The 72,089-nt window shown below is 44.6% G+C and overlaps 2 protein-coding genes, 1 long non-coding RNA gene and 1 other non-coding gene across 4 annotated transcripts; 1 reads left to right on the plus strand and 3 right to left on the minus strand.

Annotated features, from left to right (window-relative positions):
- Positions 1-3,087: 3,087 nt before the first annotated feature.
- On the plus strand, positions 3,088-3,196 carry LOC136524976 (small nucleolar RNA R71). Its single transcript, XR_010776318.1, has one exon. It is a non-coding gene; the product is annotated as a small nucleolar RNA R71 (small nucleolar RNA).
- An 8,372-nt stretch (positions 3,197-11,568) lies between these two features.
- Positions 11,569-14,793, minus strand: LOC136520416 (thioredoxin reductase NTRA-like). Its single transcript, XM_066513919.1, has 2 exons — positions 13,710-14,793; positions 11,569-11,884 (listed from the first exon to the last, which is right to left on the minus strand). Exons 1-2 carry the CDS (start codon positions 14,752-14,754, stop codon positions 11,814-11,816), a joined length of 1,116 nt encoding a protein of 371 aa, XP_066370016.1. The 5' UTR covers positions 14,755-14,793; the 3' UTR covers positions 11,569-11,813.
- Positions 14,794-27,180: 12,387 nt separating this feature from the next.
- Positions 27,181-27,774, minus strand: LOC136519742 (uncharacterized). Its single transcript, XR_010775040.1, has 3 exons — positions 27,714-27,774; positions 27,496-27,628; positions 27,181-27,318 (listed from the first exon to the last, which is right to left on the minus strand). It is a non-coding gene; the product is annotated as an uncharacterized lncRNA (long non-coding RNA).
- A 285-nt stretch (positions 27,775-28,059) lies between these two features.
- LOC136523973 (uncharacterized) lies at positions 28,060-33,389 on the minus strand. The gene is made up of 10 exons (XM_066517471.1): positions 33,012-33,389; positions 32,817-32,903; positions 32,582-32,720; positions 32,303-32,440; positions 30,281-32,206; positions 29,978-30,038; positions 28,741-28,894; positions 28,331-28,601; positions 28,131-28,233; positions 28,060-28,069 (listed from the first exon to the last, which is right to left on the minus strand). Exons 1-10 carry the CDS (start codon positions 33,387-33,389, stop codon positions 28,060-28,062), a joined length of 3,267 nt encoding a protein of 1,088 aa, XP_066373568.1.
- Between the last annotated feature and the right edge of the window lie 38,700 nt (positions 33,390-72,089).

Raw genomic sequence — 72,089 nt, forward strand, 5'->3', positions numbered from 1 at the left:
TGTGCATGTGTGTGGATGTATGGTGGATATATATGGTGGCTAACCTAATTCTACTATGCTCCTTGAAAACTTATCACTCTTTTGAAACTGAGAAACAACTTTGCAAGAAAACATGGGATGTCTTATCCATCTCTCTTTTTCTCTTTTTTTAGGCAGGCATCTGAGTACCCATTGTTTTCAATATCTCGGACACTTGTCCATTTTTTTCAACTCTTTTTTTCTTTTTTTATGAATAACTTTTGCATTGCCCAATGCTTCTTTTCTGCAACAAAACTTTTGAGAGATAGCAATAAGAATTTGGAGCATTTATTTGGTGGATGGAAAGCCTATCAAGCATTTTTTGTGTTCACTCCTAGTGTAGGAGTAAAACATTTTTAGGTGGATCTAAATGGAATGGCATGTTTTTGCGCCTACCCTAGTGTAGGAGTAGGGCATATGTGGGTGGTGTGTACATGATCTTGATTTTAAGAGCATGGTAAACCTCTTATAAGGGTCAACAAAGCTTGACTAAACTCAATGCAAAACAAGCAGCATATAAGTGGAAGTTTTCCTAGTTTAAATAACATATATGGCTCTGGTAGGAATTCAAGCTTTGTCATACAGGAACTCATCATGTAGTACTTTTATGTTTTTTTTCAAAAGGCAAATCTTCAGAACTTTAGTATCACTTGGAACAAGATATACAACAGCTTAGACCTTCTCATATCATACCCATCAATTACCTAGACTTAGATCAAGCATATGCAACCCACGAGTTTCAATTTCAGAGTAAATTCTTATGTCAAACCAGTCTTATCTAAAACTCAGGAGAATTCAAGGCTAAAAACTAGGTATTTGAAAGGAATTATAACAGAGCAACTATTCATCATTTTCATTGCAAAAGATTATCCTTAGAGTTCATTTTATTTATCTCTTAAAAATCAAATTTAAAGAAAACTAAACACAACTTTTATTTTGTTTTCACTTTTAAGATCACACCTTATTACTAATTATCATAAAGACAAAACTTTCATTTTTGCTTTTAGTTTGTTATGCATCTTTTTTTAGCAACTATATACCAAACTTAGAAATAGTAAAATAGAAGGAAAAGTAATACTTACCTAGATACATGGGGGATGCCTTTCCCCCAAGCTAGATGTTGTTGTGGTTGAACGTTGAAGTTGAGTGATCCTTCTCAAAGCAGATTTGCCAGTGGATTCCCTCGTTATGAGATGAAGACAGCTAGGTAAACTTGCTTTTGATCATGTGTATCATCCTGCAAAATGCCAACAAGAACACCAAAACTCGTGGAACGGATTAGGATAAAAGGGTTAGCGATCAACCATTCAGAGATTAGTTGTTCTTGTGGGTTTAGAAATATTTTTGAATTAGCAAACTTTTAGCAGGATGTCTGTCCAATATTTTTTTGGATTTTCTTATTTTGGTATGCAGAAAAAGAAGTATGTATGCATGATATTTTTATGCCACCACAGTGAATGTTTCTTGCGGGTTTTTACACTCCAAGGAATCATTCACATGGGGCTTAGGGTTTTATGATGCAATAATACAATTTTTATTTTAGTTTTCTAAATACTAAATTGATGTGGAAAAGTAAATATGCTAAAGTGAAAATAACTCAGGCAATGCAGAAAAGTAGATATGGATAACTACCAATGTTACCTCCCGGCGAGGGTTCAGATTTTAAGTCCTCCGGACAGGACTATCTCTAGTCTTGTTTATTCCTTGGGTGCATCTGTCGGTCTCAGAGATGGAGACCTTGATGGTTGCACCTATTGTGATGGTGACTCCGATGATGTCACTTTTTCCTTCCACACCTGCTTGGTCTGTGGACTTGACTTTGGCGTAGGTTCATCTTTCACAACTTCTTTAGGTTCTTTATCTTCTTCCCATTCATTCCTTGGGGGTTGATTCCTTTGGCGTTGGGACGATCGACGTCTCCTCCTAGAGTGGGACTTCTTGGGCTGCTCATAAGTGGTATAACTATTAAAATAGTAGTGTACCTTTTCTTCAGGGAATTAGAAGTGGACTTGTCTAGATCCAATGTAGATAATCGTGCTTGTGGTCTTGAGGAATGGCCTTCCAAGGATGATGGGTGTGTCATCTTATTCTTCTCCCATATCTAGAAACATGAAGCTGGTACGGGCATATTGATCATGTATTTTTACTATGGCATCTCTGGCTATTCTCTCCGAAAATCGAATTGATTGATCCGCCATCTGCAATTGCATATATGTAGGGAACAAAGGTTCATCACCAAATAAGTATTCATATGTTACCTTGGACATTATATTGACACCCAATCCAATGTCGCAGAAGGTCTTGTGGAATATTCTTTGTCCAATGGTACACTCGATTGTGGGTATGCCTAGATCATCCTTCTTGGCAAGATATGGTGAAGCGTGGAAATGGTCGTACTCTGATTGGAGTGTGTTGATCATGTTGACTGACTCTTCTGGTGACTGCTTGGCTTTGTTCTTCCTTCTTCTCCTATTGTTTTCCTTCTTGCTCACTGTTGTCTCTTCAGGTAGGTACGGTGTCTGTGGATGTCCAAGAGATTGCAAGATACAGTTCTTGAAGGAAAACTTCTTCTTTTATCCTTGATTGTGAAGCAGATCTTGGCACTGTCTGTGTAGATGATGGCTTTTGCGGTGCTCAAGAAAGGTCGGCCCAAGATAATGGGTGCCTTTACATCTCCACCTATTTCCAAAACCACAAAGTCTATGGGAACATCCACAGATGTCGTACCCTGAATGCCCAGTGTTTTCACATTCTTCACATGTCATGTGGGAATCATGAATGTGCATGACTTCTTGTTTCTCATTAGCTTGATCTTCAAGCTTCTTCATGAGCAGGTCTATCTTGGCAGACAGCATGTCTACCTCCTTGAGTTGATGCATTCCTCCACCTCTCTTGTGGGTCTGAAGACGTTCTTCATTCCAACCTTAGTTGGAGGCCATCTTCTCTATGAGAGCTGTTGCACCTGGGACTATGAGTGACAAGGAAGCACCTCCAGTAGTAGCATCCATGTTCTCATGGGTACTATTGGTCAAGCCATGGTAGAAAGTCTGCATGAGTAACCAATTCTCCACCCCATGATGAGGACATTCTGATATATAATCTTGAAAGCGTTCCCCTGCCTTAGGGATAGATTCATCATGTTGCTACTGAAAGCTTAAAATTCTTCCACGCAGAGCATTAGTCTTGCCTGTGGGAAAGAACTTGGCTAGGAAGGCAATGGAGCAGTTATCCCATGTAGTGTTTCTATCTTTGTTAGCATAGAACCATTGCTTCGCCTTCCCCAAGAGTGAGAATGGGAAGAGGCGAAGTAGTATGGCGTCTCTGATCACTCCCTTGATGGTGAAAGTGTTGTAGATCTCCAGGAAGTATTGGAGATGAGCACTCGCATCTTCATGTGACTTTCCACAAAACTGGTTGGCTTGCACCATGTTGATGAGAGCTGGCTTAAGCTCAAATCCATTGTCCCCCACATTGATTGTTGGTCCAATATGGATGTTGGCCGTAGTTGGAGCAAAGAACTCACAGAGAGTCTTGTCAGCCATGGCTTCAAAAACTGGTGTTAAGCTCCGCCTAGTCTGGTTGTCTTCCGATTCTAAAGCTGAGACTTTCTTGAGTTCATCTCTAGTTCTCCTGACTAATGCTTCTAGATCTTCAACGTAGTTTGTCGGAAGGTCAAAACCAGTCATACCTTACCCTTCATAAGATATAAAAGTAGATAGAACAAGGGTAAGCCTATTTGAGCAGAGGCCAATGGTTATTTCGATCACATCAATAAGTATAAGTTTATTAATATTTCCTTACTGCCTAGCTACCTTCCCCGGTAATGGCGCCAAAAATGCTTGTTGGTATTTATTAACTTGTCACTTGTTCAAGTAGTCACCTAATGATTGTTGATATTTCTTAGCATCACTTTTACTAAGTTGTCATCCCTAGTGATGGTGCTAGAAATGCTTATTTGTACTACCTAGTGCCACCTCTAGAATGACACTAAGAAGTATTTTAGTATTTCATGTGACTAGATAGAATATATATAATTGAAAGGAATCTGCAAGCGCACAGATAATATACCATTGTAGCACTTCACCGGGAGTATTCCAGGTATCGCTATTTATATTTTTACCACAGGGAAGGACGGACAGTGAAAATATATTGATAACTTATACACATGATGGAGAAATAAACCATAACCAAACTTCTACTCACAACAGGGGTAAATCAAGAGATAAATGTATATGAATGGTAAGTGTTGACGAAATATGGTCGGCAGTCCACCGAGGGGGGTGCCCGTGGTGGTAGATTGTCGGTAGACGGTGCATGTAATCAGGAACCAGATGGTGACACAAGGCGCAGAGACAGCGATTTAGACAGGTTCGGGCCGTCTGATCGACGTAATACCCTACGTCCTGTGTCTTTGGTGTATTGTATTGAGATGTATACATATTAACCTATCCTCTAGGGGACCCTTGTCTCTCCTTATATACTCCGAAGAGACAAGGTTACAAGTAAAGTATCCAATTTGGTACTATTACAATATCTAGTACAACTTATAATCTTGATGTGTACGCCTTGATCTCACGGGCCGGGCCACCTCGGATGGTGCGGCCCATGTACCATCTTGTGGTACCCGGGGGTATATCCCCCACAGCTAGTCCCCGAGCGCCATGTATTCTGATGCGACACGCCATTTTAACCTTCTCCGAATAGTGAGGCTTGAGTTCTTGACATCTCCGACCACCGTTGTCGCCGGAGAAGTAGGTTGTCCAAAGAATGTATGGTGCTCTTAAAAAGAAAGAAAAATATTTCCATCCCGGGAAGTGTGCCCACTTGTATTTCTGAAAAGAAATGTAAGTGCGTCTTGAAGCGTAGCATCTTTGATCATCAGAGGCGTAGTGGTCAAAAAACAAGCACATTCACCGCAAGGTGAAGTGTGCCCACTTAGTCCCCGAGTCTGGTAGTAGGTGACGTAGGCACGTGGTGCTAGGGTCTAAAAAGAATTCCCAGTTAAGTTGAGAATCCAATCGTCGTACAGGCGATACGAGATGCACCGGCAGGTGCATCGTACCGATGTAGTCCCCGAACTTGCTGGAAGGCGAGGTATGAGCCTTGTAGCAAGGTCTAAACGAGAAAGAATATCCCAACTGTATGCGAGTCGCCAGTCGCATGTAGTTGAGACGCAAAGTTCCCGAGCTGTGGTCGGAGAGTGGTTGAGGCAGTCCCCGAGCACAGGTCGAGGAGCGAGCGACGAAGTCCCCGAGCTATGGTCGGAGAGTGATCGAGGCAGTCCTCGAGCATAGGTCGAGGGGCGAGCGACGAAGTCCCCGAGCCGTGGTCGGAGAGTGATCGAGGCAGTCCCCGAGCGTAGGTCAAGAAGCGAGAGACGAAGTCCCCGAGCATAGCTCGAAATTTCTGCAATATAAATATGTAGAATGGTAGTACATGATGTACAAAATAATAAATTATGGAGAAAAATCAGCGGTGAAGAAACAACGCTCAGCAGTCATTTGCAAATGAGCATGATGTGATAAAGCAGTTGGTGCTTTGTAAACATCAGTGTTAATGTGAAGTTTGTGTTTATACTTAATATAAACCGCCCGACCAGTTAGTATGTAGCTGAGTCTCTAGCCCTAGCTAGCTCGTGAACCATAACACGGGGCGCGGAGCCCGTGCACGTGTAGGAAGAACAAAGCGTCGCTAAGGAGCCGCTGTCGACCACCCATAACGCAGAGGGTAGACGCTCATGCACGTGTAGGGAGGAGCCGGAGACAGGGCCGTCTCTGTAGGCATCGAGCGTCAACATGACTGGTCAAGGATTTGCATTAAGTATAGCTGTATGTTATATTTAAGATGGTATACATGGACAAACGTTATTTGAAGAATAATCATGACCAGGACATTGTGGAGAAACATCGTAATGAAAATTATATTAAATATAAATATTAGAAGTGTACTTATCTTTGATAAAAATCTAATCGGTGGCGATGAAGTCATCCGGTCCTCGAGCTTTTCGACCTGTCGTCATGATGGTGGTCGCGGTTGTCATAGCGCCGTTCTTCATGGCGATCATCATTGCGACGTGGTCTGGTGGTCTGGTGGTCGGAGCTCGGCGGAGCCGCTCGGGACGTGGTCTGGTGGTTGGAGCTCGGCGGAGCCGCTCGGGACGTGGTCGACGTGGTTGGAGCTCGGCGGGGCCGCTCGGGACGTGGTTGACGTAGTCGCGGTCGATGTGGTCGGAACTCGGCGTGGCTCGCTCAGCGGCTCGCTCCGCGGCTCGGCGTGGCTCGCTTGATGGCTCGGACAGCTCCATGTATTCGGACTTTGACGTATTTCATTGTACGTGTTGCATTGTATGGATGCGTCCGATTGGTTGGAGTTCCAGGTTAATGATGGCTGCTCGGCTCCTGCCAAAATAATCACGCATATGTGGGAGATATCTGGACACATACTATCTCATGGGATATAAATTAGAAAATAAATACAAGTATTGACTTAGCTTTGGACATCGCCCGTCAGCTGTTTGTACATGTATATGCACACACGCATGCAGGCTAATTTATCAGCACGTGCATGCTTTGTAGATCGTCCGGTCCTCGTTTGCTTGCATGCATGCAGATTTGCTTCCATGAAGATTTCTGCTGCACGTTGTGTCCGATTCGAATTGGAGTAGGACTCCCATGCGGATGCGGCCTGGAATACGAACGCCACATAGTAGCGTCGCCGAGGCCTCGGCGGGTCGGCGAAGTCGGAGAAGACGCCGATGGCGAGGTTGTGTGCATGCGGCTGTAGGCCATGCGTCCTTTGATGGTTGCATGTATCATCTGATAGCACAGCGCTGCTTTGCATGCAGTCTTGTTGAAATCCATAGGCTTGCACGTGGTGCTGTTGGTCGCTGCACGGATGTAGTGCCGTGTCGTGCTGGGATCACGTCGTGGTGGTGCAGTTGGATGCGCCGACGCTCGTAGATGATTGAAGAAGGACGCCGCGATCCGCCAAGTTCCGATGTCCGTTTACGTGAAGAAAATTCTCGTGCAAAAACCAAAGGTGAAGGTTGATTTCGCCGAGAACATTATGTCAAGGTTGAGATCCATCCAGTTCGCTATGGGATCAGCACGCACAGACCCCTAAAGGGGACCCCTACCTGGCGCGCCACTATCGACGAAATATGGTCGGCAGTCCACCGAGGGGGGTGCCCGTGGTGGTAGATTGTCGGTAGACGGTGCGTGTAATCAGGAACCAGATGGTGACACAAGGCGCAGAGACAGCGATTTAGACAGGTTCAGGCCGTCTGGTCGACGTAATACCCTACATTCTATGTCTTTGGTGTATTGTATTGAGATGTATACAATTAACCTATCCTCTAGGAGACCCTTGTCTCTCCTTATATACTCCGAAGAGACAAGGTTACAAGTAAAGTATCCAATTTGGTACTATTACAATATCTAGTACAACTTGTAATCTTGATGTGTACGCCTTGATCTCACGGGTCGGGCCACCTCGGATGGTGCGGCCCATGTACCATCTTGTGGTACCCGGGGGTATATCCCCCATAGTAAGTAATAACTAATCATTGATCACTCAGAGTACTCCTTTCTATGGCATTAGCATGGCTAAGTAGAATATTAGAGGAATAATTCCTAAGTCATTCTTAATTATAAGTCAAAGCATACGTTGATTAGTGCAATTACACTTAGTAATCATGGTTAAGATCAACTTCATATCTACACATAAGGGATATTAGCAAGGAAGATTAAGAACAGAGCTTGTCTTCCTTCGTAACTAGATCCTACTTGTCCTATATTCGGGGAGTGGACTACAAAGGACTCAACGGGAGTGTCACATCCGTGATCTACCATATGACCCAGAATATATGGTGTATCCACAGGTAAACAACTTATAAGCACCACGCTTACACAATGTCGACCACTCACCCCTGGACCAAAGAGTGAGCGTTATACGAACTTATTCATGAACATGACAATAATCTAACTATACTAAGCATATAATCAAAGTAGACAATGAACATGATAACTAGGAACATGATTAATATGAAGAACAATATCATAACAATTGTAGCAAACATATAAAAGTAATGAGAGATACAAAAGAGAGGGGGTACAAATGTTATACCAAGCCACTTTCTTGACACGATTAGGAATCCAGGTGAAGCTTGCCTCCCTCTAGACCTAGCCTAGCTAACTATACCCTAGAATATGGTGGAGCTCGGAGGATGATTAGGGTTTCTGTCTTCTCAACTGACTTGATCAGGATTTGATGACTTAGGGAGTGACAGGGGCTGGTATATATAGGCTAGAGCGTCAATCCTGAGCCCTCGGATCAAACTGACTTGAATGGATGGCGTAGATGCAACCTAGGAGGCGGTGGAGAACCGACATTCGAAGGACGGGCTAACAGGTCGGGCCCATAGGCCGGCCGCCCTGTAGGTGGGGCCGGCCGGCCGCCCTGTAGGTGGGGCCGGCCGACCCCGCCTGGCGGCGTCTCGCCCTCCGCTTCGGTGTGGTCTCCTCTTGAGTCTTCTAGAACCTTCTAGAATTATTTTCACCGTGAATAAGTGCGATTAATTCTGACATCTAGGTCCACCTTGATGGTTTTCTGGATAAACCGTGCAAAAAATACAAATTCACCAAAACTCATTGAATTTGTTAGTTTAAACCCATAAACATTTGTTGGTGATTACTTTCATGCCCTTATACATGTTATATTGATAGTTTATAATGTTTGTTAACTACCGTCAACATCTATTTATTTATTTTATTGGGCAGTGCTTTGAAAAGGTTCACCGAGAAACGCCATTATGGTCAATGGAAAGTGCCTCTGAATGTAGTCCAATACCCAGTAAGTACTATCTAGGTCACCGCATCTTTATTTAGTTCAATTCATTATTACCATGCTTCATTGGTTGATGATGAATCTTTTTCTCGTAAAGTGGTGTCTGCAGTAGGGATCGGGGAACAACTTATGTGGATACTATGTCTACGAGTTCCTCATGGAGTACTCAAGGAGAACAAGTTAAGAGATCCTCGAAGTACGTAAAAATATACATAATTTATTTATTACCATTGTGTTGATATATATAATCATATATATATTCATACTTTTTCTTTCATTCGAATTGAAGATTGAATGGAGGAAGCAGAAGGTTCTACGATATGACCAGATCAAAGCAATTCAAGAGGCATTGTCAAGATTTCTTATGGATGAGGTCAATACCTAGTAGCCATACGAATGAAGATTAGGGTTGAATGAAATCCAAATGACATGAGTACAAGGTTTTTGTGACTTTATTATGTACATATTCCATGCATGTATAACCTCTTGAAATATTTGTATATATGTAGTTTCATATATTTTAGTGTGTTATTTATGTATAATGTTCGAACAGAACCTTATACTTAGACGTATATTAGCAACGTAGAATTCGTGTGCCAAAATCTAATCGAAACCCAAAAAAAATTGAATTGAAAAGAAACCATAAAATGAAAAGGAATGAAATGGAAAAAAAAACTTTAGTACCGGTTGGAAACACCAATCAGGACTAAACGTGCCAGCCCCGGTGCAATGTCTAGGGAGCCATTTAGTCCCGGTTGGTAATAGTAACCGAGACTAAAGGAGGATGATCTTTAGTCCCGGATTCGCAATCCCGGTTGAAAAACTGGGACTAAAAGGGGTTTTCCAACTGGGACTGATGTTCAGTCCTGCACTAGTGTTAGACACCTAAATTAAACTTTAGTCGAACTAAACTCTAATTCTAGGTGGGTTTGGTTTGGACTACTTTGCTCTATCAACACCATCTTGGATTCACCAACTACGTCATGAAGCACCTTCACTCCAGAGTTGCCCTTCCACTACGTCATGAAACAACTTCACTCTAGAGTAGCCCTTACACTATGGAGCAGGTGCACATGTTTAGCTTGTAGCTCTTCTCTAGCTTCCGTGATTGAAGGTTTTTGTGAAAACGGTCATTTATGCCCTTATGATATTATATATGTTTAGTTGTTTTAATATGCTTAGCTTTTATATGAGTGATTCTTATTATTTTAAAAATCATTTGCAACGTTTTGGTACAACAGAAATGATCTCTTGGTCTGTATGCAAGACAAAAATGCCTTGTAAAATATGTCGTCACTTCAAAACTTTACAATCACCACTGTCAAATGGGCAGTTGTAATGCGGCACACCGATCATTATATAGAAAGAAAGATTGAAGAACCATAAGGTTGTTCTCAGTTCATACATTCATCTCCCATGTGGGATGCCTTTCTTCTTGTATTTCACCACTGTCATCAGCAACATTGATGGGCATGTTCTTGTTTCTTTTTTTTTCCAATTGCCCAAAGCATATCTAGAGAAGTAACAAGGTAACTACATATATATAATCTGTATCTACACTTTTATCCTGAGAAGTAAGTGGGACGGAGCTAGAGTAAATTCGAAAGGAGTGCCCTCGGCTTATGGGTGCAAGGATTTTCAATATGTGGGTGTATATATGGTAAAATTTTGGTTCTAACTACCGTTTTTTATTTTTATGAGGGTGTGGCTGCACCCCCTAAAATGAATATGGAACCACCCTTGGAAGTAACAGCCATTAGTTTGAATGCCAAATTGAAGATGCCAAAATGAATATGGAACCGTTCGGCTTGCTGAAACTTGGCTGAAGCTGGCTGAAAAACACTGTTCTGGCTGAATTGTTGTGAGAGAAAAACACTGGTTGAAAAAAAATAAGCTGAATAGTGCGGATTATAAGGTAAGCCGAACGGGGCGTAAAGGTTAACAAATGTACTGAAGCAACAAAGCAATGCAATTTAAAATTCAGAACTGATGGTGTAAAAGTTAACAAATTGACATACTTGTTTAAGTCGTGTTGTATAGGTTGACAAAAATATGGTCAGGTTCTTATTTTCGCAAAAATCAGAACAGAATGTCTGAAACATGGAATCACTGATTTGTCAACTCCATGTTTATTCCAAGTCTTTTTTTTTTTTTTGAACTTAAACTATCAATATCTATACAATACAATATTTTAAATATAGGAATATATTATGAAAGCATGTTGTAACCATACATATCTAGCAATTTCGACATGTGTTGTTAATGTACATAAAATTTAAGATGATGGTCAAAGTTAAATAAAAAGCATAAGATATAACAAATCTAGATGGTCTTCACAAATAGTATTTGGATATGATTTCATGGCATTTTGCAACTCCAAATAAGTCGCAGCTCACCATTTGTACGAGGTTTTATAGTTTTTTTTCTTTATCAAGAAATAAATGCATCTAATGAGGAGCTCACCAGTCAAGATTTGTGTCTAAATCCTTTCTTTTCTCTGTTTTTTCTCCTTTCACCCAGTACACAAACATCTGAGAACTCATCGTTTTGCCCCTGTATGCACATTTCAAATGGGTGTATACGCGCATTTCTCGAGATATTTTCTCCAAAAGAATACGCCAACCCATTCAAGGCATCGCAATTCACATGGCAACACATTACACATCAATTACCAAAACAGAACACCCTACCAAAGCACCCAATGACGGTCAGAATCTGCCTCAACGCATTGCAATCATTCCGTAACAATATCTGCAAAGCCTGCCTCCTTCCACATGCGGAACCAGAAGCATGACTAGTAGTAGTAAACAACGCGAATAATTTATACAAGCTTCCGCACGCTCATATAAATCAATTTCCAATATAAACCAAATAATGTGCCGTTTATACCACTAGAGAGCAGCTTTTGGAGAAGTTTTCCTTGGCCCAAGAGCCGCTTGGCCCAGACATAGTTAATCAGTCTTCCCTTCCTGTGCTCCAACCACCTGCAGGTAGTGCTCTGCATCCAAAGCAGCCATGCAACCTGAACCATCCAAGCGGTTACCATTAGAAAGTTTTCTTAATCGAGTTGCTCATGTTATAATATTACTACCAAGAAACACTGTCAATGGGGACTGCATCGCATTTTGAAACTGACACTGTTTCAGGATGGGATAACAGACTGGAACAATGCATGTAGCTCTTCGAAATTCCACGTAGCTTAAATTATAAATTAAATCTTGGAATGGATTTTTCATTAAGGAATAAATGATATTGATGCAAATTACTTCTCAGTTACTCAATTAATAAAGAGAAAAGGATAATCAAAACAGAGAACTCAATGATTCAGAACAAAAGAGACCATAGCAATCCTCTAACCATAAACATAGTTCCTTAAAAGTTGTTTCACAGTTACTCTACTCCCAGCATATGACAATTGACCTTTGGTGGGTATATCTGTCCTAATTGCCCAACTAGAACATTAGCATCAAGTAATTAAAAATATTGCAAGGAATAAGCTTATAGTATTTGACTACTAATTTACTGCTGGTGTGTCTATTGAATTTTGATTGCAAGACAATTAATTAACATGCTATTTCCATACGGAGATACTGAAAATCATCACTATAGTTTAATTGCAAAATTCAGTTATGTAATGGGGAAAGGGTATAATCCCAGTTCGAAAAAAAAGTAAATAAAAAAAGAAAAAAGGCAATGAAAACAGTGAACACAATGATTCAGAACAAAAGAGTAAGAGACCATATCAATCCAACCATAATCCCTTTAGTTGTTTCACAGTTATGCTGCTCATGGCATATGATAATTGCCATTGGTCCAAGATCTATCTGCCCTAATTGCCCAACTAGATCGTTTATATCAAGTTATTACTAATAAATAATGTTTCAAGGATTAAACTTAATAGTATGTAACTACTAGTTAACAGCTGGTACTCTTAAATCTTAATCGCAAGAAAATCATTTAGCATACTATTTCCACAAGGGGATACTGAAAAACATCACCATAGTGTAATTGCAAAATTATGTTATTCCACCAATATTGGATAATCTCAAATATCACAGAGAAGGGAACCTCAGTACTGGAATAAGGTGCAAGGATATGCTTTCAATGCCTACAACATTTATAAAGGTAGGTTTCGAATAAAACAATGAGAAAGTTTCACGCCTCTGAGAGAGAAATCTTGTGGAGACCTCCTAAAGAGTAAAGGTCAAACTTGAAAAAGAGGACTAATTCTTATTCTTGTAAGTCATTTCAACTTGCAAGCAACCTAATGTTGCATGAACACACCACCCTTTCCTGACCTTTTTTGTATATGCCCTAAATTTGAGAGGCAAACAATTAAAAGATAAGATTCCACCACACAGTAGTTCAGAAATTCCATAAAATATGGCATAAACCACCTAAAGATCATGGGGATCAGAACCAACCACAACACCCTCTTCGACTGAGCATATTGGATGCAAATAGAAATCATAGTTTAAACTACTGTTGCCTAGTTACAATTGTAGTCACAAACACCATCTTATCAAGCATCACAAACGTAGTCACAAGTTGATGCTATTGTTTGTGTAAACAGCAAAAATATTGCATAATAACATAGACACTCTGTTTACTAATTGGATATTGGATATTTGTTTAGCTAGAGATGTACTTCACTATATAATGTCAATTAGCTCCCCACAAACTAACACGAGGCATGCTCCATTTCAGGATCCACCAATGCCATTTCCTAGCATATAACATGGATGCAACATAAAAAAAAAGAACACAACCCCATAATTGCGCAAATCACTATTGGGATCATGGAATACCAAAATAGCAGCATTAAAAAACCACAATGAAGCTTATACCTGATCCAGCGGCAGTAATGGCCTGGCGGTACTTCTTGTCCTGGACATCCCCAGCTGCGAAGACCCCCTTCACACTGGTGTGCGTGGAGCCGGGCTTGGTCACCACATACCCATCAGTGTCGAGCTCGAGCTGCCCTCCAAGAAATTTTGTCGCCGGTTCGTGACCGATGGCGAAGAAGAGACCGGCCACCTGGAGGTCGGAGACCTCGCCGGTGACGACGTTCTTGACCTTGACGCCAGCCAGCGGGCCTCCTTCCGCACCACCGTAGGCCTCGACGACCTCGGAGTCCCAGACGACCTTGATCTTGGGGTTGGAGAGCGCGCGCGCCTGCATGATCTTGGACGCCCGGAAGGCGTTGCGGCGGTGGATGATGTACACTTGCGAGCCGTACTTGGTGAGGAAGTTGGCCTCCTCCATGGCGGAGTCCCCGCCACCGACGACGGCGATGGGCTTGTTCCGGAAGATAGGTGCAGCCCCGTCGCAGACGGCGCAGGCAGAGATGCCCCTGTTCCAGAAGGCGTCGGAGCCGGCGAAGTGCAGCCTGCGCGCGACGGCGCCCGTGGCGACGACGACGGAGTCGGCGTGCACGACGGTGTCGTCGGAGGCGACGCGGAAGGGGCGGGCGGAGAAGTCGACGGAGGTGACGGTCTCGGTGAGGATCTTGGTCCCGAACCTGAGCGACTGCGCGCGGCAGCGGTCCATGAGGTCGGCGCCGAGGATGCCGTCGGGGAAGCCCGGGAAGTTCTCGACGTCGGTGGTGGTGGTGAGCTGTCCCCCCGCGGCGATGTCGTTGGCGAGCCAGCCCTCGAAGAGGACGGGCTTGAGCTCAGCGCGCGCGGCGTAGACGGCCGCCGTGTGCGCGGCTGGGCCGCTGCCGATGATGCAGACGCGCGTGCGCAGCGGGCCCGCCGCGGCGACAGCCTCCTCCATCCCGTTGGCCGACGCCGTCGCGGAGGCCGTCGCGGCGGCTGCGGCGGCAGTGCTGGTGGTGGTGAGGGCGCGGGACTTGCGGAGCAACGCGAAGAGCTTGGAGCTGAGGCTCATCAAGCCCGACGGAGCGGCGGCGGCGGGGACGCCGAAGGCGGAGCCGCTCTGTTTGCTTGGTGACTGCAGGCCGGGCCGAAGAATGGGCTGGAGCGGGCCGGCGTGCGTGTGGTTGGTGTGGCTGGCCCTGACCGCCTCGGAGTCGGAGGATTTTATGCGCGGTGTGAACGTGTGTGGACACGCGACGCGACTAGCCGAGAGCAAATGTTGGACACTGTTGTGCTGTGCTCGGTAATGTGAGGCTGCCTCGTTCCATACTCGTCTTGCCCAGGGTTGAACCGTTCAACTGTGAAGGTAACGATGAGGTGATGCAATGCAAGACAAGGTTGCGGCTCACCTTAGTTTCATGGAGTCGTGGCACACGCAGACACACTGATGCTCAGTTGCACACACCACGCTACGCACACAATGCATGTCGGCACGCATTACAATTATTTACAAATACATAGGTTTGACTGTTTATTTGAGCGAATTTTTCAGAATTTAACTGTGCTGTGATTTAATTGAAGGCGACGTTCCCGTCGACAACGAGGCGTCCGTGGTGACTTCGTCAATCTCGAAGATTTGTCGGGCCAGTCTTCGAAGATGCTTATAGGGAAAGGGTTTGTGTACGTGCGTTCATAAGGGGTTAGTGTACGTGCGTTGGGAGTGTATGTGTAATTTGCAAAAAAAAAACATGGGTAGCAGCTGAACTAGTTTAAGGGGTTGTTTGGATTAGGAAGCTAATAATTAGCCCATATTTTTTATACCAATTAAATAGCCTAAATGTGAGCTAATTCTATGGTAACAAGAGCTATGTTCAATTAACAAAACAGAGGGACCATTTTGTGTGGGGCTATATCAGAATAGGTTATTTTCAGTCAAATCCATATACAGAGCCTTATTAGTAGCAGAAGCTATACCATATAACACATTAATCTGGGAACTGAAACTACATCTCAAAATCAAAGCCTTTATGTGGTACACTTAACAAAGGATGATTTAACACGGCGCCAGTGGCAAGGAGATAGGAAGTGTTGTTTCTGTTCTTCAGATGAGTCTATGCAACACTTACTCTTTGACTGTCATTTTGCTAAATTCATATGGAGAATTGTTCAAGTTTCCTTTAATTTAATACCTCCAACTAGCATACATAGTTGTTTATAGGTTAGTTGGAAGGGATAAATAGAAAACTGAAATCTCAGATTCTTATGGGTGCAAGTGTAATTTGTTGGGCATTATGGCTAACTCGGAATGATATAGTGTTTGACAAGGTCCTATCCCCATCTTATTTGCAGGCTATGTTCAGGGGACCTACTGGACCAGGTCCTGGTCCTATTACAGAAGGAGGAGGATCGTCAGGCGATGAAGATGGGATGTAGTAATATTGAGACAACCGTGATGGAGGTGTTTGTAAGACACGGTTAGAGATTTAGCAATAGAATTGCTTTATAGATATGGAATTTGAAAATAATATTTTTATTCTCTATGGCTCAAAACTTTGTGTTTGAGATTCCTTGGGATGCAGTGCTCATGTTTGTAATAAGGAACAGCTATATGCATTAGTCGATGCAGAAGCTAGGATATTAATATATTCCATTTTTTTTAAAAAAAAAGAGCTAATGAGGGTTAATTGATGGTTAGAGTCTATTAACCCCTATAATTAGCTCATGTTAAGTTAGTCTAATTTTTAGCCCTGCGATCTAAACAAGCCCTGAATATTGGCAACAGTCTAATTTGCTCCATCCCTTCTAAAGCAATTCGGATAATCCGCTAACCTATATATTCTTTTAATTTACACCCAAATATATTTAAGTTGGTTCATCAATCTACCCCTTGGAAGATTTTTCTTTGTTATTTCTCTACAAACTAGTTGAGTTTTAAGTTCAAATTTTTAGGGTGATAGATGACATCATAACCTATGTTACAAAAATACATTATTATTTTTTATAGGTTAGGCATTTAATAGTTAATTAACATTGTGAGCATAAAATTTATAAAAGATATGTTAAAAATTTTAATTAATTTTCTACCAGAAGTTATGACCTCTCCTATCACATTTTTTCATTTTAACTTAAGTTCAATTTGAATGCAAAGGTTTTAGGCGACACCGTTCATCCTCCTTCTGGGTTCGGGTTTCAAGGTTCCAATGGCTGCATGCTTAGAAAGGAGGGGCTTAGGGAGGCAGGTAAACACGGCGGTGGTGGCAGGTTGGCCGGAGGCAAGCTCGGCAGCAGCGGGGGCAAAAGCACTCCAGAAGTGCTCCTTCATCCTCGTACATTTCATTTTGTATACAACTCATGGTAATCTACATAATTTAACGTATTAAGTAGTTTGGTAGGCTAGTCTACATGCATTGATTTGATATATACTCTCTCATGCAGGAATAAATTGGAGCTCTCTTCCCTCAGGAACTGTTCAACATTTTATACATTGTTTCTCATACTGTTAGACACTATCCAACACTATTACATAAAGATGTCAACAGGGAATTCCCCGTCGGGTATTGTCTTCCCATCCCCGTCCCCGTTGGGAAAGATTTTCCCCGTCCCCGTCCCCATCAAAGGTCACGGGGGACATTATCTCCCCATCCCCGAACCCGAGCGGGGAATCCATCCCCGACGGGGTCCCCGTCCCCGTACTAGGCAGCAGCGCCGGGATGCTGCATGCAAGGGAGGACGGAGGAGCTTGGGGCGAGGACACGCGACGGCATGAATCGCGCCCAGGCCATGGTCGGCGTCTGTGTGGCAGAACCTCCTAAGTTATAGGGCCCACATGCACCTGTCACTGTCCGACGACCTTTGACATCTATGCATATGTTTCCATTAACTTAAAAAGACTGTCGGGTGTCCTCGGGGAACCCCGAATCATCCACAATTTCCGAGCAGGATCACGTTACAGAGTCAATGCAGTATTACAACATTTATTCAAATATCAGTACCAGAGTAAAAAACAGCGGAAGTCTTACGATAACATAGTTTACAAACTAGTTGTTTCAAACCTTACAAACTAAGTTCGATAATTATTACAAACCATAGTAGTAGTGGAGTGGCATAATTAACATATATACATTACACACAAATTAAGCATCCTGCCCAAGGATCACACATTTACTTCTCATCGTCAGAACGAACAATAGTCATGCAGCACGAGCCAAAACAGATCTACTCATGAGGCTCACCTGCAACAAGGGGTCAATGAACCCTGAGTACAAAAGTACTCAACAAGACTTAACTGAAATAAAACTGATAGAACTTAGGAATGCCGGCTCATGGGATTCAAGGTATGGCTTTAACAATAATCAAAGTTCTTTTGCGTAAAAGCTCTTTAACAAAATTCTTTAAAAAGGAAAACTTCTTAAGAATTATATACATAGCTGACACGATCCGCACTGAGATCATGAAACTTCATATCCAACACCTTCACAAGCCTTATTCAAGTTCTAGTTATTAATACTACGATGATGAACAGTGAGTTGAGTCTCCATAATCGAGGAGCAACGACGATTCGAACCGATTATAAACCCAGCTGGGAATTCCAGACCACACGACATATGCAGGTTCCAGACCTACATATGCCAACCTACCCTCGGATCCTCTAAAACAAGAACGGGTCCGCGCCACCCGAGAATACAGTACTCCACCATTCCAGCCCATGGCCACGTGGGTACACGCTACTCTCGCCATCTCTCCACTCCCAGTGCGCGAGTAGCCATTCTCATAATAGAATAGCCGAGCAAAGGCTTACCGGAGTATGTGGTTAGTACTACAAATTCTCACCTCATGCAATTCAACAACGGACGTGCCTTAATCGACACAGGCGGAAAGACCCCACTCACAAGACCTCCATGTCAGGTGGCTCACACTCACCGAGTCCGCCCGGTCTAGATTTATTACTCCACATTCCCATATCACATGCTAACATAATTAACCAATGTTCCGTTTGTTATTTGCAGGTGGCAGGTAGTCACCCGACTTTCATCGTTCTACGCATAGCTAAGCAAAACTAGGCATATACGAGTTTAAAACTGGTAATATGGTAAATATGGAATAACAAGGGGGGTAATGCACCCAATTAGGCTCTTACTTAACTCCTAATCACTTAATGCAGTAACGGAAAGCAAAAGCAAAATTAATTTATAAAATACAAGGTAGGGTTATATGCATCTGGGGCTTGCCTTCGTTGACGGAAAAGTCCGGCTCCTGTGACGTTTCACAAGTATTCGATCCGATTTCAATAGACGGATTAACCTCCTCAACAACTTGATTAACTACCACGTGTTCACCTTCGTTCACTACACGTAATAACAATGCCATGTTTAACATGATGCGAGATACAAAATATGATGCTCGATGATGGATGCCAATTAACAACTAATTAAACATATTCATAAAACTTATTTCAATTGCCAAGGATCATTACCAACTAATGACACAAAGTCATCACTCAATCAAAAATTCAATCCAAACCTAAATCATTAGAGGTTAATATTTGCTTTTATGAATTAATTATTTAATTCAAAATTATGAAATAAATCAACTTGTTTCAATTGAGCTCAAATTTTTTTTGTAAAGGTTCACCACATGATAACTAAGTGGAAAAACAATTTTCATAATTTTTTGATAATTAATTAAGCCTAGAAAAATCATGAAAACTCATTTATCAATTAATTGAGCAATTTTTATCACATTCAAAAATTACTGAAAAGTATCATTTTATATTTTTTCTAAATAATATACATCACAGAGAGGTCACACAAAAATTTTCATAATTTTTGGAGCTCTAAATAAATCTACACAAAAATAACAAATTACAACACTATTCAATCATATCTGAAAAAGGAAAATTTCATTTTCAAACCACCTCACACAAACAACTCAGAAAAGAACCTGGAGCTCACACAAACAACTCAGAAAAGAACCTGGAGCTCACCCCAAACGCACTGGAGCATAAAGCTGGATCGGAAGAGCAACGGATGAGTGGTTCGACGTGCATAGGAAGCACTAGTAGCTCACCCCGAGCTCGATGGAGCAAAGAACGGGCTGGAGAAGTAACGTTGAAGCAGGTCGACGATCCGAGCAACCACGGCGGAGCAAAACGTCGACGGTGGTGGTGCTCTAGCGACTGCGGTGGACAAAACTATCAAGCAACAAGGTATTAAGAACCACGGCATCAAGGTGAAGCTGGAGGTACACTGAGCAAGAGCAACGGCTCACCGTAGAGCGCTGGCCACGATGGCGCAAGCACGACGGTGAGGTTGCCGGCCGCGAGGAAGAAAGGCGTGCACAGCGGGTTCCCAGTGGAATCAGGCACCAAGACTCGGTTGGCTAGGTGTGCAAGGAGTAGGCGGAGCTTGAACAAGCTTTACCAAATGGTGGAGGCACTGCGGCGACGGCAAACGCACGACAGAGCAACGGCGATGGCGACTGGAAAAATAGAGGAGGAGAGTGACGAAAAATGGCGACGGTGAAGTCCTTATAGAGTGGCTCAGAAGCAAGGAGAAGCCACGCAGAAGCCTTTCCCATGCCAGCGCGAGGCCAAGGGCGGCCACCGTTGCGTCTGGAAGCGGAAGGAAGATCGTGGACGGTGAGTTGGCTTCCACAGTTACTGTTCATCAAAATTACCAAAACTGCCATTTGATTTAAAAATCCAAATTACTCCCAAATTTATGTAACAACTCAAAAATCTCCAAAAATAAAGTTGCTCCAAATTTAAAGTTCTACAACTTTGCTTTTATAACCATCCCCTAATTCGGTCTACATTTTGAAATGCAAATTTGAATTAAAAAAGGGAACATTTAAAGAATCTCGCCTTTTCAAATTACTTCAAATTTTTCATAACAACTTTGAAAACTCCAAAAACAAACTTTGTATAACTTGCCAAGCTCTACACTTTTTCTTTTGGGCTCAACCCCAAAATATGCTTAGATTTTGAAATGGATTTTCAGGGTAGGATTTTAAATGCTGAAAAGCGGGGTTTTCTTGAAAAATTCAAAATCCAAACAAACTTTGAACTTGAGTCAAACAATACAATGCAACACATACCACATAAATATAAACTTGTATTAGAGTATGCATCTCAAAGTTTTCACCAAATGCCAAATGCTTTGCAATGCATATGATGACATGTCAGATTTTAATATTTAAACACCCGAGGTGTTACAGTCTGCACCTAGGACTCTGGCGGCTGCGGGAGTGGCTGGGGCTGGCCGAGCGAGGCGACGACGGCCGGGGCATGGGCATCGGAGACGGAGGAGCGGTTGGAGCAGAGGAGGTGCGGCCAGCGGCAGAGCGACGGGGAGAGTCGTTGGGTCCCAAGCGACGAGCGTGGAGGTGGGGTCGGAGACTCGGAGAGGGAGGACTTGGCGGCAAGGAGCGCAGTGAAAGTCTGCGGGTACGCCGTTGCGACCTCGCCGTTGCTCGCGCAGGTAGACGTGTGCGGGATCTAGGCGTGCGGGGGCCTGCGGCTTGGCGGGCAGGCGGGGGACGAAAGCAGCTCCGGCGCGGACATGGCACGAGACTGCGAGAGGAAGCGTCGTGGTCGTGGAGGCCAGCAGCTGGGTGTGCCGTGGAGCTGGGCGCGGGGACGCGGTGGAGCCAGCGGCGTGCGCGAGCCATGGAGAGATGCAGGCCGAGGAGAGATAGCGGCGCATCTAGCGTCGGAGCGGAGGAAGGGAACACGGAGAGATGCGGCTCGTCAGATTGAGGATTGGGGCAATTAGGGTTAGAGAGTCAGTGGTGCGTATATATACTCGGTTGCAGTACGTGGGCCGTTACATGGGCCTGGACGCTGGTGCCTTGGCGGGGCGGCGGGGCGGCGGGGATCAGGGCCAGGGAGCACGCTAATCATCCCCGTCCCCGTCGTCCCGGACGGGGATAGATTTTCTACCAAATTCATCCCCGTGGGGAACAATCTGGCCCCATCCCCATCCCTTAATAGGGGAATTCCCCGCGGGGAATCGGGGATCGGGGCCCCATTGCCACCTTTACGTTGTTTAACACTGTTTCCTCTCTACTAACCGTAGTTCCCTTTTCCCTTTTACTGTTCACACAAAATAAAATCACGCGCGGCGAAGGGCGCCTGCCGTGGTAGAATAATTACAGGCAAAAAAATCACGGTCCATATAGGGCCTAACTGCCCAAGGAATAAACATGCACCTTTTCTCCAAAAAAAAAAGCATCAACACGTAGTACTAGACGACCTATTGGTTGGTTGATTTTTGGGCTGATAAGCCCGGCTAGTGCTGATTTGTTATGAGAGAAAAATACTGTTGGCTGACTGATAAGTCCTGACTGAAACCAATAAGCGAACAGGCTGAGAGAAGAGAGGCCAGTTTGGCCCGGTGCTCATCGGGTGCATGCCAGCTAGCAGTCGGCGGCCCCACTGCTCGTCCGAGCACAGCTGACAGGTAGGGTGCGTGCACCCGCCAGGTGCCAGGGTGCGCCAGCCCTTGCCGCGCCGTGCCCAGCCACGACCGGTCCATCCCGTCTTAGGCCTAGTTTAGTTTCACGACGTAAAGTTTTAGGCACGTCGGGTGTTATATGAAAGTGTCGTATAAGATGTTTAGATCATAATAAAAAAATAAATTACAGAATCCATCAGTAAACCGCGAGGCGAATTTATTAAGTCTAATTAATCCACCATTATCACATGTGTTACTGTAGCATTTATTGTCAAATCATGAACTAATTAGGCTTAAAAGATTCGTCTCGTAAAGTAGTCACAATCTGTATAATTAGTTATTTTTAGTCTATATTTAATACTCTATACATATATCAAATATTCGATGTGACGGGGTGTAAATTTTTTAGTAACGAACTACACAAGCCTCATTCTCGCTTGCTGCGGAGCCATGCATGTTGGTCGATTTGGCCCACAGGTGTACCGCCTGACACGGTGATATTCCAGTACGTGACAATTAACAAAATAAAACGTGCGAGGCGCGCGGTGCCCTGATGGGTTGGCCAGCCGGGCCATTCGTCGATTGGTCATCTCGGCCTCTCGGGGATAAGAGGCATTTGGACTAAGCGGCAAAACCACGCCAGAAGCGCTCCTCGTCCTCGTACATTTCATTTTGTATACCACTCGTGGCAATCTACATAATTGAACTTATTAAGTAGGTTGGTAGGCTAGCGCATATATATATTACTTCCTCGTGCAGCATGAATAAATTGGAGCTCTCTCAGTCAAACAGACACTATTCACCATTTTTATACACTGTTTCTCATATACTTCCTCATACAAGAATAAATTAGAGCTCTCTCAGTCAAACAGCCACTGTTCAATATTTTTATACACAGTTTCTCATACTATTAGAAGATAGTAACCAAAACTGTTACACACTGTTTCGTGAGTGCACAATTCACTTTCCCCTTTTACTTCTCATAAAAAATAAAACCGGCGCAAGCGACATGCCCTGATAGTATAATTATAGGCGAAAAGCATCACAGTCCATACACAGCCTAACCGCATAGGAAATAAATAGTCATCTTTTCATAAAAAGGGGAATAAACAGGCAACAAAATATAGTACTAGAGAAGAGATGCCAGTTCGGCCCAGTGCATGCCGGCCGATAGTTGGTGGCTCCACCGCTTGTCTGTGCAAGCATAGCTGACTAGTAGTGCGCGTGCACTCGTCGGGCGCTATATATATACTTCCTCATGCAGGAATAAATTGAAGCTCTCTCAGTCAAACAGACATTGTTCACCATTTTTATACACTGTTTCTCATATATACTTCCTCATGCAGGAATAAAATGGAGCTCTCTCAGTCAAACAGACACTGTTCACCATTTGCATATACTGTTTCTCATACTATTAGAAGATACTAACCAAAACTGTTACACACTGTTTCGTGAGTGCACAATTCAGTTTACCCTTTTACTTCTCACACAAAATAAAACCGGCGCAGCGAAAGGCACATGCCCTGGTAGTATAATTATAGGCGAAAAGCATCATGGTCCATACACGGCCTAACCAAGAAATAAATAGTCATCTTTTCGTAAAAAGGGGAATAAAAAGGCATCAAAATGTAGTACTAGAGAAGAGAGGCCAGTTCAGCCCGGTGCAACTCTCAGTCAAACAGACACTGTTCAACATTTTTATACAATGTTTCTCATACTATTACAAGATAGTAACTAAGGGGGTGTTTGGTTCACCTAGCACCTCTTAAATTTAGTAGCTTTTAGTCCTTTTAGTAATTTTTTTTGTCAAACATCTTTACTGAAAGAGACTAAATAGCCTTTAGTCAGCTAGTCACCTAAATCTTACTAGCAGCTCCTAAAACCACGTCTGGACAGGGCTTGCCCTTCATCAATGTGCCCTGTTCGAGCGCACCGGTACCACTTCGCTCACTCTCTCCCTCTCGCGCTCGCTCTCCTCTGCTTTTCCCGCCGCCGCCATTACTTCGCTCCATGCCGCTGCCGCTCCTCCCAACCCCTCCGCCGGCGTAGCAGCTCCTCCGCTCACCGCTTTCGCCATGGACGGCCACGGGTCCGCTAGCGGTAGCTGGAGCAGGCCAACGCCAGGTTGCTGCGCGACCTGGCGGAGGCGCGGGCGACGGCGAAGCAGCAGGCGCAGAGCTACGAGATGGAGCGCAAGGCGCGGGAGCTGATGGAGGACGCCTGCTCTGAGCTCACCCGGGAGGTGGAGGAGGACTAGGCCGTGGTGGAGCTGCTCCGCCAGGAGTGCCTGCGCATGCGGGAGGAGATGGAGGAGAAGCGACGGATGCTGCAGATGGCCGAGGTGTGGCGGGAGGAGCACGTCCAGATGAAGTTCTCCGATGCCAAGCTCGCGCTCGAGAACAAGTACACGCACCTCAACCGCCTGTAGGCGGAGATGGAGGCCTTCCTCCGCAGCAAGGACGACGAGTCTGCCTCCCACTCCGCCGCGGTGCGGGAGGTGCGACTCATCAGCGACGCCGCCACCGCCACGAGCTCCTCTGTGGTGAGGTCGAGGCAGAGCGGGGACAACCACCATCATCATCCGGTGGACTCGGTGGATGCAGACTCGGTGCTAGACCACTTCCGACGCAAGGAAAGGGAAAGGCACCGTCATGCCGCTGCGGAAAGGGAAAGGGACGACGACGGGCGCAGGTACAGCAGCAGCCCAGCGAGCCAGGGGCATCAAGTTAGCATTAATGAGGGGTGTTTTGGTCTTTATAAATATGTACATGTCAGGTTTAGTCACCTAACCAAACATGGTCTTACTAAAATTTAGGATGCAGTTTAGCTGCCTAGATTTAGGAGCTGGGAATCGAACAGGACCTAAAACTGTTATACACTGTTTCGCGAGTGCACAATTCACTTTCCCCTTTTACTTCTCACACAAAATAAAACCGGCGCAGCGAAGGGCACATGCCCTGGTAGTATAATTATAGGCGAAAAGCATCACGGTCCATACATGGCCTAACCGCACAGGAAATAAATAGTAATCTTTTCGAAAAAAGGGGAATAAACAGGCATCAAAATGTAGTACTAGAGAAGAGAGGCCAGTTCGGCCCGGTGCATGCCGGCGATAGTTGGTGGCTCCACCGCTTGTCTGTGCAAACATAGCTGACTAGTAGTGCGCGTGTACTCGCCGGGCGCTAGGCCGCGCCAACCATGCCGTGCCCCGTGCCTCTGCATTGGCCAATGGCCAGTCCGTAACGTGCCCGTGCACATTGGTTGATTTGGCCCATACGTGTACCACGGTACCTGACAATTCACAAAATAAAACGTGCAAGGTGACGCCCGGATGGGTTATCCAGCCGGGCCATTCAAAATCGATTGGCCGTCTTGGCCCCTCGTGTATAAGAGGCATTTGGACTCACAGTGGCAAAAGCACATCAGAAGCGCTCCTTCGTCCTCGTACATTTCATTTTGTATACAACTAGTATGGTGGCGCGCGCATTCGCGCGCCCGTAGGAATTGCTTTTGAATGTATCGGTGGAAACCGTGTTTTATTGTCGGTACCTGCTGGTTTTTATGGTTTATTTTGTAACATAGATATATTTTTAGGAAATTTGCGAGGTTTTGATTCTCTGTGGATCATGGTACTGGTAAGAAAATAGAGTTGCGACAGTTGTCTGATAACATTTTAGCATAACTTATCTAGGATTTACAAAAGGATAATATAGTTTCATATACAACTGGAACATCAAGATTTCATAGCGACAGTTTGAGCTGATACATCCATAGTACGTGGTTCCCATAGCTATGTCTAGATTACAGAAATGGCAAATAGTACATAGAAGCTGATGCATCATAGGCTGATGCATGCAGCACAGAGTTCGATGCATTGTAGTTCGATAATTTACATATAGGTTTGACTTCTTTGAACAGCAGTCTTTTTTGGGACGCAAAAGCTTGTTATATGTCGACAATCATCTTCTTTGTCACAGACATGACAAATAGCACATAGAAGTAGATGTTGGCTTACTCCAGCGAGTGGCTCTCTGCATCGTCTCCTGGTTTTTTTTTTGCCTGGGAAAAAACCAGTTAGCACTATACTCGGTATCTATGTTTAGAGTTTGTCTGTACAGATGTTCGGACATAAAAAAGATGGTAGGTTAAATTTTTTTAAAGCATACTTCTTTGATTTTGATTCTGAGGAGGATGGACGTGGTTGTTTGGCACGCTGATCTTGCTGTGTGTCTGTAGGCTCGGCCGAATCAGTGTCGCCGAAGAGCTTCTTGCGAGCACCTGTCCGTGTTGTTGGTGACCTTACATAAATTGGGATTGTTTACTGATTATGTATATTGCTTGTAACCAGTATACATGCCTCTATCTACTGCGGAGTTTAAGTGTAGAATGGTGGACTATTATGTACCTGTCGACATCATGTTTGGAGGCTTCATGTTCTAGCTCGCTATCATGTGCTGGAGTCTGTAAGACGAAAAAGTTGGTTAGTGGAGTACAGGTAGATCAGCTGGAATGGTTTTGCTAAAGAAGCTGTAAAATTTGCTTACCGAGTGTTCAGCGGCCTCAATCAGAAGCAGATCTGCTGAATGTTCTGGACTCTCAATGATTGGTGTTGGGCTTGTTGTGTGAGGCGGGTGATACTGAGATGTTACCATGACCTGCAGCGGAGGGCGTTTCGGTGGTCTGTCTAAAACTGCTTTGACCTGGTATTCCCTTTTTTTTCATACTTTTGCACGATTCGTCAGTAAGATCAACTGATAACACATATGTCTTGTTAAGTATGTTGTTCATTGCCTGAGGCAATCCTTCTTTTATATGCAATGGGTTCACTAATGCCTGGCACTATTTTTGAATTATTTTGGTTGCTTCATCATCATATGCAAAGAAGCGTGCTTCATCTGTGTTATCTTTTGCAATAAATGATAATAGGTACCTGTAGAAGTTATAAATAACGAAAGGTGTAGATAGGTTGGAAAATATTCAGTTAATTTACGGACTGGAAATGGGAAAAAAATACTGAAAAGGTACCTAGGAACTGTTGTTGTGCCTCCACACTTTGGGCATCTGTAGGTACCATCTAGCTGCTGATCAGCTCTTTTTTTGCATGGCTTGCAAGACATGTACCACCAGTTAGTAGTGTTTGTGATAGACACAATTGTTACTGCAACTTTGTACGGTCCTCTTTCCTGCACGGCAGCAAGTAATTCAGGAGTTTTTATACTCTAATAGTTTCTGTTTTTTTTACAGACTTGAACAAAAAAGCTCATATGGCATTGCTGAAAGAGCCACCAAATTTGGCTGGAATATCTGTAACAGGGTGCTTTTTAGGAGGATGAGTTTATAGGTTTTTATTGTTTACTTACCATGTCATCAAAGGGATCAATATGGTTCAGGTCAGCTATAGTTCTTTCTGGTAGCTGAATGTCTTGGACCGAAAGTGGAACTGCCTCTTCTTCTGGTGCAGGTTGTTCGATGTAGACTGGTGTATCTTTGAACCTGATGATAGAAAGCATATTAGTACAAGCGCTCAGGCATTTTTAGTTTTTTTTTTCTATTTGGCCTGATGTCCATTTGGCTATACCTGGAGTGATAAGCACAGGCATCTGGAATGGTAGGGTTGAAATAGTAAGTGCAAGCTGAGCTTGCAGTTAGGCATGCTTGATCTGCAGCAGCAAGGAATAAAATGGTTTGTAGTTCATGTATTCTAAAGCTATGCAAGTCTTCAATGTATATGTAAATATATTCAGAAATGTTGAGACCAATCTTGACAAGAAGGCTGTACCATTGTTTTTGAAATCTTCACGCGGTATACAACCAACGACAAGGCAAACAATAAGATTACCAGCTGCAGCATCGTATATGCTGTCGATACTAAAATTTGTGGCATGTTCACCCCATAGGGTAATCTTCATAGTATTTTCGCTGCATCAAAGTCGACTATCAGGCAATAGGATAGAAGCAATGTTATTTAAGTTATTGTACGGTAGGCGATATATACCTTAAATCTTTAATGTAGATTTCTCTTAGTGTTTTAGCCTTTTCCATGTTCTTAGGAACAAATGTGTGAGCTGCTTCATACCTAATGAGATATCCAAGGACATCTGGTAAAAAGATTGATGCAACCTTATTAGTTAGCAGATCTATATAGTATGTCTAAGATAAATCTATGTAGAAACGATAATTGATCAAATAGGTCACCTGTCAGGTTGAATACGACCTGCGTTGGTCTAATGGCTCGTAATGGAGTGATTCTGTAAACGTACTCTGGAATTGAGTGTGGAGGATTCTGAACAAGCTCAACTGTTGTGTAGTCTGTAATATCTATCATGAGGTTCTTGTCAACTGGTCTGTAGCTTTTTTTGGCATTCTGGACGACGAATTTCTTAACAACATAAACTTTGCCAACATTGAAAAGATATGCTTTGCCATCGATGAGGTCATCTGAAATCTCAGCATATATGGCATTTCCCTATCATCATAGGTACTAAGCTGATTAGATTGCATGTCAATGTGTAGGAGGTACTGTTTCTGATGATTGTAAAAATGTGATTGCTATGTTTAACACAAAGATAGTATTGCTTTATTTTGTAAAGAATCAGTATCAGTACCTTTGCGTCCGCCACAACCATCCCAATGTATTGAGGTGGACCCTGTCCATTGTTTTCGTAGTGGATCCACTTCCTCATGACTCGAACAACAATGCCATGTGAATGGCGTCCTTTTTCTAGCTTGTCTAGAAAGACTGGTTCCTGCATGATGGATCTGACACACAAAGAGCAGCAATTTATAAAGCTATTTATGCGTACATATATTGTGAGGAGAAACCAGATGCACTGAGGCACAGTGGTGTAAGATGTAGAGCCAGGGATGCAAATCATGAGCACCAAAAGTTAGCTTTTTTTCGCTGGTGTTTACATAGAAAGGTACAACTGCATGGTGCTACTACACACCGATGCATATGGTCAGTGCTGATTAAGCCAAAGCACATAGGCATGGTTTTCCAAAGCAAATACATACATGTACAGTGACCTATAGCCTCATTTGTGTACTACATAAGACTATACCGGTAAATATTAGTAGGACCAAATGTGGGGATACTGATGAGACGTAGGCATGAAGGCCATTTTAGGTACGAAGTAAGTATAGAATGACTGTGCATTTAGTAGCTAAGGCAGATGCTGAAGAACTTCCTTGTATACAATGTTTCTTGTGTCACTGGAAGGATTGCCATCATCATCTTCTATGTAGATTCTGAGACCTTGTTTTGTCGTTACTCGCGAAACAGCTACATAGAGCTGACCATGTGTGAAGACTGGTTTTTTGAGGTAGATGCCAACAGTTGATAATGTTTGTCCCTGACTTTTATTGATTGTCATGGCATAGCAAACTCTTATAGGATATTGGCGTCGCTGTAGAACAAATGGCCACTTGTTACTTTTGAGAGACAGAGTAATTCGTGGAATTGCAAATGTTTGATTTGCATGGCGGCCATTCATAATTTTGGCCTCGATTGTCCATTCTCCTATAGAGGTTACAGTCAGCCTTGTACCATTGCAAAGGCCTGCTCTTTGATTGAGATTACGCAACAGCATTATAGGAACTCCTTGTTTGAGTACAATTCGATGCTGTGGGAAGTTATTACCATTAATTGAGTTAAGGAACTCAATAGGATACAGAAGATCATATGCTTCATGTTGAGCAGTGGCTTTGGCGATAGTATCGGAACTGAGGTATTCTTTTTCTCTGCCGTGAACTAAGGGAACCATGTACTGATTTATTGTATATGCGAGTTCATTTGTTGGAGCTAGTATGGCCCTTTGAGAAAGGTACAGAGGGTCTCTGTACCTGGTTTCAAAGTTAGGATATACTGACTGTACAATGGCTGCAAGTTTATCCTCACCAGGCACTATGAGCAATTCTTCAGGTATTGTAATCCAGCTTGTTTCATCTTCTCCATCCTTTGAAAAGGAGGGTGTTTTACCTTCGCCAATATCTAATATCCATCTGCTGAACAGGGCGACCTCCTGCTATTGGCGAGCATCATTTGGCGAACACACCAATCGCATGTTCTGATTTAAGCTGAGGACCTCTACATGAGCCCACAAGCGTGAGGTGATTATAGCAGCACTGATGACGTCTTGTTTTTACCTCCTTCAACTACAGGTAAGATCTGCCTGAGGTCCCCTCCCAGCACGACCACCTTACCACCAAACGGAATATTTGCAGCTTCAGGTTTTTTTACTCTTTCTATGTCACGTAGTGTGCGGTCTAATGCTTCAAAACATTTTCTATTAGCCATAAGGGCTTCGTCCCAAATAATAAGGCTTGTAAGTTCAATAAGCTCTGAAAGCATGGTGTCCCTGCTAACATCACAGATCATATCATCCTCTACTTCACAAGGTATTTTGAATCTTGAATGAGCAGTCCGTCCCCCTGGCAAGAGCAGCGCCGCTACTCCGGACGATGCCACAGTAAGAACAATTTTTTTTTGTCCTCTGAGATAGTTTACTATTCGATTCCATAAATATGTTTTACCAGTTCCCCCATATCCTGATACAAAAAAAAAACTGGGCTCATTCTGTTGCACTCTGCGGACTATTTTATAGAAGGCATTTCTTTGATCTTCATTAAGGAAAGCAGCTGGACTGTTCATGTCAATCAATGGATTAGCAGGATACGATAGCTCTTCTTCGACAAGGCGATTGTTTTGAGCAGGATAGTCAGCATGTGTCTTTGGAGGTAAGCTGAACTCAGCTATGTTCCTGCCACTCTGAGAAAAAAGAGTGGAAAGCTCATCCAGAAGGTAATCCCTAGCTACTGAATCAGCTAACACATAATTAGGATCACCAATCATATCTCTGTACTGGTAGATGATATCGTCGGCTAGATGGTGCCAAATTTTTTCGAAGAAAGTGTTTTCATCACCAACTTCACAGAAAAGTATCATTGTGACAAATAAGCTACGAAGCTGTGGTGAAGTAGCCCAAGCTGCTGCTTCATCGAAAGCGTTGTACCATTCCTGATCATCACCAAGAAGGCCGCGCGACATGCACGCCTCTTTGAATGTACGATGATATGTTCGGTTGTGGAATCTAAGATGGTCATAGCTTGTTGCACCCTTAACTGTTAGCAGCAACATGCGAAGATAGTAGCGATCTCCAGCTGACGGGTGTACATAGTGAAGACGGCCTATCTTACCATGCTGCTGTTTCCTCTTTGTCCACCTTCTATCTCTTTGATCCCATATCCATTTGGAAGGAAACTCAGGATAGGTCAATGCTCTAGCTTCAGGAAAAAGCTCGTTGCAGACAAACCACTGAGTTAACATTGTTCTTTTTAAAAACTCGGTAGACACTAATCTCTCCATCTTTGCTCTAGCACTAAAAGTTATGAAATTCTCGTTTGGAAGATGTACAGGCATTCTTTCTACTGCTGGATAGTGTCTATGAATATCATATCCAAACATTCTCCAACATGCATCCTGCTCACAGATATATCTACAGTCAAGATATTCTTTTATCTCATTTATAGTCTTCGTTTCATCATCATACGGCGCCTGCTGGGCTCTCTTGACTCGTTGTAGATAGGCCTTGCTACAATCAGCTCCTTTGGTTACATACTTGAAGAGGTACTTGATGAATGTAGTTTTATTGCACCACTCAACATTGATGTGTGCCTGATATTTTTTAAGGAGGAACATGTTATATGGAACAACCCATCTGTTATCCATTTGGAGGCGTCCTTTGCAAACAAAGAGATTGTTCTCAGGTCTCTTGTACACAGCAAAGCCAATAGAACTAACTGTAGTTGCAGGCTGGTATGGTTTGGGAAAATGCTTGGAACACTTATTGTTCTTCATGCATGGACATCTAGGATTGGTTTGACCGCAGGGTCCATGTGTCATGTGCTCTGCAACAAGAGCATAGCCTAGTGGATCATTTTTTGGATCAGGCACTTCTACAGATACATATTTGTCTATCATCGCAGAAGTCGGATCAGATGTATCTCTCGAAGTCCAAAGGATTATGTGCGCATGTGGAAGTCCGCGTTTTTGGAACTCTACAGTGTGGAGCACTGCATTTGAATAGGGCATATTTAGGATCTGGAAGAGCTAGTTGACAAATGGATGTAGATAGAAAGAATGGTTTTTCTATCCGTAGACGATTATACCTGCGCTGGAAGGTCCAAAGGGTTTACCACATCTAATATCATGCAGAAGTTCTTCTAACTTGATGTTGAACACTCGGACAATTATATCATTCCTATCAGCTGGTGTCTGTCCAGGCTCAAAGATAGCCTCATAAATCTCTAACCATTTAGGATTACATGTAAATGTAATGAAGAAATCAGGGGGACCGTATTCTCGGCAGATAGCTATACCATCATGATAATTTTGTATCATATAACGTCTACCGCCTGTATATGATGCCGGTAATACGGTCATTTTACCAACCTCACTTCCTTGTTCGGAACCTCTGCTAATAGCATCACAGATTCCTTGAATACTTTCCATTCTGATATCAGCCTGGTGATCCATTATATATTTGAGTCTGTTTTCATCGACGCAGGCCCGGGCATCAACCTTGGCCTGAGTTGATAATGGTCCATAACATAAATAAGGATTGGGCTCATTTCTTCGATAGTGGAACATATAGCAGTAGTAATCTTGCATGGTTAGCTTTACATGAGCATTCTTTGCTGATTGAGTGGCACCAGTATATAAAACACCGGTCTGCCAACCACGTTCAGCATATGGAAACAATAGAGGATACTAAAGCGCCATGAAAGCAGGATGCAAAGCAGAGATTTGATCTAGATCTCCTGTCTGTTTCTGCACAATAATGTCCCGCTCAAATTCTTCACGGCTAAAATCACCAACCACAAGCATGGCCAATTGATCTGTAGCTGGTAAACTGTACTGAGGCGGATCTCCGTTTTTTGGACCAACAATGCGAATGACAAAATCTTCAGTGTCATTGCCTGCAAATCTGTCCCTGGCCATTCTAAACTGCTTTGCAAACAAATTATGTTCATCCAACATATGAACTAAAGATTGTACAATAGTAGGATCTAGATCTGATGCTATTGTGTCTTCGCTTTCTAATGAGGCAATTCTGTTCTCAACCTCGGCGGATGTATCATACACATATAGCTGAATAAATTTCAGAGGGCGACCATGTGGAGGTATCAAAGAACCGATGCGGTGATGAATCTGTCCACAGATTTTAAACACCGGAGGCCCCCTGCCATCATTCATGGTTCGATCTATCTTGGCTCCCATAGAGGAGAATGCAAAAAGACAATTGTAGCGTCTTATATTCTTCATAAACTTGTTAGAGACCGATCCTCCATCAAATCTTGCCAAAGATGCTAAGGGTTCAGGCCTAGGAAGGAACGGAGGAATAACAATTCGGCCTCCTTTACAACACTTGTTGTAAATAGGTGATCCAGAAGAGGTGCGTGCCTCTTTACCAACACTTTCAGCGTTCCAGAAAACGGCTTTGTAGTTAGAACACTGTTGGGCAGGTGGTCCATGGTATGATCTTCCAGGATAAGAAACTGGTTTATGCATATGTAAGAGAGAATTAAACATAGATGAGGTCAGCATCCTTAGGTAGGGCTGGTGATGATGGAAAAGATAGACGCAGCATACAAAGGTACGGCCATTACCTTTAAGAGCCTCTACGAAATCATCATCGAACTGAGCACACTGTAAGGTAGCACTATATGCTGAGGCTGCACCTGTAAACAGGGTATAGGAGTGAACCATATTGTAGGGCTAAGTCACGAAACGACTATTTGCTGTAGGGCTTGCTGCAGTACCTCCCCAAATACGACGATGCTGCTTTAGGAGCTTTCTCCTCTTCTGCCTACACTGTGCTGGATCAGTACTTTGAATAGGATATGACGAGTTATTTCCTGGTCGAAGGACAGAATAGGTAAGATGAAGATTTATACAACATTCTTGCCTCACATGAGGTTATACACAGTAGGGTACATACGTGGTGTTGATCGGCGGAACCTCGCTGTGGCAGCAGCAGAGGCGCGTATATCGACCGAAGCATCCACTGAGTAATATAGGTAGCCACGGTTAGCTAGCATAGTACAGGGAAATAGTGAGCCCACTGAATATAGCAGCGGTCACTGAAATCGTATATATGTAATAAAAATAGAGCACAGTCTACATACGTGTTTGCTGAGCAGGCATACCAGTTTGATATTCCATAGACGATGAAGGCTGTGCGTCTTACCATGAATCTAAAACAATGAACCCTTTTTTTTTGGAAGAAGCATTTGGAAAAAAGAGTATGCGGTGTTTATGGGACTGTAGCACGCATTGGTTAACCCAGAATAACAGCGCACAAACAATCTGATAGTACCAGGGAATTGGTATAATTCATGACTTGATGCAGCTTTTGTGTGCGCTGTACTTGATTCTATAACATTCTAATATACCCAGTATGATACGCATGATTTTGTTAACATGAACTGGAGAATCCAGGGAAAGAGTACACAAACACGCCATTCATTGACGTGCATTTTGTTGCTGCTATTCATGGTTTTATAAGAGCGTAATGTAGCGAATATGTTTGACATGAGTAATGGAGAAGGCAAAACATTAGTATATGAAACAGGCAAGTTCAGGTACAGGCACAAATACAGATGTATAGTATTTTTTTGTTGACGCAGTCAGAGTGGTAGAAGAACGATAAGATTCCAAATGAGTTTATAAAGTGTCAAACTGGGAGCGGAGCATACAGTGCGGAATGAATCCAAACTAATTACATGGAGATGAGAGGTACAATATGGATGTATAAACAGATCGACGCTGAATGAGGTGTAACTGAAGTGACTTTATTTAGACTTCTTATACCTAATGGTGCGATGCGTACAATGAAAGCAGGAAAGAATACATCAAGACTGAGAAGAAATTGTAAGTCTACAAACATGCTGACACTCAATCTGGCGACAGCACGCTGAGTTCATCTAACAACTGCTGCGCGAACGCCGCAACAGACGACAATGGTCTAACATCGTGACTGGGCGCTGCCACGATCAATCTAGCAAGCTGAGCTCCTCTATTTGCAATGCAGAATAGATGGCGAGCTAGATCCCTATATAATTGAAGGGCATGGACACTATAATCAAGAAGAACAAATCCATAAATCCCCTGTAGAACTATAAGAGCCTGCAATGCCGCAACTTCGTAGGCCACGGCAGGATCCACAGCAGGCTCAGCCCAGAAAAAGAGTGTTGTTGAGGGTCCCTGGACCATACCGGGGGCCAAATCAACCTCTATACCGTACATATCTTTCCCATCCTGTACCATTTCATGTATATAGGATACATAAGGTAGGCAGCACCAGTGAGCAACCTCTTGCAACATAGCTACGTAGGACAATTTGATAAAAAACATATCTAACACACGGAGCGAAAGTAGCACTCCAAATGTGAGCACACTTTTTGGGCTGCCGCCTCTGTTTGCCAGGTACAAATATGTAGGGCCTTTTAAAAACAGAAGTTAATTTAAAAATCACTTTGCAATTTGTTTTTTTTTGCAAACTAAAAAACAACAATGGATCTTCGGACAGTTCCAACAACCGTACGCGTCCTTTGAACGATTTTGCAAAGGGGCCAGAAGAGCAAGGGAATATCAGTTTCATAACATAGCACAAACAATGAGAAAACAAAGAAACATATATACTGAACAACGCATATAATACCTGGAAGCGAAGATAGTCCAAGCACAGAGTATCTCAGGTAGGTCGATATCCAATTGAGCACCAGGAACAACAATGGCAGCAATGTTGGACCAATGACAGCTCTGAACAACAATGATGCAAACCTGCGTCAAAGAGTTTTGCGACGAAGGCATGAGAACCACGTAAATAAACCGATCTATCTATAAGCAAACCTAGCAGAACAGATATACAGAAGCCGCATTAGGGTAGAAGGCATAAAGTGGCACGGAGTCGAGAACGTACGCACGCAATCAGTCGAGTTCAGCGAAGCAGGCGAGGTAGGAGCAAACAGCGGCGTTGTCCCTGAGCGAACAATGATGCGAACCTGCGTCAAAAAGTTTAGAGACGAAGGCATCAGAATCAGGCAAATCAACCGATCTATCTATAAGCAAATCTAGCAGAATAGATATACACAAGCCGCATTAGGGTAGATGGCATCGAGTGTAACTGGTAGAACATCCTGATGTTTTAGATTAAAGCTGTCACTTAGAATTTGGAGGCCTTGCAGGTGGCTGTTTCTTGACAAATTAACATCAACTAAGGCTTGATTTGTATCACGTGGTAAATGTACATTGGGTCTATTACATCTTGAATGACATCAAATTGTATGGTCTAGAAACCAGTTTTTGAGAAGTGAAAAATTAGCTCACTATATTTTTTGAACGAAAGCCTACGTGGAGCGCTCACATGTGATAGCTGACAGCGTACCCAAGCTTGTACACAAGCTTGATAGTTGACAGTGTACACAAGCTTGCACACAATGTAGCTATAGATAAATTCAAGCATGGTTTCACCAATCCCTATTTATTTATTACCTTCTTATAATGTCAATTGTCTAAACAATCTGAATGCATATGCGAGATATTCCCTTTTTCTAACCACATTGGCAATAACCGCGGGTTATACTGGAACAACACTAAAAGGACGAGGCATCAAAGCACGCCTCGTTTTCTAGTCTTTTTCCTATTTCTAACTACCACGCCTAATGATAGCATTACTATCCTATTGCTTCTTTTGTAAGACTCGCTTATGTCTCTTTTTGTAGGTAGCTGTGGATTAGAGTCCCCTAGCTATTTATCCACAAATAGACTATGATATGTATCGCTGCTATAATTCTTGTCCATGTATTCTCCCGCCTATACTACTTTTCAGACTCTCTCTAAGCGTAATACCTATTGGAGTCTCCTGGTTCAAGACGTCACCTCCTCTCCCTCTCTCATTTTTCAGATTCTTGTCTCTGTTTTCTCTCCAAATCTGTTTATTTCAGTCTGCTCCTATATTCCGATTTCATACCATCTTAGTTCTGTTTTCTTTTCTTTTTTTTTTAGCTCATTTTGTTTTGAACTCCCTTTTTTTGGTTTTATTTGGTCTGAAACAACCTGTTCTTCTTTTTCTGTCTCAAAGGAACTACCTAATCTATACTTCTATCTTTTTTTCCTATTTCAGTTTCATAGCCTGTACATTGGCTCTGTTACATCTTGAACGACACTAAACTGTATGCTCTAGAAAGCATTTTTTGAGAAGTGAAAAATGAGGTCACTATATTTCTTGAAAGAAAGTTTACGTGGAGCGCTCACATGTGATACCTGACAGCGTACCCAAGCTTGTACACAAGCTTGATAGCTGACAGTGTACACAAGCCTGTACACAATCTAGCTATACATAAATTGAAGGATGGTTTAACCAATTCCTACTTATCTCTTACCTTCTTATACTGTGAATTGTCTAAACAATTTGAATGCATATACGAGATGTTCCCTTTTTCTAACCACATTGGCAACAACTGCGGGTTATACTGGAATGACACTAAAAGGAGGACGCATCAAAGCACGCTTCGTTTTCTAGTGTTTTTCCTATTTCTAACTACTACGCTTAATGATATCATTACTATCGTACTGCTTCTTTTTTAAGACTCGTTTTTTCTTTATTTTTTAGCTAGCTGTGGCTTAGATCCCCCTAGCTATCTATGAACAAATAAAGTCTGATATGTATCGCTGCTACAATTATTGTCCATGTATTCTTCCGCCTATACTACTTTTCAGACTCTTTCGAAGCGTAACACCTATTGGACTCTCCTGGTTCAAGACCACACCTCCTCTCCCTCTCTCTTTGTTCAGATTCTTCTCTCTGCTATCTCTCCAGATCTGTTTATTTCCGTCTGCTCCTATATTCCGATTTCATACCATCTTAGTCTTCTTTTCTTTATTTTTTGTAGTTCCTTTTTTTTTGCACTCCCTTTTTTTTCTTCTGTTCTTTTGCCTCAAACAATTATAGCTGAAACTTGTTTCCTCTATTTTTCTCATAACCATAAAAGACTTTTTCTTAATTTTTTGTTTCAAAGGAACCACCTACTCTATACTCTAATCTTTTTTCGAATTTCAGTTTAATAACCTAGCACAAACAATGAGAAAACAACGAAACACTCATAACCATCAAAAACTTTTTCTTCTATTTTTGTTTCAAACGAACCACCTACTCTATACTTTAATCTTTTTTTCGAATTTAAGTTTAATAACCTAGCACAAACAATGAGAAAACAACGAAACATATATACTGAACAAAGCATGTAATACCTGGACGCGAAGACAGTCGAATACGATCGATTCTCAGTTAGGCCGCTATCCAATTGATCACCAGGAACAACAATGGCAGCAATGTTCGGCCAACGACACCTCCGAACAACACCGATGCGAACCTGCGTCAAAGAGTTTTGAGAAGAAGGCATCAGAACCAGCCAAATCACCCGATCTATGTCTAAGCAAACCTAGCCGAACAGATAGACACAAGCCGCATTAGGGCAGAATGCATCGAGTGCGACAGAGGCGAAAACGTACGCACGAAATTGGTGAAGTTCAGCGAAGCAGGCGAGGTAGGATCAAACAGCGGCGTTGTCCCTGAGTGCGCCCATCTTTCCCCCCCTTTCCAACCCCTCTTCCCCTCTACTTCCCCCTCCGATCGAAAACCTCGCTCGCCCCCCCACCCCCCTGAATCCGCCAGACACGGCGCAGCCGCAGGAAGAACGCGAGCAGGAATGGCGGCGCAGACAGGAGGCGCGAAGCGAAATCTTGGAAAGAACGAAGACGAAGAAGAAGGCGAAGAAGAAGCGCTCCGGCGGCGCAGACAGGAACCTTTCCCCCCTTTCGAACCCCTCTTACCGCCTGCTTCCCTCTCACGTCCAAAACCCCCTCTCCCCCCCCCCCCCCCCCCCCCCCCCGAATCCGCCAGCCGCGGCGCAACCGGAGGAAGCACGCGAGCAGGAAGGCCGGCGCAGACAGGAGGTGCGAAGCGAACTCTTGGAAAGAAGCAAACCGAAGCCAAAGACCTCCGGCGGCGCAGACAGGAGACGCGACGGGAAGAACAAAGAGGAAGACGAAGAGGTCCGACGAGAACGCCGGCAACAGAGGAGCGCGGCGTGGAGGACGAAGCAGGAGGAAAAGACCGAGGAAAGCGGTCGGGGCGAGTAGGACGAGGACTGACCTGCAGCTCGAAGGCAGCCCAAATGCGAGGCGAAGAAAGCCGATCGGGGAGAAACCGATGCGCTTCACAATGGAGACCGAGGACAGCAGAAGCTAACGGATTCTTACCAAAACCGTGGTCAGAAGCTGGAAGCGAAGACGTAAACTAAAAAAACAGAGCTGACTAACGGCATCATGACCGTTGAGGCCGCAATCGCACGGACGGGAGAAATGTCGGCGACGTGGACGGTGTTTCCTTCGGGAAACCACCGCGGGCTTGTTTAGGTAAACTCGTGGCAATCTACATAATTGAACGTATTAAGTAGGTTGGTAGGCTAGCCTACATGCATTGCGGTGTACCGAGGTTTTTGTCTGAAATCGATCACTAGTCGTCACGCAGTCTCTTTATCAAGGGGTCTGGGGTCGTATTGTTGTCATGACTTACTATTCACTAAATTCTAGTCCTCCCCTCCTGTCACCATCTTATAATAATATAGAGAACTAATAGAAATCTAAGGTTGTAGGGCTTTTGCTCAGGTACTGCAATAGCAATCACTCATCAACAACAATAGTTGCACGGGCGCTAAACAACCAGCATTAGTTGTAGCCACTATACATCAATCACTACCGAACACACTAGTAGAAGATATAGTGGTGGCCATAGGTTGGCCAGGCCATGGCATAGAAATCGAAAAAATACGGATTCAGTTTTACTTTTGTTTTGCTCTTGGTTTTCTTTTATCCCTCTCCTAGTCATTCTCGGGTAAAAGCATTAGTTGTAGCCACTATACATCAATCACTACCGAACACACTAGTAGAAAATAGTGGTGGCCATAGACTGGCCAAGAAATCCGAATAAATACGGATTCAATTTTATTTTTGTTTTGTTCTTGGTTTTCTTTTATTCCTCTCCTAGTCATGCTCGGGTAAAAGCATGTTTTCTTTTGACTTGGGACTGTGCATAATGTAGGAGCTATTTGAACATTGCCAGCGTCAGATGCCGCAAATCTAGCCCCTAGGAGTGTTTTCTAGGATTAGAACATGAGACCTCAATGTTTATCTTTTCTCCGGTGTCCATACCAGCTAAGGTGCTTGACACTTGTGACTATACAACCGATGCTATTCTTTTAAATTCACAATTTTAGATCTTATATTGTGTATTTGGCACTCTAAATGATTTTCTTGTAGATCTTGTTGAGTACTACAACTTTGACGTTGACTTTATCTTCATTCGACATTGCTACCCATATCAAATTAAAAAAAAATCAGCTACAAACTTTTAAATCTCTTTGAACTCTATAATTTCGATATAAAGATTATGTTCATCTGACCCCATATGAAAATGTTATGAATTTTTTTGTGCAACAACAAACCGACAGTGGTAGGTGGCCTATATTGTTGGTTCGTGACTTTAACCATAGTGATATCTAGAATAGTGAACCAAACAAGCCCTCTGGTGTCAAATTCAAACATTAATGACGGACTATTTTTACAAAAAAAAAACAGTGACTGCCGTGTCATGGATTCGTAGCTTGCTTCTTTGACGACGAACATTCTCTTTGCATAACCTAGCTAGGACTTCGTTAGGATGGCATGCGAGTCGTGCCTTTCTTCCGGGGACGAACGTGGAGAATTCTGGTCCTTTTGCCCTGGCTGAACGGTGAAGCGACGAATGGAATGGAAGCTTCCATGGCGAAGAGCCGAAGCCACAAAAAAGGTTTGGCACATGTCCCCGTCGCCGTTAACGGCGAGTCGTTGCCAGGTTTATGCATCGTCGCCGGCCGGACTGCATGCGACAGGTGGCCATGTCTTTCAGCCTGTTTGCTTGTTGGTTTCAGTCAGCCCAAATCAGTCAGCCAACAGTGCATTCCTCTCACAATAAACCAGCACCAGTCAATCTAAACTAGCCCAAAAACCAACCAACGAATAGGCCGTTTGTTTATTGGGATCGTGTCGTCGTCGTTGGCTTGTTGCGCAGTAGTACCGATTCGAATCCGTTCCTCTTTTTGTCCTTCGTTTTCTTTTGCATTCTTTGGAACCTGCTGCTCGTCGATGCATTCAGCGGTCAGGATGGATTCGGATCGGATGCGCATGGAATCGAATACGAATAGCACTATTTACCATATTTTATTTCGAATACGAATACAAATGTGGATGCTATCGGATACGAATGCAAAACGAATATCTCGGATTCGCATTCGAATATTTACGCAAATTAACTTGAAGTAAATATCCTAAAATTCAACCTTGATGGATAAAATATCGATAGATATGTAAAGCGAATTAAATTAAAGTACATTATCAGTAAACTCCTAGATCGAAGTGATTTAAAATCAAAAGGGATAATAGTTCATACAACACCAAATCAAAATGAAATAAAGTCAAACAACAATGTTGTGAGAAAGAGCAATCCTAAAGAAAGAGCAATCCTAAATTTCTTCATGATCCACAATGATGTGAGCAGCATCACTATCAACATGATCACCTATAATACAAATGATTATATGAACAAACAAATAAATTTGAGTTTCTAAAATTAACAATATGAGGTCTAATAGCTCGAATACCTTCATTTTGTTCAGCTTTGTCATTTGTAGCAAGACCAGCCAAATCATCAAGAATTAAAGCTACACCACTTTGATCTAAAATAAATAAGCAAAATTACATGGGAGAAATCAGCAATAAATAATTTATCAACTGGACATACAAAATTTACAGTACTGAAAAGTAAGTAGCAACAATTACCTTCCCTTGATGCTCTTATCCAATCCTTGGAGCAAATAAGGGCCTCAACAACTCGAGGGTCTAAATAGCTGCGATACTTGTCAACAACTCTTCCTCCAGCACTGAATGCTGATTCAGATGCTACTGTTGATGCAGAAATTGCTAAAACATCCCTGGCAAGTCGACCAAGAATAGGATATTTTGTACTATGGGTCTTCCACCAGCTCAAAATGTCAAAATAGTCACCTTCTTTCTAAGTCAGCAATGGATCTTTGATATATTGCTCGAAGTTAGTCTGCTCTTGGCTAGGTTCAGTGTTGTCCCTTAGAAATGAACTTAATCTTTTTCTCTTTGGCTCCTCATTTAAATCCACAGCACCGAGAAGTTTTAGAAATTCTAGCAGTTCTAGGTTCAGATTCTTGCACAAAGCTAGCTGCACTAGAACCATACTTGGAGGCATAAGAATCATAAAGCTTTTGTAGAATTTTCTTGAACTCATACATATCATCAAATCCGTAATCATCTGACATCTCACTGTAATAAAATTCAACCACCTTCATCTTGTACCTTGGATCTAAGAAGCATGCAACAGCAAGAGCAATATTGCTCATATCCTAGTACTTATCAAATTTCTCCTTCATTGACTTAGCCATAGAAACAACAAATTTGTCATTGCTTTTCAGCCACTCAATAATCTTAAGGTTAATTTCACAAAATTCAGAAAAAGAACAAGTTTGCTGTTGGATAATGGGACCATGAGAGAAGTTTAGTGGCATCATAAAATATTTCCTAGCAGCTGCACAGGGCTGCAGCATGGTCCCATTCCTCTCTTGCAGGAGCATGTGAACTATATTTGTCAGGATAACATAGCACAAGCTTCTGACAAACACTTTTAAAGTGAAGAGCATCTGCTATCATTAAGTAAGTTGAATTCCATCTGGTGGCCACATCTAAAGAAAGACCTCTTTCTGCTACTCCCAGTTCTGCAACAAGCTTTGAAAATGCCTCTTGTTGCAAAGGAGAGCTCTTGACAATAAAGACTAATGCACGAATGTTTGCAATAACAGCTGAAATTGTGTTCACACCATCTCTAGCAATGAGATTAATAATGTGTGCAGCACATCTTACATGAAAGAACTTGTTAGCACAGTGTACAGAACCATGACTGTTAAGAGTAGAAATGACTGTGTCCACACAAACATCATTTGAAGATGCATTATCTAAGATCAAGGCAAACAATTTATGATCAAGGTTCCATGAGGTCATATTTTGCAAAAATGCAGCACTCAAATTGGTTCCTGTGTGCCTTCCCTTAAGATGTATAAAGTTTATAATCATTTTTTTATCTTCCATTCATCATCAATGAAATGGCAAGTTACACATAGGTTCTCCTTATTCTGATTTGAAGTCCACATATCCATGGTACAACTAAACTGGCAGTCAAGAGAGGCAAAATGATCAAAGAGCTTTTTCTTTTTATTATAAAATATTTCCATAATCTTGGTCCTACTACCCTTGCGGCCCATTATTGGGAAATCTGGGCGCAAAGATCTAATAAAATCATTTGTATACTCATGCTCACAAAAGTTGATTGGATATTCATGCATGATAATTGCAATATAGTATTTTCTGATACTACTATTCTTATCGTACCTCCAATTATCTGAACTCTTTTTCGTTATGCTAGGTTTCTCTTTGGCATCATCATGAAATGAATGGTAATGATTCCATAGGCGTGTCGTAACTTGATTGCTTGGGGCTGGGAGAACATCATCACAACACATGCATGCTGCCATTGCCTTCTTGATAACCATATCATCCACATTTTCTTTAACAAATATCTCATTGAAATGCTTCCAAACTGGTGAAGTTTTCTTCTTCGCTTGCTTGATTTTGAGGGTTGAATTACGACCTGTTGGGGACTCGGTTTCAGTCTGAGTAGCAGCTGCACCACTTGCTTCTTTGTCAGCCTCATTAGCATTCACATTGACGCTGTCATTTAGCTCTCTTTCATTCTCAGTTGGTGCTGATCTCTGCAAGAAACAAAAATATCATTGATAAGGCTGCAAAATTTGATAGATTGGGCAACAAAAATTGCTAGTGCTAATCTCAGTGAATATACCTGATTATTTCTTGATGACCTTGTGTTTCTTGAAACCATGGTTCTCAATGACTTAGTTGGCTAGTCCTGTAGAACACAAGGATAAATATTGGAGAGGCATATATGCAGCAACGATCATATCTTATTCAGTCATCTTGTTGCAATCATGAGCTATTTCTTAAATATAGTACATAACCATTTGATGTCAAATATTTCACAAAAAGCAACCACTAAGAAGAAGTAGATGCAACAATTTCACATGCAGGCCAATGATTACAAAGCACTATGTTCCCGATGGATGGTCCTTATTTTTTTCAACCATTATAAAATTTCTCTCTTCATTTCTTGTGGGTTTGGAACTTGGATATATGACCCAATTCTGCTTGTGGAAGACTTAGCCAACTTCAATGTCCAACCCTATGAGAACACTTACCACTTCTGGCGGTATACTCCACAACTTCCACAATTTGCCTGCCAGCAGTGAACTGAGTGCTAATAGGAACGTTCCGTATAGCCTACCCTAATTTTTTTTACAACTTGTGTACTACAGTCTTGGTTCTTGACGTCGCCGAGAGCATATCTTTAGACGTTATTTAGGCAGCCCTAGGCTTCATTGTACAAGGAAACAACCAAACAACGATTTTTTTTTCAGAGTTCAACTTTCACACAATTGTATATGACCATGTATATACAATCTGAAAAACACTTACATGTAACAAGGCATAATAAAATTATTTCTCGCATTAACCATATAATTTACAATATACCTAAGTCCTTAAACATGTCTTGGAGATCTTTATGGCCACTTCATGCAAAACTTCATCCCAAATAATCAAAGATGTCGTACCAAGCTTCTTAAAGTAGATATAGCTTCTTAAAGTAACTCTATAATTCACTTTTGCTAAATGAAAGAAAAAATGTATTTGATCTTTTTTAAAATTAAATAGTAGATATAGTCGTAAATATATGTGCGCAACCGCGATGGATATTTATCTGGTTGTTCCTCGATTTCTCCCTCTCTCCCATCCTGTTTTTCTTTCTTTAGATGATTTCCGGGTATCAGAAAGCTAACTAATGAAAATTATTGGACAAAAGAAAAAAAAGCATTTCTTCTTGGCATAATTAACTGATTTATCAAGTAAGTTTTAAGTACTCCATCTGTTTTAAATTATAAGTTGTTCCAGGTTTTCTAGATACATACTCCCTCCATTTCAAATTATAAGTCGCTTTGACTTTTTTGTTCATCCATTTTGCTATGTATCTAGACATATTATTATATCTAGATGCATAACAAAATGGATGTATCAAAAAAATCAAAGCGACTTATAATTTGGAATGGAGGAAGTAATTTTTACTATGTATATAGACATAATGTATATTTAGGTGCATAGCAAAAGCTATATATCTAAAAATTAGAACAAAATTAATTGTCTTTAGCTTGCGTGGTCTATTTCATAATGGCCTTTTATTTTAATAATCACATGTCAAGTCGGTTCGTTTATTTTGTAAACTCGGTCGGGGCGTGTAGTGTGTTACTTTTATAACATAGTGGTCTAACTCCTATCTTTGTAACACAGTGGTCTAACTCCTCTCTTTGATACCAAATGTGCTAAACCTCTTCATCGATCTCCACTCTGTGGGCCCCGACTGTAAGTGACCCATTTTGCTTCCTTGTCCAGGGTGCCGCCGTTGGTATTTTATGAGAAGAAAGGGGTAGACCTTTCTAGGTTTAGCCACGCTGCAGACGCTCCACTGCTCCTACTAACGTGTGTGGTCACCAAACCAGGTCCCACGTGTTCTTGACGGAAACATGCGAGTGGGTATGTTGGCAGGTCTGTCGCCATTCCTTATTGACGTAATACCATAACGACATGGAGAGTTTTGGAAGGGGCATGTTAAATGGGGCCGGGCTCGGCGTGGGTTTTTCCATTATAATGACAATTATAAAAATTGCCTTGATCGGAGTCACGGATCCCTCCTTCCTATTTGCCTTGATTGACTTCCATATTTGCCTTGATTGACTTCCATTTGTTTCCATTTTACCGTAGCTTGCGGGATGTGTGAGGCGTGCGTTGAAGCCTGGGCGGGGGAGATCCAAATAACGTTGGCCATCGGATCAAGTTGAAGCCTGTGAGAAAGGATTAGGAGCCATAGATTTTAATGATACGGTAATCCTGGGTACAATTTCATTAGTGCACAATGGTTGTAGTCTCTCCACGGGGGACTTTTTTTTGAGAGACCTAGTATAGTTTTGATTGGTCCCTTATAGTAGAGATAAGACGTTTCCATCAACACAAGGGGAATAGTTATCTTCTCAATCTGCAACAGGTAAGTTGTCTTGCTTCGGATGACACATGACGTCAAGAAGATCGAGGATTGTTTTTCATACAGATCGAGTGGCTGGATTTAGTAATGTTTCAACTAACATCTGCTTACTATTGCATCTTGGTTATGAGAAAAGGGAGCCCGGCCGCAACACCCCCTCCCCCTCCTCCTCCACCCCCACCCGTCATCTTCTCCGGTGAGTTGGTGTGGCCGGTCGAGCGGCGGATCTGGGGCCCCCGTGTGTGGATCCGGCGCCTGTTGCTCCATTCCCCTCGGTGCTTGGCCGTCCAGTAGGGTGCTCGGCACGGGCAGCCTCCGGGGCCTCACGTTCCGCTCCGGGTCCCCATGCCTCGCCGCCATGGCCCCCCTCGATGCAGCTATGGACGCCGCGCTGGCCGAGGTCGCCCGCAGGCCTCTCGCACTATTGCGGCAGTGGAGGTGGCGCCCGTGACGACGCGTTCGGGGCGTCGGTGGACGCGGCCGTCGCCAGGGGCGTGCTCTAGGCTGAGGCGCTCGTCGGGTATGTCTCAGCGCTAGCCTCCACATGACGGGCAGCCAGATCCGGGGACGCCACCTGGGCTGCCGCGCGAGTGCCTGGCCCAATGGGCATGGCCAGCTTGCTCCTACTCACTGGCGTCGTGGTAGGCCTCCTCATTTGCGGATTCGGTCGGGACCGTGGCAGGGTGGGAGCCAGTGGCTAGAGACCGAGCCCGGTCTGCTCCTGCCCGCCGACGCCATGGCTAACCTCCCCGCGGGCGGATGGGCCTGGAACCATGGCGAGGCGGTTGCCAACGTCCAGATCTGGCCGGCCATTACCTACGGCGGTTGCTAGCTTCCCCCGGCCACCATCGGAGTGCTCCCCATCCTGCTCACTGTGGTGGTGGGGCCAGCTTCCCACTAGCGGCTGGGCTAGGACTACAACGGCCTGTCGATGAACACTCTGGGTAAACACCTTGCCCGGTTTCTCCGAGCCAACGGCGGTGACGCAGTTTGTGCCATCCACCTTCCTGAAGGCGTTGTCGAAGTCTATGTTTGTCGGGAGCTGGCTGGGGTTGAAAGACTTACTAGGTGCTTCTACCAACATTGTTGGCATTTGTGGATGTCAATGTCCTTCTTGAAGGCATCGTTGGGGCACTTGTGCAGTCTTCTGCCGCTCTCGCTGGAGTTGATCCTTCCTGTGTTGTGCCTGTGTGTGCTTCAACCTCCTCATCGCGATGGTCTACCCAGTCTGCTTGGTGTTGCTACAGTCGTTTGGTCTTTGACAGATGCTTTGTTGTCGTTGCTACCTGGGCAGATACTTTGCCACCGTCGCTTCGGACGCCCCCCTCATCTTCTGAGGACGTGTTGGTGAAAGGTCCTAATGGCTAGAGGGGGGTGAATAGCCTATTAAAAAATTCTATAACAACACTTAACAAACCAGTTAGATAATTATGAGGCGAAGCAAGTGTTACGCTAGCCTACTAAAAAGTAAGCCACCTACCACAATTCTAGTTTATGTAGTTTCTATCCACACAATAGCTATGACACTACACTAAGTTAGTGTGCTCTCAAAAGCTAACTAAAGAGCCACACTAACCAAACTATCAAGCTCACAACTAGCTACATTAAAGAGCTTGATAACTAGTTTGCGGTAATGTAATGAGAGTGAGCAAGAAGGTTATACCGCCGTGTCGAGGAAGGAGCCAATCAATCACAAGAATGAATAACAATGAAGACCAATCACCTCGGAATCAAATAATGAACGCAATGATTTTTTACCGAGGTTCACTTGCTTGCCGGCAAGCTAGTTCTCGTTGTGGCGATTCACTCACTTGGAGGTTCACGAGCTAATTGGCATCACACGCCAAACCCTCAATAGGGTGCCGCACAACCAACACAAGATGAGGATTACACAAGCCACGAGCAATCCACTAGAGTATCTTTTGGCTCTCCACCGAGGAAAGGTCAAGAACCCCTCACAATCACCACGATCGGAGCCGGAGACAATCACCACCCTCCGCTCGACGATCCTCGTTGCTCCAAGCCATCTAGGTGGCGGCAACCACCAAGAGTAACAAGCGAATCCCATAGCGAAACACGAACACCAAGTGCCTCTAGATGCAAACACTCAAGCAATGCACTTGGATTCTCTCTCAATCTCACAAAGATGATAAATCAATGATGAAGATGAGTGGGAGGACTTTGGCCAAGCTCACAAGGTTGCTATATCAATACAAATGGCCAAGAGAGTGAGCTTGAGCCAGCTATAGGGCTTAAATAGAAGCCCCCATGAAATAGAGCCGTTGTACCCCTTCACAGGGCACAACACGGGGTGACCGGACGCTCCGGTCATATCGACCAGACGCTGGACCTCAGCGTCCGGTCACGCGATGCGTGCCACGTGTCTCCTCTCTTCAAATGTTGATCACCTAATCTCAACGGTCAAGTGACGACCGAACGCAGCAGCTCAAAGTGACCGGACGCTGAACCCCAGCGTCCGGTCATTTCCCGTAAGCATCTAGAGACGACTTTTCATGCTTGACCGGACATAGCCAGCATCCGGTCAGTCACCCTCAACACTGTGTGTTGCCACGTCAGCAAGACCAGACGCAGCTTTCCAGCGTCCGGTCAGAGACCGACGCTGCGCGCCCTCCGCTGCCACTAACTGGACGCGCCGGTCCAACCGAGACCAGCGTTCGATCACTTACAGTGACCTCCGTCTTTTCTGTCTAGGGTGCCGGTGAAGTATCTTAACCCTTGCTCAAATGTGCCAACCACCAAGTGTATCACCTTGTTGTAACAACCAGTCCCGACATACATGGCCCAGGCCCACTCTTCCGAGGAGTGATCCCACCCGCATAGCAACCTGCTTGAACTTTCATCCTCGCTTCATTCAAAACAGTTAACCGAAGGTTACTACGCGTCCCTGGCCCTGTTATTTAAGTCGATCCGGCGATCTCAGAGTTTTCGTTATGGTACTAAACTGGGTGTACAATGTTTTTCGCGGTGTTACAGTAACCCGTGAACAGTACCTCCGGATTTGGCCGGTCCATTTTTTTCCGGCCGAACAGTGATCGGTCTACAGTACCCCCAAAAGTTTGGATGCTACATTACCGGCCCATTCTGCTACAGTGCCATCGGCCCATGCCTGGATTGGATTGGGCCCACTTTGGCCCATTAGGATGTTACACTTGTGCATATGTGTTAGCATATTTTCACAAACATTTTCTTGGGTGTTAGCACTCCACTAGATCCTAAATGCGTATGCAATGAGTTAGAGAATCTAGTGGCACTTTGATAACCGCATTCCGATACGAGTTTCACCTCTCTTAATAGTACGGCTATCGAACCTAAATGTGATCACACTCTCTAAGTGTCTTGATCACCAAAATAAAATGGCTCCTATCATTTATACCTTTGCCTTGAGCCTTTTGTTCTTCTCTTTCTTCTTTTCAATTCCAAGCACTTGATCATCACCACGGCATCGCCATCTTCATGTCATGATCTTTATTTGCTTCACCACTTGAAATGTGCTACCTATCTTATGATCACTTGATAAACTAGGTTAGCACTTAGGGTTTCATCAATTTACCAAAACCAAACTAGAGCTTTCAGTTGGCCCCCCTCTTGCGGATACTTTGCCACATGGAGTTGGACGGATGATTTGTCGTCGTTGCTACTTGGTCGCTTCGGGCGCCCCCTCTTCTTCTGAGGACATGTTGGTCCCCCTCTTGCGGATGCTTTGCCGCGTGGAGTTTGACAGATGCTTTGCCGCCATGTTGCTCGGGCGGATACTTCGCCGCCGTGGTCTCATCTCTTCTCGGTGGATGCTTTGCCACCGCGGCTTCATCTCCTTCGCTGGCAGTCTTGAGTCGATGCATTTTTTCTTTGCAGGTCCAGTCAGTTAGGTTTGGGGTGGTGGGCCTCTCCCTACCGCTTTTCTTTCTGTTCTGTTGTCGTTTTGGTTCCTACCCACTTGCTCTGTGGTTCTGTAACCTGCACTATGGGATCTCCCGTAGCTGCGTCGTGTAAGCCGTTCTTTCGACACCATTCTTCTTAATGAAATACGCGCGAAGTCGTGTTCTAGAAGAAAAATACACTTCACTTATTGTTTATTGTGTTCCTATTTAAATAAATCTTGTTAATACTAACCCCAGCCGTGAAATCAGCTTATAATCGAACATTTTTTTATCTATTAATGAAATGATACACAACTCTCGTGCGCGTTCAGATATACACTGTTATTATTTTTCCTGAATTGTTGGGTGCGAACTACCAGTCCAGGGTCCGGTAATGCCCTGGAATGCAGTCTGGCATAGACTGAAATATTCTCACACCGAAAACTATCATGATCAATAGGGATGAAAACGGATCGGATACGGACGGATATCACCGATATTACATTTGTTTTCATATTTCTGTCCGGATTCAGATTCGAATATGGATAGTGTCAGCTATGTCGGATAGGATACGATTGGATATCGACATCATAAATATGCGATTTGAGTATTCGGATACGAATACGGTATCGGATGTTGGATATCCGGACTTGAATACGGACAGATCTCAACCCCTCTAAACGAATTCGGTCGGAAAATATCCGTACCATTTTCATCGCTAATGATCAATCAAGATAAATTATGCTGCCTCCATGACAAACTATGTGGCACTCACATGTTGCATCATTCGGCAACCATCTCCATTCTCAACTTTCATCATCATTTTTGACATCTTTTGTCACTAAACAATCTAACTAATACGTAGGTACATATGAACTCTTCCCAGAAACAAAACTAACAAGAACACGCTAGGATTCCAACGAAGAACGTACACAAAACAACACACCATGAAACACGACGATGCGTGCATGCGTGCTAGCGTATCCTGTTATCTACAAGTACAAGCTGATTGATTCATCTGCACCATCGACTCGCGTGGTAAACTCACGTCGTCGTCGTCGTCGTCGCCTTGTCAGCACCTGCTGCCGCGGCGCGGCGTGCCGTGGGCCGCCAGCGTCGATGGTGACGCAGGCGGGGCGTTGCTGCTTTTAATGAACTCGAGGCACTCGGAGACGGCGCGGGCGTAGAACGAGTTGGACCGCATGCACGGCGGCCGCCGCTGTGGCTTGCTGCTGCTGCCGCCGTCCCCGGCGGCCTGTCCGCCCTTCCCTCCGGCGAGGGCGCGTTTCTGACTGCCCACAAGAAACCTCCTGCTGCCGGTGGCAGCGGCAGGGGGCGAGCTGCTACCTGCCGCTGCTGCTGCCACCCGGCCCCACGTGAGTAGCCGCAGGTTGCGCACGCAGCGACCCAGGAGCCCCAGCAGCTTCCACAGCTTGGCACGCAGCCGGCGCACGGAGATGCGCGTCGGGCTCAGCCGGAACCCCCTCGCCGGCCGTCGCCACCGCCGCAGGCCCAGCCTCGTGTAGGATGAGTACTTCAGATCACTCATGATTAGTAAGCTCCTCTCTTTCAATTTGCCGTGGCACTGGTTGTACCTTAGCTAGCTAAGACTACCTGTCACAATCTAACCCTGCTATGATTGTAGCACCAGCCTCTACCTGTGACTGAGCTCAATTGCGTTGGGTGTGTGCTCGTCGAGTCAAGTGGCTGCATTTATAGGGGAGCAGGAGGTGGAAGAAGATGGCAGGAAGGTTGGTGCCTCTTTGACGATCAAGAGCAATGGAGTGTGATGGCAGATTCGGGGACACGGCAGGATTGATTAATTGGCTTAATGGAGCCTATGATCATCACCGAGTATGGACAAAAGCGAAAAGCATCACTTGGTCAGTGCGTGCAAATGATCGTGCTAGTTTAATCTTTTCTTTAAAGGTTTTTTAAGGTGGTCGTGTAAAATGTGAAAGGGGCGCGCCATCTGTTCACGCGTAATTGTGTCACCTTACCGTGTGTATATAATATAATAGCTTCTCTCGCCTCTCGTTGTTCCTGCGGTGCAGATTCCACATGCTCGCTACGAGTATAATCTGAAGGACTACTGAATGATGATACAATTCTTTACGCATTTTTTCGGTAGGCATTCTGACAACAGGTCATTCTAGCACTTTATTTGCCTCCTTAGCCCTAAAGTCAGCCCATCACATCCAATTATTTGCCTCCTTAGCCCTAAAACAATCCCTAATTAATAGGATATCCATGGTCATTATTTCACATCTCCACCGGAGGCGGTCGTGTTATATACGGATGCAGTCAAAAATTGCGCATCTCTCAAAATGGATTTATGGATACAGTTAAAAATTGCTAGTATCTCAAAATCAATTTACAGAAACTGAAACCCATTTTCATAGGCCCATTACCAGCTTCGTGGCCCATCTTAGGCTGATATGGACCTCTCACTATATAACGATAGAGAGGAAACCCTAGCCCAATATATTCATCTCTGTATCCCACTGCACACGCTCGTCTATCCACTGCGCGTCTCCCTCACCATGCGTCTTCCTCTCTCGCTCGCCCGTCTCCCTCACCACCTGTGCTCTTCCTCTCTAGCTTGCCCCTCTCTATCTCCCTCACTGGCGATGGCACAGAGGAAGAGGATACTAGCGCCCTCATCCTCCTTTAGGTGATGGCAGCGCCGCCTTCATCCTTCTTTCAATGGCGGCGGCGGCAAGGAGGAAGAGGATCCCGACGAGGTGTGTCCAGCGGTACGGATCTCGCAGATCCATGCAAGGACAACGCAGATCTCGCAGATCCCAATGAAAGGATGTGGATCTCGTGGATTCGGCGACGTGGAGCATGAGGCGCCCTCTGGCGAGGCCATCTCTCAGCTATAGTGCAGGGCTTGCTCGCGACAGTGGCCAGGGCTCGTTCGCAATGGATTCGGCGAGGAGCGTAGGCCATCTTGTGGCAGATCCGACGAGGAGTGGCGGTGTCGGGGACTAGAACTTTATTAATCAGAAAGTAAAGAATACATATCTGTGTTGTTTCAGGGATAGAAACGTATAAGGTGCTCTATGTGCCAGGAGTTAGGAATATCGATTCCATCTAAGTCACATAAGCGATAAGACCCTGGTCGAGTAACACCTTTGACGACGTAAGGGCCCTCCTAGGGGGAAGACAGCTTGTGAAGCCCTTCGGTTTTTTGTTTCCTACGTAAGACGAGGTCGCCGATCGCGAACAAACGACCTTTGACGTTGCGGTTGTAATACCTCCGCAAACCTTCGAGGTACTTGGCTGTGCGAACGCAAGTGATCAGACGTTCTTCCTCATCCCGATCAACGTCTTCTGTCCAAACGGTTGAGGCTTGCTCTTCATCATAACTTTCTACTCTAGGCGCTCGAAAGGCAATATCCGCTGGAAGTATGGCCTCTGAGCCGTAGACCATAAAATATGGAGATGCGCTGGTACTGCGACTAGCTTGAGTGTGCAGTCCCCAGACCATAGCTGGTAGTTCTTTGAGCCATTTGCCCGGATGATTTTCTTCTTTCTGATAGAGCCTTTTTTTGAGGGCGTCAAGGATCATACCATTAGCCCGCTCGACCTGGCCATTAGCTCTAGGATGAGCAACGGAAACGTATTTAACGGAGATGCACCGGTCTTCGTAGAAGTCCCAAAAATGATGGCCGGTAAAAGTGGCCCCGAGGTCGGTGATGATGCTGTTCGGGAGACCAAATCTGTGTATGATGTCTTCAAAGAGCTCGATTGCTTTCTTTGCAGTAGCTGAGACGAGTGGTTTGTACTCAATCCACTTGGAGAACTTATCAATGACGACGTACACATACCGGAAACCTCCTGGCACTGGCTTGAAAGGCCCGATCATATCCAGTCCCCAGCATGCGAATGGCCAGGAAGCTGGAATGGTCTACAGTTCTTGTGCCGGTACATGTATTTGCTTGGCAAAAAACTGACAACCCTCACATCGTCGAACGAGATCTTCTGCATCGGAGATGGCCGTGGGCCAGTAAAAACCTGCTCAGAAAGCTTTGCCGACCAGTGTTCTCAAAGCTGCGTGATTGCCACAGGAACCAGAGTGAATTTCAGAAAGTAGCTTCACACCGTTGTCTTGGATGATGCACTTCTACAGTATCCCTTCCTTGACACTTTTCCTCATCAGTTTACCGTCTACCAGCACGTAATGCTTACTTCGGCGAATTAGACGTTCGGTTTCGATCTTGTCGGCGGGTACTTCGTCGCTGGTGAGGTATTCGATGAACTGCTCCCTCCAATCGGTGACCGGCGAAGGTACCGCAAGTACTAACTGCTCGGCAGGGGGTACTTCTTCAACTTCCTTCTCTTCTTTAATGGATGGTGCCAGGAGGTCTTGAACGAAAACCCCCGGCGGAACCCTGGCGCGAGAAGATCCTATCTTTGAGAGCTGGTCGACTGGTTGGTTTTGATCCCGTACTACGTGGTGGTACTCGATACTGTAGAATTTCCCTTCGAGCTTCCTGATTTCGGCGTAGTATGCGTCCATTTTCTCATTGGAACAGGACCAATCTTTATTGAACTGGTTGATAACCAGCGCGGAATCCCCATACACCATGAGGCGTTTGACGCTGAGCTCAATAGCTATACGGAGACCATGGAGACATGCTTCGTATTCCACGGCGTTGTTGGAGGTCGGAAAATGTATGCGAAGAACATATCGGAGTTTATCCTTGGTCGGCGTGATGAACAGAATGCCCACACCAACACCGTTGATGTTAAGGGCACCGTCGAAGTACATCACCTAGTGCTCGGGGCAAGTGGCGGCAATGGGTTCTTGGATCTCGGTCCACTCAGCGATGAAATCAGCAAGCGCCTGTGACTTAACGGTCGATCTGCTTCTGAAGTCAATGGAGTAAGTGCCGAGCTCAATAGCCCACTTGATGATACGACCATTGGCCTCTTTGTTGCGGAGAATATCCCCCAGAGGGAACTCAGTGACCACGGCGATCTTGTAGTATTCGAAGTAATGTCGGAGCTTGCGTGAGGTAATCAAAATTGCATATAATAGCTTTTGTACATGAGGATAACGAGTTTTGGGCTCATTAAGTACCTCGCTGATAAAATAGACCGGACGTTGCACCTTGTAGGCGTGTCCAGTTTCCTCGCGTTTGACGATAATAGCCATACTGACAACGCAAGAAGTGGTGGCGATGTAGATCAGCAGAGTTTCATCTGGTCATGGTGCTGTCATGATTGGAGGTTTTGTTAAAAACAACTTGAGCTGCTCAAAAGCTGTGTCTGCCTCCTCTGACCAAGAAAAAAGCTCGGAGGCCTTGAGGAGCTTGAAGAAAGGTAGCCCTTTTTCACCGAGGTATGAGATAAAATGGCTTAACGCAGCCATGCAGCTTGTAAGCTTCTGTATATCCTTGACACATGTCGACCGTTTCATGTTGGTGATGGCAGAGACCTTGTCAGGGTTTGGTTCAATGCCCCGAGCGCTGACGATGTAGCCCAGCAGGATACCAGATGGAACTCCAAAGATGCAATTTGAAGGGTTCAACTTCCATCGGTATTTGCTCAGGTTGGAGAAAGTTTCTTCAAGGTCGGCGATAAGATTGTCGACGGTTTTAGTCTTGACGACCACATCGTCGATGTAGGCTTCGACGTTGCGGCCGATCTGTTGGTCGAGGCATGTCTGGATAGCCCTTTGGTAGGTCGCTCCAGCATTTTTTAGTCCAAAGGACATAGTGGTGTAGCAGTATGCACCGAAAGGCGTGATGAATGACGTCTTGACCTGGTCTTCTTTCTTGAGGGAGATCTGATGATAGCCGAAGTAACATTCAAGAAAGGAGAGCAACTCGCAGCTGGCGGTGGAGTCTACAACCTCATCTATCCAAGGCAGGCCGAAGGGGTCTTTAGGGCAGTGTTTGTTAAGATTAGTATAATCAACACACATTCTCCATTCTTTATTCTTTTTCTTAACAAGAACAGGATTAGCTAACCAATCTGGATGATAGACTTCTTTTATAAATCCGGCAGCTAAGAGCCGTTTTATTTCTACCCTAATGTCCTCCTTTTTGTCCGACGTGAATCGGCGAAGTTTTTGCTTGATCGGTTTAGCAGTCGGCGAGACATTCAAGGAGTGCTTGATCTTCTCCCGCGGTACCCCCGGCATGTCTGTAGGTTTCCAAGCAAACACATCGGCGTTGGCATGTAGAATGGAGACGAGCGCGCTTTCCTATTTGGGGTCAAGGTGAGCCCTGATTTTCACCGTCCTGGAAGGGTCGTCGAGGCCGAGGCCGATCTCCTTGACTTCCTTGGACTTGGCGGAGGCACAAGGAGGCTCTGGGATCTCCATGTCGTCAGTAGACGCTATCTTGGCTTCGGCGACCACACTAGCCATCTAGATGGAGAGGTCGGTGGCTTCGGCGAGGGCGAGACTCTCTGTCTTGCAGGCGTAGGCGACGGAGAGGTTGGCCCATAGATACAGGACTCCTGCGGGTGGAGGCATCTTCAACACCAAATACGCGTAGTGTAGAACGGCCATGAACTTGGCCAGAGCCAGATGCCCCAGTATGGCATGGTAGGCGGTGTCAAAGTCGGCGACGTAGAAGTTGATATGCTCCACTCGGTAGTTGGTTGCCGTGCCGAACTGTACTGGTAGGGTAATTTCCCCAAGCAGTCTGGATGCCCTTCCAGGTACCACGCCCTAGAAGGAGGAGTCTAAGGGCGTGAGATCTATTGTCATGAGGCCGAGCTCCCTTAGGGCCTCGGCGAAGAGTAGATTCAAAGCGCTCCCACCATCGACAAGGACTTTTCTGAAGAGCACCTTCTGGACAGTCGCGTCGAGGACAAGGGGAAAACACCCTATGTAGGGTATGTCCGCCCACTGGTCGGCCCTGCTGAAAGTGATGGGGACTTCGAACCACGGGCGATAGCTGGGGTTGGTGGTAGTTTCCTCTGAAGCGACGGCGAGCACTCGTCGGGCGGCGAGCTTTCGTTCCCTTCTGCTCTCATTAGAGGCGAAACCCCCAAAGATGGTGGCGACCACCTTGTCATGGTCCTAGAAGGCATTATTATTATCCCCGGGTGGTCAGCGTCCTCCGTTCCCACCATTGTCGTCGTTGTACTTTTTGTCCTAGAACTCCTTAGCCAAACCAAGACAGTCTTTCATCTTATGTTTGGCATTCTTGTGCAGGGGGCATGGGCCGTCGAGGATCTTCTTGTACTGCTCATCGTAGTTACGCTTGGCGCGCGGCTCATTGATGTTGGCAACAAAGTGGCCTGGTCGGCGGCGACGATTCTGACCAGGTTTGAATCCATCTGGCCGATCACGTCCGCTGTCCCGATGGAAACTGCGGTCGTCGTAGCGGCGATCGTTGTGATGTCGGTCATCGATGCGGTCGTCGTGGCAGCGAGGTGAGCGATTAGTGCCCGTATCTTCATTAAAACGCACCTCCGCTTCCTCGGTGTCGGCGTACTGGTTGGCGGTTGTGATCATCTCACCGATGCCGGTAGGTGGCTTTCTGTTGAACTTAGAGCAGAGTTCGCGGTGATGAAGTCCTCGGATGAAGGCGGTGATGACTTCAGCTTCCATGATGTTGGGAATAGAATTCCTCATCTCAGAGAAGCGTCTGATGTAGCTGTGGAGTAGTTCAAACAGCTTTTGGGTGATGCGGTTGAGATCATGCTTGGTGCTCGGCCGCCTGCATGTGGCCATGTAGTTGTCGGTGAAGACTTTCTTCAGCTCTTCCCACGATCCGATGGAGTCTAGGGCAAGGCTTGTGAACCAGCTCATGGCGGCTGGCGTGAGCATGACGGGGAGATAATTCGCCATGACATTGGTGTCTCCTCCGATGGCGCGGACGGTGGTGGCATAAGCCTGCAGCCACTGTGTTTGGTTCATCCTTCCTTCATAGGGCTCGACCCCGGTGATTTTGAAACCACGGGGCCACTGGAGTGTTCGGAGCACCCTGGTGAACGCTGGGGGCCCTTCTGGGTTGTCGGGGCCAATATCAGCAGTATTGCCGGCGATGATCGGCTCCAGAGCTGAGTCCGGATTACTGTACTCTCGCTCGTACTCCTAGTGGTGTCGTACTTCATCTTCATGGTGCCCGAAGTGACGTTGATCGATACGCCATCGTGCATCCCAAAGGTTACTGAGGTGCACTCAGGCGTCCTGTTCGACCTCTTGGTCGTGCTGGCGATGATGCTCGGCGTGGTGGCCTCCAACTCCCCCCTGGGGAGGTAGTGACTGGTCGGCGAAATGGCTTTGACTGGGGCGGCGATTGGATCTAGGAGCGGCTGATTGGCGAATCGCGCCTGTGGAGCATGAAGGTCTCTGAACCTCTTAGATCTCATTAACTTGACAATGTGCCGCTTTAAGCATAGCGGTGACCTTGGCAAGCTCGGGCGTCTACGGGAGGTGTGCAAGCTCGTTGGCGGCCACCGCCAGATTGGCGCTCGGAGTCTTGAAGACGTCATGGCCATCAACGCGGAGGAATTCTTCATCGAGGTTGCGATGGAGGGGCCTTCCTTGTGAGTCGAATTGGTTATCGCGAGCGGCATCGGCCATCGCAAGGGCGCGCTTGTTATCACGGCGTTGCGTGCGGTTGACATTCCTGTTTTCACGGGCGGCGCGTTCCTCATCTGTTTCACCGTTCTGAGGGGGGCTGTCGATGCTGACGTTGAAGATTGCACCACCTCGGAAAGCCAGGAGAGGGGGTTGCTCGGTGAAGGTCTCGGCGAGGGGCTCCATGGAGCCTTGAGACTCGGAGTCTGGATTTTCCTCCAGGGTAGTTTGGAGGGACGTTCTAGGACCCCGGCTGGCATGCAGCATGTTGACGTTTGGTGGGAGCTAGTCGGCGATCTGGTCAGCGAATTTGCCCCTCAGGGCGTCCTGATATGTAGCGGCAGCGTTGGCGAGCCTGAAGGGCAGGGCAGCGAGCCCCGAAGTTTGCCGGGCACTGAGCACCGATAGATTGGGATCAGAAGGTGGTTGGTGCTGAACGAGGGTGTCCAGAGCTGACTCAGCAATGGAGAGGCAATCGGCGAGTTTCAAGCCGACCCAATCGATAGACTCGATCAGATCGTCATTGTTGACATGCCTCCTCCGGTAGCGAGGAAGCAAGCGGCGAGTAGCTGATGAAGACGACCCCAGAAGTGGTTCTGAGATTGGATCTATAGTCGCAGGTGCAAGGGTGGTCGGTGCAGAACGGATCTACACCGGCTCGAGAAGCTCTCCAACTCCATCGGCGTTGATGACCCTCGTGATGGATCTGACCATGAAGGTCTGGCCGGGCTGCGGGAGGGACGAAGAGCCTATGGAAAAAGCCATCTTGTTCGACAAGGAAACAACACGCACACCCCTACCTGGCGCACCAACTGTTGATAGAATATCGTCGGCAGTCCTCCGAGGGGTATCCCACAAAGGTAGATTGATCGGCAGAGGAGCGTGTAATCAAGAACAAGAAGGCAACAAAGACACGAGTTATACAGGTTCAGGCCATCGGTATGACATAATACCTTACTCCTGTGGTCTGTTGGTTTGCATTAGCTATCATATGATTTGCCATGATTTTGTAGGGGGTCCCTACCCGCCTTATATAGTCCGGGGGGCAGGGTTACAAGTCGGTTAGATCTAAGAGATAACCGGAAAGTAATAACAGATTACAAGAATCATGGGATCGTATGTATCCTAACAGATCTCGTAACATCTTCAGGATATCCTCCCCATGCCTTGCAGGAGGCGCCGAGCAGAACCGTGCCCCACAAGGCTCCTTCTCATGGGCTGGGCCACCCCTAGAGGCGTAGCCCATGTGGTCTACCATGGGTATCCGGGGTCGTACCCCCCACACACATTGAGGAGGCTCATCGGCGGAGCAGAGCGCATACACGACACTTGCTCGTGCTACATCGGCGGTGGGCTCCATGGCAAGGAAGGCGGCGGCGGTGGTGTAGGCTGGTGGCCATCGGGGCTCAACAAGCCCCTTATTTGTTTTTTCAATTCATTTATGGAGGCAGACACAGTGACCGCTGAAAGGATCAAGATGCCGAAGAGGGGGGGGGGTGAATTAGGCTAATTCTAATTTTTTTGCAATAATTAAGCCCTACACTTAGCCCATTTCACCCTCTTGTGCCTAAAAGTGTTTCTATTGTTCTACCACACAAAAGTTTTGCACCCTAGGTTCCAATCCTACTATAGCATGGCAATTCTAAGAATGTAAAGACATGAATTGAATTGCTTAAATGTAAATGCTCAAAGTAAAGAGATGGAGGGGAACGCGATGATATTTTTCCGAGCTATCGGAGAGTCGCCACTCCCCACTAATCCTCATTAGAGCACCCACGCAAGGGTGTAGCTCCCCCTTGATCCACGCAAGTATCAAGTGCTCTCTACAGGCTGATTCTTCGATACTCTATCATAGTGAATCGCCCACAACCGCTCACACCATGACTTGGGTCATCCAAAAGCTCCGCCGGATGATCACCAAGCTTCCAATCACCACCGAGCCGTCTAGGTGATGGCGATCACCAAGAGTAACAATCATGAACTCTAACTTGGCCCAACCAAACCTAATGAGAAGAGTGGATGCACACTTGCTACTCTCTATGCACTAATAAGGTCCTTAATCTTGGATTAGCAAATCTCAACAACCCCACTAGGCTCTTGCTCTCCCTTGCACACCAAATGGTTTCCTCAGCTGAACAAATGGGCAAGAGAGCCTCAATGCATGAGATGGAGCGGTATAAATAGGCCCAAGCGAAGAAACTAGCCGTTACCCTCCAACTCAGCAAAGTCGGGGTCACCGAACAGCAAGGTGGCGCACTACCACCCCCTGTCTGGTGCCACCCAAACGGCTAGTATTTGAACTAGCCGTTACTGGGCTGGCACCGCCAACCTAGGGCGGTGTGCCTCACCCCCTAGGTGGTGGCCAGCCCCAGTAAACCCCCCTCTTGAGTGAAAAGGGGCGGCAACACCATCACCCCTGGTGGTGCCCTGTCCGGTGACACTCTCAGCGCAACAGTGGAAATGCCACCCTCAGGAAAAATACAGTGGAGGCATCGCCACCACTACAACGGTGCCCTATCCGGTGGCCACCTAAGAACAAACCGAGAGTGGGCAGCCTCTGGATAAATTGGGCGGTAGCACCGCCACCCCCTTGGCAGTGCACCACCGCACCTAGGGCGGTGCACACTGCCCTATTCGGTGCCACCAACAACACAGCCCTCCGATTCAAATGCCGTTTCGAATCGATTTCCAACTTCCGATGATCTTGGGCTTCATATGAGCTACCTAGTGCTAGATTAAACAAATGTGCACCACATTCTTCTCACTAGATACGCCTAGATCAAGCTATCCATCCATGCCCCCCTTTATAGTATGGCCAAAGGAAAAAACAAAGTCCGATAACTAATCTAAGTGTCTCTCAACGCCAAACGACACTTAGAACTAGTCCGTCCTTAACCTTGTCGTCCATCCTTTGAAAACCAAAACGAATTTCATCAACAGGGGCATGAATACCATAAGTGCCCAATCAGTCACCATTACCATGACCTAACTTATAATGCCTCTACAAAATACATGTTAGTCATAGTAATCTTGTGTAGTCATTAATCACCGAAATCCAACTAGGGGCCTAGATGCTTTCAGTCTCCACCTTTTTGGTGATTGATGACAACACAACCTCGAGTATGTGTATAAGAGAGATTTTAAGTTTTCAACCACTTGGTTTGCATGATCTTGTGGCAATAAGAGCAAAGGGGTTAGAACAAGTTCATGCATACCAAGTCCACAACATGTACTTAGTATATAAGAATTAAGCGTGAGTACAAGAAACTAAATGCTCGTTTAACATCGGAGTATGGCACAAGCAAGGTAAATGAGCAACACAACTGAGACATGATATATAAATATAATGATAAGTCAACATGTCTCACAAGTCATCACACATGCAAGCACACATATAATACAATACATAGCGGAAATATAAACATGCATGCAACAAAATATGGGAGTAGCACACAAAGATATCAAATCCCTCTCACAAACTCTCCCCCTATCTCACATACTCACTCCCTCTCCCCCTTTGGCATCAAGCACCAAAACCTAAGGGTTTTGTGGAGGGGGGGTAGTCACAGTAGTGCCAGGTGCCGTGGTGCACGGTGAGAATTAGAACTAGTCAAGGTCAACGTCTGAGTCAGAACTCTGTCTCTCTGGCTGACCGACGGGCACTGTAGCTGCAACTATCACTAGCACTATCACTAGAGCCTCTGAAGTAACAAGTGGAGGAGGCTGACTCACTGGTACTGCCTACTACTGTAGGTCAGATGAGGCAATTGAGGAAGGAAGTGTATCACTGGTGCCTGTCTAAGGTGGAGCTGTAGGTAGCACAGGAGCTAGAGTGGACGACACTGCTTGTGAAGACTCTCCTGTGACCTAGCTATGTGTGGCGAAGACTGTCTGAGAAGTCTAAGCTGCTGTAGTTGCCACGATCACCGACGGTGTCTGAGTAGTTGTAAGCGGGAGAGGCTGAGACACACCGGTAATCCTTGGATCCACACCCTAAGCTGCTGGAGAGGAGAAGTCGAGTGTCGTGGGGTAGATTAGAGACACCTGAGGAAAGCTCACCGATGGTGAGGTCACTAGTGGTAGCGTCATCACCAACATGTTCCCCAACTCACTCCACATCTACGAGTGCCCTCGGTTGGCTCAGAGACTCACCGGAGCTAGCTCAACGGTGGCCATGGTGGACGGCGGTGCTGCACGGTGGCGCACCAGCCATCTCTAGCCACAACAAGCTCGGATAGGCTCAGATACACTTCTACTAGGATCTAGCGGAGACCTAGGGTTAGGTTAGGGCAATGGTGGAGTGGCGGTGAAGCTTGGCCATGTGCATGGCATGGCGGTGGCGAGAGCATAGTGGTGAGCAGCCTCGTTTTGGCACCTGCACGGCGGCATTGGCTTGACTACTAGTGGCGTGAGCTGGACGTGTCCCTATGCTAACCCTAATGAGAGAAAGGCGCCTAATGAGAGAAAGGCGTGAGTGAGACTGCTTGGTGGAGCACAGCCACGGCGAGCGCAAGCTCAGCGGTTGTTGACACCAAAATTTAGTAAGCTTACTCTAGAAAGGAAGAGATCGGCCAATGATGTCAAAAACAAGATAATAGAGGATATTTGCTTTGATGAGGAACTATACACATTGAGCGATCTGAGAGAATCATTTGAGGAGCAAAGCTATGTTTTAATTTGAAAATCTTTCAAAAACCCAAGGTCTCTGAGCAGGGGAAGTGAGGATGACTAGATTCTAATCCGTTCCATCCCTCAACCATCCAAGATGGTATGGTAGACATTTCAAAGTTCACATGTGTAGGTGAGGCTTGAAATAAGGTAATATCGCTGCCAGTAAATTCCTAGTCTCCTTGGAAGAAGACTATCGGCTAGAATACCTGAACTTTTATGCAGCATATTTCCATACTATCGGTTAACTTGTATTGCTATGATCGAACTCGGGGGGGGGCAGCTCCTAGTCGGCTAAAGTAGATGAACGGAGATGCAGAGAAAGATCAATTTTGAAGTTATCAAGATCTAAAAGAAGATGGAGCCGATGCAACTTTCAGTGATTGCAATCAAATGTCATCGACTGGGGAAAAGAAGACCATTGGATCGAAATAGTTTGAAGCATGAAAATTCATACTTTGAACTAGGGGGCCTGTGTTGACACCAAAATTTGGTAAGCTTACTCTGGAAAGGAAGAGATCGGCCGATGATGTCAAAAACAAGATAATAGAGGATATTTGCCTGTTGACATTAGTTTTTGAAGCCAAATCAGTATCCATTGCCGATCAAGAGATATTGTTTAATGTATTTGGATGGAAAGAGATTGAGCGGATAAATCAAAATCCAACTACGACACGCTAGCTACATGTAACGACAAGAGGCTCGTACGTTGGACATTTGAGGGAGTATGACACATGCACATATGGAAGGTTGTATGAGAACAAAGAATGGAATTGATCGACCAGGTAATGTGGTCCGTATACAAGCAAGGCAGATCAAGAAATAAAAATCCATATTTGCTAGAAGGAGAGATTGGAATATATGTGAAGTACATACGTGACCAACCATGTTCTTTGTTGGGACTCGAACGTACGTGTATCTAGCCAGATTAGATATGCCATGTATTGATCAAAGAAATGTGAAGACCAAGTGCTCCTCACGTGAAGATATGGGAAAGCAACAAGAGACAAGAAGAGTCTGAGAGCAGCATTATTAATGGTTGATGGTCACGTAATACAGGAAGGTGGCCGAATTGTTTATTTGGTTAATTAATGAAGTGCTCGCAAAATAGTCCGGCTGTTACATATACGTACAACTAGTCAGTTTGGCAAAGACGGTGGATTCAAGATGAAAAGACGTTGGTCAAGGAAGCTTTGTTAGCAAGGATTCTAAAAAAAGGGGAAACTAGAGTCCATGTATCTTTTCTTTTAGATTTATCTTGTGAGGCAAGTTTTGCACATCCTTAGTCCTTAGCCCAGGGTATAAATATAAACCCCCGCCCATTATATCAAAGACATCTCTCAATCAATCAAAACAATATTTACCTTTTCGACTTCACGCCAACCCTTAGGAGTAGGAGTAATGTAGATCTCGACGAGTTCTTCAACAAGCAGGGCTACATCGATCTGGTCATCCTCCGGCTTATCTATGAGTACCATCATGGCTTATACTTTTGTTTGTAAGGTTGGATCGGTCCGGCCGACCTCTTATGAGCTCTAGTATAAGTTAGTTATCGATCCTTATCTAGTTCAAGTACGGCTGCATCGGTTAAGTTCGACCTCCACTGCTCGAATTAGATTAAGGTCAAGTTATCGGCTCTACCTAAGGGAGGAATCCTTCGAGTAGATTCATTAAGTTACCGATCTTGCTGATGTTCTTATTGTCATTAGTTTCAGCAGTATCAACCTGCCCGATCGAGATCGATCTAGATCGGCCTCACATCCTTTAGTCCATCGTTTATTTTGTCACATTGCGATGGTTCTTACTTTAAACGACGGATTATGTTTTATCGACTGTTCTACTTTGATCTTGATCATACATAGTACGCGGCTAAGGCATGTGTGATCTTAAGAAGGTTTACTAGCTAGTTGAATCTGGTCTATAGCTCGCTATTATGGCTATAATGATCTGGTCGATCTCCACTATTAGCACTTTAAATCGGAGTATGCTAGTTGGTAGATTTGCTTTCGACCAGGCGTGGCCTTGGCTGTTTGCTATGCCTGCATCGGCTAAATAGCCGATTGCCCATACTTTAACGCTTATAGCGTGCCTTCATGATTCTGTTAAATGTGAATAGATCTATTTATTTTAAAGGTTTGATCTGTTATCTTTATCATGGCTGTCATTGATCTGGTCGAACCCCACTATTAAGGATAATAGGTTAGATTTGATGAGTTTATAGATCTGTCCATATTAAACAGTCGATTGTTCACATGCTGTAATCCCTTTTCTACTTGAATTGGCTATTTTAGCCAATTCGCTTGTGCTTTCACAGATATGGCATGCTTTCATAAACCTATTGAAGTATGGTCGGTTCTATGGATTTTCTGGTTCTAGACTATCATCATCATAGCTGCATCGATCCGGTCGAACCTCACTGTTGATGGTAACAGATTAGATTCAGAGCATTTGTAGATTCATTTGTACTAGACAGTCAATTTGTTCACATGTTATATCTTTTCTCGTTAAACTTATCGGCTCACTGCTTTACACTGGTTATATCCACCTAGCTGATGATGTTACTTATATATAGGTGCATTGTACTTGTTATCATAAATCAGTCGTGACCCATGACCATCACAGTCCTTAACAATCGATTTCTCCTCCTATCGGCTATTTAGTCGATTTTCCCGTTTGGTTGCTCTCGAAGCAGCACACTTGGAATTGTCTGTGCAAAACCGGCATATTCTGCCTTAAACTACTGATAAGACTTTCTCTCCTTGTCAATTGTAGGTCAAATTGACTGCCACGCCTTCGGTCTCAAAACCGACCGATCTTGTGTTTCAAGCCAAGCGGATCTTCGGGCTTACTCCAAGTAGATCTTTCTAGCTTGTTGTGTGTTGATCACATCGCCATATTTTTGTGTCAACAGCGGTGCTCCGGTGATGGCCACGGTGATGGCGACGTGAATTGCAACCTTACATAAGCTCGGATGGTGGCAAGGGTGAGTTGGCTGGGTAGAGCAAGGTGCAGTGAGGCTATGGGTGCCAGGAATCGAACAATGGTGCAGCGGCAGTGGTGTGCGAGCTCGGCAGAGGTGCGGCGGCGATGGCGCGGTGCTTGGATTCGCTCGGGCGCGGCGAGAGCCAGAGCGAGGTGGAGAGAGTGAGCACGAGTGAGAGAGAGCAGCGGTGGCGTGTGGTTTTGCTACTCGCATCGGCCTGACGCGCAGGCCCGATGCCGACGGACGACCTCCACGCGGCGGCCATAGCCTGACGCTGGTCGGCCACAACGCGCGTGCGGCGCCGGTTCAGACACCACTGAACCCGATTAACAAAGCAAGTTCAAGCGATCAGTCCTCCTAATCCATGGTGATTTAGCAAAAACTTACTTAATAAAAATTGTAGAGCTACATGAGTACTACAAGATTGCTTAAAGGAGTTTTGTCTAATTCACAATGGTTTTCAAACTACAAAGCTCTAAAGTGAGGTACCTTGAAACCGAAAACAGCATTTGGGACAACAAATTTTCCAAGTCTAGAAACAACATTTCATTGCTACTTTGGAGCTGTTTTTTGACCATGTAAGGCACTGATTCAGCTCATGACCCTTAAATAAAGTTTGTTACTGATGACAAGAACTACAAATTTTATTTAGGTCACATAGCCATGCAAACTCTCTAAGATATTGTTCAACTTTGGTCAAACTAGCATCATGAAAATGGCATTAAAACATAAACCAACACTTAGGAGCAAAATTGGTTCATGTCATGAATACAAAAATTGTTCCATTTACCAACCTAGATGTGTCTAAGATGTTTTTATCACCTCATAACCATTTCATACATTGGTCATACATGATTACAAGCATATGTAAGTATATAAGCAACATCACATGTGATAAAGAGAAGGTGATTGAAATGAAACTTCATATGTTCATGCTCATGAATGCTTGGATGATGGTTGTGCTCATGAAATGCAAGTGCCAAATTACAAGGCTTAACACTAGGGTGTTACAGCCCCTCCCCCATATAGAAATCTCATCCCAAGATTTGCAAGACCTACCATTCTTCATAAAAAGCAGGATAGTCCTCACGCAAATAATCCTCCCGTTCCCAAGTGGCATCTTGTTCACTATGGTTATTCGACACCACCTTGTAGAATTTAATGACTTTGCTCTGGGTTACTCTTTCCATTTCTTCTAACACTCGGATTGGTTTCTCTTCATAAGTCAAATCCGATTGGAGCTTAATGTTGGTGGGTGCAATGGCTTCCTCAGGTTTGCAAAGACATCTTTTTAACTAAGAAACATGGAAGACATTGAATATAGCACTCATCTCTAGGGGAAGTTGTAACTTGTAGGCGACATTTCCCTTCCGTTCAATAATCAGGTACGGCCCTACATATCTAGGCGCAAGTTTCCTTTTTACTCCAAATCTCTGCACACCTTTCATGGGCAAAACTTTTAAGTATACATAGTCACCCACTTCAAAGGTTAGTGATCTTCTTCTGTTATCAGCATAATTCTTTTGCCTAGACTGAGCTGCTTTCATATGCTGTTGGATAATGCGTACTTGCTCTTCAGCTTCGGTGACAAAGTCGATTCCATAATTTCTTCTTTCTCTGGGCTCAATCCAATTCAAGGGAGTACTACATTTCTAACCGTATAAGGCCTCAAAAGAAGCCATCTTGATGCTCTCTTGATAGTTGTTGTTATAGGAAAACTCAGCTAAAGGTAGCCATTTCTCCCATGAACCCTTGGAGGATATAACACAAGCTCTCAACATGTCTTCTAAGATTTGATTCACTCGCTTAGTCTATCTAGAAGTTTGTGGATGGTATACTGAACTTCTAATTAGTTTAGTTCCCAAGGCCTGGTGCAAGTGTTCCTAGAAGCGAGCTATAAACTGTGGCCCCCGATATGAGATTATGGTCCTTGGTACTCCATGTAGTCTCATGATCTGAGAAACATACAGCTCAGCGTACTCCCCAGTGTAATACGTTGTGTTAACCGGTACAAAATGTGTCGACTTGATGAGGCGATCTACAATGACCCATATGGAATCGTGACCTTGTTGTGTCTGCGGGAGGCCTATAATAAAGTCCATACTTATTTCCTTCCATTTCTAGCCTAGAATAGGCAACGGCTGAAGTAATCCAGTAGATTTCAAATGAATGTCCTTGACTCTACTGTAATTATCACATCTAGCGATATAGGTAGCGATCTCTTTCTTTATCTTGGTCCACCAAAAATGGGTTTTCAAACCTTGGTATATTTTGCTACTGCCCGGATGGATAGACAACTTAGACAAATGAGCTTCATCTAAAATTTGATTTCTAAGGTCTCGGTCTTTTGGTACCACTAGTCAGTCCTCAAACCATAGCACACCTCTTTCATCCAACCTAAAATGCTTGGTTTCCTATTCTTTAATCTTTCGCTTGATGTGGAACACACCTACATCTATCTTCTGTAGTTCGATGATTTTGCTCTCAATTGAACAACTGACGGTGATATTGTGCAGCACAACAAGATGTAACAAATTAAATCCATCTTCCAACAAGGCTTCTAAGGTGTTACAATGAGATTTCTGACTAAGTGCATCTGCTACAACATTAGCTTTTCCTAGATGGTAGTGCACTTCCAAATTATAGTCCTTGATCAGCTCTAACCACCTACGTTGTCTCATGTTTAGCTTAGGTTGAGTGAAGATATACTTGAGACTTTTGTGATCAGTGTATATGTGACATACGTTTCCCAGCAAGTAATGTCTCCATATCTTCAAAGCGTGGACAACTGCGGCAAGCTCCAAATCATGTGTAGGATAGTTGACTTCATGCTTTCGCAATTGTCGAGAAGCGTAGGCAATAACTCTTCCTTCTTGCATGAGCACACACCCCAAACTTGTACCCGATGCATCACATAACACATTGAAAGGCTTCTCAATGTCGGGTTATGCTAAAACAGGAGCTGTAGTTAATAAGGTTTGTAAGGTGTGAAAAGCAGCTTCACACTCCGGTGTCTAATTGAACTTCTCATCCTTCTAGAGTAGTCTGGTCATGGGCTTAGCTATCTTGGAAAAATCAGGAATGAAATGATGATATTGGCCTGCTAACCCTATAAAACTTTGAACTTTATGAACCAAAGTCGAGGCCTTCCAATCCATGACCTCTTGTACTTTAGATGGGTCTACAGAAATTCTATCTTCAGATAAGATGTGACCCAAGAAAGGTACTTTCTTCAACCAAAATTCACATTTGCTAAACTTGGCATATAATTTATGCTCCTTCAATCTGGACAAAACAACTCTTAGATGCTCTGTATGATCTGCTTCATTCTCTGTGTAAATCAAGATATCAACGATAAACACGACCATGAACTTATCAAGCTTGGGCATGAATACTGAATTCATCAAATACATGAAGTAGGCAGGAGCATTTGTCAGTCCAAAAGACATGACCAAATACTCATGCAGGCCATACCTAGTGGAGAAAGTTGTTTTAGGTACATCCTCTAGCCTGATCTTAATCTAATGATAGCCTGACCTCAAGTCAATCTTAGAGAATACCTTTGCTTTTGCTAGATTGATCGAATAGGATATCGAATGCGAGGCAAATGATACTTATTCTTAATGGTCACAACATTTAGCAGCCTATAATCCATGCACATTCTCAAGGATTTGTCCTTCTTCTTACAAATAAAGATAGACAACCCTATGGAGACTAACTAGGTCGAATGAGACCTTTGTCCAAAAGTTCTTGTAACTGAATTTTAAGTTCGGCTAACTCATTTGGTGGCATCCTATAGGGTATTCTTGAGATACGGTGCCGTACCTAGCACTAACTCGATCTTAAATTCCACATCCCTATCTAGGCGGTAAACCCTGGCAACTCATCTGGAAATACATCAGGAAATTCACAGACAACTAGAATATCACATAGGGTAGTGGCTTGAATAGCACAAGACAAGTTTTGAAGATCAAAACTTCAGAGGAAGTGGTACTAGAAAAGCATTACTCCCCTTTGGTTCTCTCAACATAATTGTTCGAGTGGATGTGTCAATGAGAACTCCATGATCACTCATCCATCTAATGCCTAAGATCACATCTATGGCTAATCCAGGGCAATACTATCAGATCCATTGTGTACTCCCTCTCTTGCATAGAGATGAGCACATCTCTCACTAATTGATTAATAGAAATAGTGGCCCCAGTTGAACTTATACTATAACCACCCTTGTCTACCTCAATTATCTTTTGTTGATGCTTAGATGCAAATGTTTGGCTCATAAATGAATGAGAAGCTCTAGAATCAAATAAAACAATGGCAGGATGTTTGTTAACAAGGAACATACTGGCGGTGACAACTTCTCCCACGGGAATTTCTTCCACGGCTGTATAATGCACGTATCCGGATGTGCCTTAGGATTTGCCTATTTCTAATTACCCTAGTTTTGATTGCTATTCTTCTTAGGATGGGGACACTCCTTGGCCTAATCGCCCAACTGAATTGCAGTTGAAGCATGGCTGGTTGTTCCTTGGTCCTGCTGAGCTTCCCTAGCCTACATTGCCTTTAGGTATGGCAATGATGAATGCCCTGTGAAGTGTCCTATGAGGGTGATTAGCCTGAGCTTTTGGCTGAGGAGAGCCTATACTTAAGGCGCTGGTGGACAAAATTGTGGCCTAGCCGCCACTAGAGCTCTAGCCTAAGATGATCCTGAGGCACCTACCTTCAGCTGCTCTTTTGTGGCCCTTTGCTACTCCATACAAGTTGTTCTGGTTCTCCCGGGTTAAGGCATCACTAACAAACTCATTATATGTCGTACACCTTGAGTTGGCCATAGTCTTCATTAGCTTAGTGCCAAGGCCTCTCTTGAAACTTTCTATTTTCTTCTCCTCTATGTTGACAAACTCTAGGGGCATATCTAGAAAGATTGTTGAAGGCATGCATGTACTCGATAAGGGTTTTGGTCACTTGAGTAAGTCTCATGAACTCGGCGGCTTTCATGCGCATTAGCCTCAGGGGAATGTGATGTCCCCTGAAGGCTAACTTGAATTAGTTCCCACATGACCTATGTGTTTGATGGAAGAGAAGATAGGAAATGGGTCCACCATATCCCTGTCGGTCCCTGCAGCTGATGGGATGCATATTCGACCTTCAGATGCTCAGTAACCCTCAACAGACGGAACTTCTGCTCTATCGTATTAAGCCACTCATCCTGCATGGAGCGGTTCTTCGGTCCTCTTTGAAGATAGAGAGCTTAGTGTCTTGGAAGTCTTTGAACGAGCTATACTGATTTGGTTTAGGACCCTTGATGTTGCTGGCGGGCCTGAGTAGTGTTCTGCGTGATGAGGCGCAATGTTTCTTCCATAGCTCTCTGATTTCCTAGAAATTGCACGAAGAACTCATTCGTAGAAGGTGACGGTGGTGGTGTTAAATCACCATCATTGCCACCTTGGCTGGTGCCTAGCCCCAGCGTGAGTGTGAGTCATCTGTAAAATTGCAACAATAAGTGATTATTGGTTGATGTCAAGAGATT

This window comes from Miscanthus floridulus, chromosome 18, assembly GCF_019320115.1.
Source record: "Miscanthus floridulus cultivar M001 chromosome 18, ASM1932011v1, whole genome shotgun sequence".
Taxonomy (NCBI): Eukaryota; Viridiplantae; Streptophyta; class Magnoliopsida; order Poales; family Poaceae; genus Miscanthus; species Miscanthus floridulus.

What these genes read in the sequence shown, in the direction of transcription:
- LOC136520416 (XM_066513919.1), bottom strand. Translation starts at nt 14,754, where the DNA reads ATGAGCCTCAGCTCCAAGCTCTTCGCGTTGCTCCGCAAGTCCCGCGCC. An exon ending in CATTACTGCCGCTGGATCAG is followed by an intron (nt 11,885 to 13,709) that starts GTATAAGCTTCA and finishes TGGATGGTTCAG; the next exon opens with GTTGCATGGCTGCTTTGGAT.
- LOC136523973 (XM_066517471.1), bottom strand. Translation starts at nt 33,389, where the DNA reads ATGAATGATGGCAGGGGGCCTCCGGTGTTTAAAATCTGTGGACAGATT. An exon ending in TATCCTAACTTTGAAACCAG is followed by an intron (nt 28,895 to 29,977) that starts GTACAGAGACCC and finishes TTTGTGTGTCAG; the next exon opens with ATCCATCATGCAGGAACCAG. An exon ending in TGGTTGTGGCGGACGCAAAG is followed by an intron (nt 28,602 to 28,740) that starts GTACTGATACTG and finishes CTATGATGATAG; the next exon opens with GGAAATGCCATATATGCTGA.